The sequence below is a fragment of the Arctopsyche grandis genome, chromosome 1 (genome assembly GCF_051622035.1).
Source record: "Arctopsyche grandis isolate Sample6627 chromosome 1, ASM5162203v2, whole genome shotgun sequence".
NCBI lineage: Eukaryota > Metazoa > Arthropoda > Insecta > Trichoptera > Hydropsychidae > Arctopsyche > Arctopsyche grandis.
Window position 1 is genome coordinate 20,743,105 of NC_135355.1, and position 60,948 is coordinate 20,804,052.

General features: G+C 31.5%; 3 protein-coding genes across 8 annotated transcripts in view; 1 reads left to right on the forward strand and 2 right to left on the reverse strand.

Annotated features, from left to right (window-relative positions):
- The window catches only part of Dronc (Death regulator Nedd2-like caspase), a 5,374-nt gene extending 320 nt beyond the window's left edge, over positions 1 to 5,054 (reverse strand). The window contains exons 1-6 of one of the 2 annotated variants that reach the window (XM_077431715.1): positions 4,805 to 5,054; positions 1,869 to 2,067; positions 1,148 to 1,443; positions 847 to 1,073; positions 393 to 556; positions 99 to 317 (exon numbers count right to left, since the gene is read on the reverse strand). In XM_077431715.1, coding sequence (XP_077287841.1) covers positions 99 to 317; positions 393 to 556; positions 847 to 1,073; positions 1,148 to 1,443; positions 1,869 to 2,067; positions 4,805 to 4,936 — 1,237 coding nt within the window. In that variant the 5' untranslated portion in view covers positions 4,937 to 5,054. Of the gene's footprint in view, positions 318 to 392; positions 557 to 846; positions 1,074 to 1,147; positions 1,444 to 1,868; positions 2,068 to 4,804 lie in introns of both variants that reach the window. The other variant, XM_077431706.1, reaches the window with a different exon arrangement.
- A 1,965-nt stretch (positions 5,055 to 7,019) lies between these two features.
- Positions 7,020 to 14,880, reverse strand: LOC143912448 (uncharacterized). Of its 4 annotated transcripts, none has more exons than XR_013260639.1 (7): positions 14,805 to 14,874; positions 12,973 to 13,119; positions 12,643 to 12,882; positions 12,436 to 12,549; positions 10,897 to 11,215; positions 10,073 to 10,820; positions 7,020 to 9,025 (listed from the first exon to the last, which is right to left on the reverse strand). XR_013260639.1 is itself a non-coding variant. In XM_077431760.1 (7 exons), the coding sequence occupies exons 3-7, from the start codon at positions 13,102 to 13,104 to the stop codon at positions 10,537 to 10,539; spliced, it is 1,089 nt and encodes a 362-aa protein (XP_077287886.1). In that variant the 5' UTR covers positions 13,105 to 13,119; positions 14,341 to 14,455; positions 14,620 to 14,880; the 3' UTR covers positions 9,465 to 10,536. The 4 variants fall into 4 exon arrangements, 3 of the variants coding, with proteins under 3 accessions (XP_077287866.1, XP_077287886.1, XP_077287877.1); XM_077431760.1 differs by lacking the exon at positions 7,020 to 9,025 and adding an exon at positions 14,341 to 14,455 and having other exon boundaries at positions 9,465 to 10,820; positions 14,620 to 14,880; XM_077431751.1 differs by lacking the exon at positions 7,020 to 9,025 and adding an exon at positions 14,341 to 14,455 and having other exon boundaries at positions 9,553 to 10,820.
- Positions 14,881 to 29,419: 14,539 nt separating this feature from the next.
- ine (solute carrier family 6 member inebriated) lies at positions 29,420 to 60,534 on the forward strand. Of its 2 annotated transcripts, none has more exons than XM_077430058.1 (11): positions 29,420 to 30,140; positions 52,748 to 52,938; positions 57,509 to 57,643; positions 57,727 to 57,949; positions 58,032 to 58,299; positions 58,372 to 58,600; positions 58,677 to 58,789; positions 58,868 to 59,008; positions 59,089 to 59,289; positions 59,367 to 59,543; positions 59,884 to 60,534. In XM_077430058.1, the coding sequence occupies exons 1-11, from the start codon at positions 29,566 to 29,568 to the stop codon at positions 60,070 to 60,072; spliced, it is 2,442 nt and encodes an 813-aa protein (XP_077286184.1). In that variant the 5' UTR covers positions 29,420 to 29,565; the 3' UTR covers positions 60,073 to 60,534. The 2 variants fall into 2 exon arrangements, with proteins under 2 accessions (XP_077286184.1, XP_077286192.1); XM_077430066.1 differs by lacking the exon at positions 29,420 to 30,140 and adding an exon at positions 44,503 to 44,688.
- The last annotated feature ends 414 nt before the right edge of the window (positions 60,535 to 60,948 follow it).

The window sequence follows — 60,948 nt, forward strand, 5'->3', positions numbered from 1 at the left end:
AATAGCCAAATGAATTTTCTAGTGATATTAAATTTATTATGATGCTTTTTACTTAATAAATTATAAAATAGAACATTAAGAGGAATCTGTAAACAAACCAGGATTGAGAAAGCAAATTTTGTTAAAACTCCATCTTTCAATCGATGCATTTTGGACGGAATCGAAGTTGGAAACTATTTGTGGAATGTTCTTCAAATATTCATCAGTCATTCCAAAAAGTTCCTCTACGTTAGTGTTATAAGCATGTTCCATGAATACTTTACACATTGATATTATGAACCAGGAGCCTAATATTTTGTCACGATGCGATGAAAAACCTAAATACATATTTAGATGAGAACTAAAAAATCAGTGTTGATATATAGTAAAATTCAAGTAGATTAATATTTTACCAGGCAATGTTGAATGTACTATTAGTATGTCAGAATATGAACATAATTTTGTTTTTTGATCTTTTCCATCAAGTTGAGTCCTTTCATTTAGTTTTGTTTGAAGTGTCATTTTTTTGAATTGATTTACATCAACATTCTCACATCCACGATCTTCATTTTTACCTCTGCAATGAAATAATATTAAAAAAAACGTAAAAAAGCATCTACATATGTACATATGAGCCGTTATATTTGAAAGTGGCGGAAGTCCAATTTTCAGTTCCAAAAACACTATTTCTGTTTAACTTAATTCACAAATTGTTATCATTTCTTTTAATTCACTAAAACACTATATTTAATGTTTTGCAAAATATTTCTCGAAATGAAGAAAAGTGAATTTATACCACTTTCAAATATACGTCTCATATAATTCAAAAATTTAATAAATAAAAATAAGTATCATATTGATACTGACCGGCATAGTTGAAAGATTATAATTTTTGGCTTATTACGAAGTGCTGGACAATTTATGTTACTGAAGTATTCAAGGATTTTAGAAACCGACATTTGACTTCCATCAGAACATTTTACGTGATTGTTACAATTATCACTAGTTCCATGGCTAGCAATTATCACAAAGACGCAATCGGTTTCTTTCAATTTTGGAGATTTGGTGAAATCTTTTAATGCATTCTCCATTCCCTGGAAATTTAAGACTATAAAAATGTGCACACATTTACTTTAAATCGAAACGGAGAATGTAAAAGAAAAATTACAGATGCTGTCGAATTATTGTGAGAAATAAATTCAGAAAAACCAATTTGATGAAAAAGTGCTTTCAAATTCTGCTCGTCAACATCTGCACCAGTCCTTTTTTCAGTACCATCTTCGAAGTCAATATTATTTATAAGCAAAGTCATTCCTCTGTTTCTCGATTTTGTAAAATAGCAACCAATTAGACTGTTGTGACTTTCATTGAATGTGGTAGACTTTTTTACTTTAATTTCAATTGGTTTATCATCACTAGGTAGGTTGTTCACATTTGATGTGGGTAATACTGGCTGAGGTTTATCTAAAATAAAAAAAATAAATATTCAAAATATTGACACAATCAGAAGTGTGGATGTGGAATCATTAAAATCAAGCGATACTGATTCCTATCTCGTATTAATTTATTTTTAATTAATAATGCACGTGAATATTGAATACTACCTCGTTACATATTTGTAACGACTCGTTACTAACGAGGGTGACTCGCCGATACACAGTGTATGCAGATCTGAGACGCAATGTTTCTATTTTTACAAGCTTTATATTACTCTCATGCTAAAGTCAAATTGAGGAAAGGTTTAAATAAAAGTTAAGGACAAAAATTTAAAAAAAATTGACATAAATTAGAGTTCAGATTGTGGGAACATGTTGGAATCGCGTTTTAGCTACTCCATAGCCCTGCTATCAAATAATCCAAATAAAAAACGAAAATAAAATATCCATTACCATTTACTCTTGATTCAGACAAACTAACAAATTCTTGGGGTTTTACATTCAAATAGTGTTTGTCATCTAATAAAGTAACGAGTGACCAATTTCCTGCCTCATTCAAAGCTTCCACAAGTTTATCAAATGCATCTGGACCCCGACGTGGCAGATCCAAAAAAAGTTCACGTTTGTTTTCACGTTCAGTTTTTGTTGCATTCTAAAATCAAAAAATTCAAAATTAGTTTATAAATACGTATTACATATACTAAGTGCACCAGTAATCAGTGGAGTACTAGGACTTTTGGACCCGCAGTAAAAAATCATCAACGATGCTCTTATTATTTTAATGCCTGGTGATTTCTTTTGCGTATAAAATTTTTTCAATGCACTTTTGAAGAATTTTTGTGTGGACGTGAAGAAGGGTTTCTAGATTGGAGTGAAATTAGCAATTAGTAGTAGTGGTAAAAGTACTTTATTGTTCACACCTTGGATAGCCAACTTCGAATGAACCAATGGAGCAATCCGCCGATCTTTTATATTAAACGTACATATATTCAATGCAGTGAGATCTATCAGTCAATTAGTCGTGAGATTGGATGATGAGTGCTGATCACCCACTGCCAGTGGTGTCACCCCAATTTTGGAACAACGGTTTTCCAATTTATATATATATATATATATATATATATATATATATATATATATATATATATATATATATATATATATATATATATGTATGTATGTATGTATGTATATATATATATATATATATATATATATATATATATATATATATATATATATATATATATATATATATATATATATATATATATATATATATATATGTATGTATGTATGTATGTATATATATATATATATATATATATATATATATATATATATATATATATATATGTATATATATATATATATATATATATATATATATATATATATATATATATATATATATATATATATTTATATGTTACAGTTGAAGTGTATCTTCCAGTTATAATATATTTTGTCTAGTTGAAATATATTTCATCTAACATGGTACCAACTACCGTTATAGTTGAAGTGTATTTTCAGTTGTAATATATTTTTACTAGTTGGAATACATTCCGTCTAACCCACGTAAGTTGATTAACATGGCGAATTACATTCCAACTGGTCAAAATATATTACAACTGAAAATACACTTCAATTATAAGTTTGTACCAGGTTAGATGGAGAGGTTAGGTTTTCGTGAAAACGTCACTCGACTAATAAATTGAGTTGGAAAGTCAAATTTTTGTTTTGAACACATTCTTAGAGTTATCGCAATACGGTATTCATTTCCTTTATTCGTAACAACTTATAATAATAATAACACTGAGCAACAAAAAATCACGTTTTTGAGTTACCAGAGCGGAGACTAACCAATCTTTACTAACTTTGACCCAATGAATTCGAATATGATAATTATTTTTGTTGGTTGATGATCGTTTACGAGATATGAGCGTTTAAAAAAATGCGCGATTTTTACAGCTTTTTGGCTTTTGCGGTCTTTAACTCAAAATCTAGTATTGGAATCAATAGTCAGATGTTTTTCCTATTGATAGTGATACTTCATTGCTTTAAAATACTTATTTTTCGTCCAAGGCATTCAATCGTGAAAATTAAATTTAAATTAAAATAAATTTCAATTTTTAATTTTCCTTCCCAATCGACATTACACTAACACAATAAAGATAAAAATATTTTGTCCTCTTTTAATCTAAATCTAAAAATATTATTATGTAAATGAAAATAAAGTCTAACAATTCAATTGAGTAAAACCAAAATAAAAATAAGTCCGTTTCGAATTGAAGAATGTGCCAAACTGAAAGAAGAAGAATTTTGCATGTGTTTGAAAAAAAATTGGAGTCTTCAGCTTTATTTGGATAATGACGCAATAAATTTTATGACTTTTATTGGGAAGCATGATACCGAGTGTCCAAAAAAAGGTATTTTCTCTTTCCTGCTATGTAATCGACTGCGAACTTTTCGAAGTTGTAACCGTCGAAAACAATTTTCAAGATTTGTATAATTTTTGACAAAAATTATATGAATTTTTAGATTTCTAACAGTGGGTTTCCAGAAACTCGGAGAAACTATTAGAACGAAATCACATAGGAAGGAACGCGGCACATGGTTTTTTTTAGATACTTTTAAACATGCGAAAAAAATGTGGCATGCCCAGCACTTATTCAAGGCACGCCCATAGGCAGTGGTCGATAACGGTGTATCTCATATTTGAAGAAATGTAGCAAAATCGTAGGTTTCCTGTGATTTTGCCTTTAGGGTGACACCACTGCCCACTGGTCGACGAGGTCTGATCGTCCAATCTCCACGTTACAGTACTTAAACCATTCATCATCCACTGCAGAATGAAGGCCTCCTCAACTCGCTTTCATTCGTTTATGTTCAGAGGAATATTCATCTACAGCATTTAAGTCTCTCTTCCACCTTTTGTTCATTCATCTAGCCAGATGACCTGCTCATTGTCATTGTAATTTCTTCAAATACTTAATACTTACTTACTTCAAATACTAAGCATTAAGTCGTCATACATACACACATACATATATTGAATTAATGTATGCCTGATTATTAAATTGAAGCACAGATTATCATTGACAAAATATTTGTAATATAAATATCTTGCCACTTTTGAAGGAACAGTCTTACTAGCGAGGACAAGAATCGGGTCAAGATAACCGCCATTAGTTGAAAGAACGAGAAAGAAATTTTACTCGAATAAAATTAAGTTAGCTTTAAATTTGTATAGATTTAAAGCACATTTGAGCAGGGATTTTTAAATCCTCTTACATGTATGTAGTTTTATTTTATTTGCCAATTGCTTCTTTCGTATCTTGCATAAATAGAGCGAATCAAAGAAAAATAAAATTGAGTTGAAAGAATACCCGGTACTTTTCAGCCATGGCCTCAGTGAATACATCTTTCTCAATAAGAGCTGGAAGCAGGTCTTTGAGCGAAGTTTGCTCCACCAGTGACGACAAATTGTATTTCAGGCGATTTCTGTGGTCCTCTTGCATGGTCTCTTCGATGAATGCTGGTTGCTGATTGATGACTGATGACACCAGCTGACAGCAACAAACCGTCAAATGCCAGCTGCTACTGATACGATTCGACAAGTTTAGACATGAATCACGAACGATTATTTGGTCCAAAAACGTCACATTACACGCTTGTGCAAATATAATATAATATTGTGTATTAAAAATATTGCATCATTATTTTGACAAACTATGAAATAGAAATAAGAATGTGCTTTTAATTAAAAAAAACGAATAAAAATACTTTCAAAAGTTTATTTGGACATTATTAGAATATAACGACATACAAATACAACACATCGACTACAATACTTGCTGCAGTCGTTGGTTATTTTGATTGGGTGATGGATTTAAATCCTTGGTTAGTCACTACTTTTTAATAGTGAACAGAAGCATCATCGCGGATGCAAAAGGTAAGAGATATACGATAGACGATAGTTGCTGCCAACAGTAAACGGACTATTCCGCACATTTTGATTGCGCGCATAGCAATCGTTGCTACGAAAATTGCGAATATCGAATATCTGGAACTCGAGATCTCGTTAGTATGATAGTTCGTGTGGCTAACTCTCGATGGATGGGTGCCAATTCTCAATGGGTCTCGAAATTTTCGGGTGCCAGATGTTCTGTGATCGAGATTTTAGTGACGTTTGCGAGATCGCTTTTTGCGGAATACTCACCGAACCGTTGCCAACAACTACGGTAAACGGATTATCTGGCACTTGAGGCCTCACTAGCACAATATTTCGCGCGATTGATGGAATTCTGGGTGCCAGATGTTCTGTGATCGAGATTTTAGTGACGTTTGCGAGATCGCTTTTTGCGGAATACTCACCGAATCGTTGCCAACAACTACGGTAAACGGATTATCTGGCACTTGAGGCCTCGCTAGTACAATATTTCGCGCGATTGATGGAATTTCTGGGTGCCAGATGTTCCGTGATCGAGATCGCTTTTTGCGGAATAATCACCAAACCAACAACTACATATGTGGTTCGGTGATTACTAGGCAAATGTGAACCGGTCGCTCTAGATCGGTCACGCGTGAACACCCGTCACACTAAAACTGGTCACACCCTAAAACTGGTCACGAGAAAACTGGTCACACCCTAAAATCGGTCACGAGAAAACTGGTTGAGCGATATATTAAGTGATAATAAAATAATGAAAGTTAAAACAGAACATGCCCAATTTAAATAAATTTTTGAGATTGACCTAAAATTAGATCATCAAAAATCACATACAGGTAATCCTCGACTTTTGTTTGTTGAAGATGTTTTGACTTACGAAGATACGCACTAAGATCGAAAAAAAATCAAAGAATTATTATTTTTACTTCCCCGTAATGCGCAGTTACTGAGAATATCTCATGTATTAGTATGGGTGACCGAGCAATCGTCGCAATCCGGTGCGTTGTCGGTATATCAATCGAAATTTTTTTAGTCTTTAATTGTTTCTCTCGTCGAAATAAATCAATTAATTAAATCATTTCAGAGGTAAAATTTATCGGATAATGTCTTCAATTGTTTCTCTCGTCGAAATAAATCAAATAATTAAATCCATCTCAGAGGTAAAATTTATCGGATAATGTGATTATTAATTTTATTTCGACGAAAGAAAAAAAAACCCTTTGACAAATCACCGACAGTTTTTTTGTTTAATGTTTCATCGACGGTGGAAACATAGTAGTATATCGTGACGACTTTGAATAAGAAATAACAAGGTTTTTTTCGTTCGTAATCAGAGAAATTATAATATTTCTCTGGTTGTAATGCGTATCGTCGTAATTCAAAACATCAACGATGATCTAATTTTAGCTCAACCTCGCTCTTTAGCTTAAATTTTTTAATTTAATTTTTATTTCGATATTTTGTACGCTACTGGTTTTAAAAGTTGGCCCAAAATCGTCGTTGGTTTGGTGCGTACCGATCATAAGAGGCACCTTAAATGGTAGGAATTTATCTAGCGCTTTTATAAATTATTTTAGAATCTGAAATATTACTTACACAAAACAAAAATATAAATTTAAAAATGATTTAAATTAAAAGATAAAATCAAACTTCATTGAAATTAAATGAAAATTTTATTCAGCATTTAGCAACATATGAAAATATAATAAATTATTGTATAGCATTTGGCAATATATATGTAAATATATTTTAATAAATTCGGTAAATACATATTTTAAATGAAAAAAATCATCACTGGTTTGAATGAAATCAGTCAAAAAAATTACCAAATTCCACGAGATCTAGGTATGTATGTGTTTTAAAGAAATAATTATGCGACAGATGAATGTTACTTATTATAAATTTCACTGTTTATGTTTTTAAATCTATCATAAATATTAGATCATCATTTGCATGTCTTTCCTTTTCCTAACTGAGTAATAGTAATTACAATATGTAATTGCAAATAAAGTACAATATGTAATTGCAAATTAGAAGTTTGAAGGGAAGTATGCATGTATAAAAAAAAGAACCTCAATTCTCAATTTATTTCCTACAATTGACAACGCACTGATATATGTATGTATTTTACATAAGTTTCAGAAAATTTAAATTCGTTTAAGGGAATATTTTACGTAACAATACCATACAGTCATTATTAAAAACTAATTAATACACAGCCACACATAAAATGAAAATACATACAACTGATTATTAAAATCCAAAATCAACACGTATCTTGTAATCATAAATAAATTAGACAAAAATATGAAATATTGTTTAATTCAACTTGCAATCTGGAGATTTGACACAAAACAACTTGAAAAGTTAATCGCTATATTTTAAAATTCATTAATTAATTAAGACGATAAAAAAATATACATACATACGATATATGCACATCAAACGACAGCAAAAAAATATTTTGGTAAAAATGTCATTGCAATTTTTGCACTGATAAAAAAATGACATGTCTAGTAGAAATTTTTATGCCTTTATTTATTCCTAAAAATTTAAGACAATTGTGTTTTTACGAATAGCATAATTTAACATACAGTTAAATTTTCAGATAAAATACACCTAATATTCATTGATATACAGTTTCGTTTCAATAATGAAATTCTACAAATGAGAAAGCATTATCTATTCAAATAAAATCATTCGAATGAATTTTGGTAATTGATAAAAAATGGATACTCTTTATATACACACATTATAAAATGAGATTTCAACACGGAAATTGATTATAAAAAAATATTGCATATTTTGAGCATAAATTACGACGAGACAACGCTCAATACAATATGTATATGTAGATTTTATTTTTAAAATCTTTAAAAAATTCACTATCATCTGTTTATGTACGCAATTGATTAAGATTTCATTAAAATACAAAGATTGAAAGCTTTATGAAAAATTTGTATACTTTATGGCATTTTAAAATATCTTTCCCAAGGAGAGTATATTTTTTTCAAACGCACTAAACCTTACACATCCAAACATTCAACAGCTGCACAAATTATTTTAATACGCCTAGAGACCCTTAATAGCGATACATTTACAATTAGAGATGTAACCCCCACAACTCGAGTGTTATCGTAACCCTTTGTAAGTTATGGATATTTTATTACAGCACTGCACTTTTACGAATGTGCATGTGTCAGTTATAACGAAAGTGTTAAAAGTTTCTAAGTACCTAAAATTTTTAATTTCAAACTAATTTTTCAAGTAGGTACACAATATTACGTATCTATTACAATATGCATATTAATTCTGAAGAAATAACACTTTCCTTTCTAATTTTATTCGCCTTTACAATGATATCTTGACATATGTATGCATGTACATATGTACCAGATTTTATGAATATTCTTTTGCATTTAAAAATTTAAAAAAACTATATAACATATTGAACCTGTTAAAGAAAACTAAATTAAATATACAAGTAAATTCAATAAGTATCGCGTAAGGTTTAAACAAATATACAAATTCAAACATCAAATACGACTGCTTATTCACTGACCCAAGGTTTATCGACATTGGATTCATCAGAAAATTTTCAATGTTGACACATTGTGAAAAATTTTTGAGTTAAAATTTGTTAACACTATGTCGGCCGCTGACTCATATTTGTATCATGTTGGGTGCGCAACGCTTAGTGTCGGCTAATGCATATATGATTCACGACTGCGCGAACTTTTTCAGTCCACTGATATATGTTTGTATCACGTTTTCGTCATAAACGAAAACGTGATGACGTTTATGACGAAAACGTGATACAAAATTGTATCATCGTTCACAAAATATTGACGAAAACGACATACAAAAATATATCAGTGAACTGAAACAGTTCGCGCAGTCGTGAATCATATATGTGTCAGCGGCCAGTAAGCGTTGTGCACCCAACATGATACAAATATGAGTCAGCGGCCGTCATAGTGTTAATAAGTCGAAAGTCGATATCCCAGATTTTGAAAAATCAATGTAAACTCATTTGAAATCTTAACACGTTAATTTTAATAAGATAATGCAAAAAATCAAATATAAATCTTATTTTTCATCACAGTTTGTATACAATTAAGCTTCCACCCATTGAAAAAAAAAAATGAAGAGATAATACTGAGAACATAAATAAGACGATGTATGTAATTAAATATGTAAAGGTATACAGGTTTTTATTAAGCTTAATATAGAACAATTTTGTTATATAAAAACCGCTTTTGTAGAAAATTGTGCCCTAAATGAAGTCCTGTACAAGTGATAAAAAAAATTACAATGTAAAAACTTTATCAAAGGCAGTATGCTAATGTATAAATCTTAAATTTAGATTCATGCACTAAAAATCATTAGAATAGCATTAATTTTAAATCACAGGAAACTGTTTCAACCCTTTATGATACATCAGATTTTAAAATAAATCAAATTTGATATCTTCAAAAGTTTCAAGCAGCTTCTCAATTCTCATTGTATGTATATTAATTTACACATATTCAATAAAAAGCATTAACTATATAAATAGCATTTAAAAAAATAAACGATGCACAATTTTCACAATGGAAGTTAATTTTCAGGAAGAATAAAGTGCAACAATCAAATCGAAAAAAACGTAGCTACATATTGAAAAAATAATCTTAATAATATCACAAAAGTTATATATTATATATACGCTGTAGTATTTTTAAGAATCAAAATTTATTGAATACTTAACCCTGAATTGCTCAATGAAATATTAAAACAGAAACATTGCCGCATCTTTGGATGTAGTAAAATAAACGACGTGTGCAATCTGCAATAATGGTCCCATGTAATTCAAACTTAGTATACTGCAAAATTTCACCGCTCCAAAACAGTTTTGGTAATTTAAGACTAGAATAAATTAGTAACAAGCGAGTAATATGTGTATAATGTATAAAGACTAACAACTTACGGAATACTTTTTAAACATACTTAAAAAACCCTCATTATTAATTTGAGTATATTTACACAATTTTTAACGCTAACGCTCAATAAATGTCATCAATTTATATTCAATAAAAATGAATAATTATGAAAAAAATTACGATTTTAACAAATCATAATATTCGGATGCCTTTTAAAATTAAATTTTTGCCACCATTGGCTGTGAGCAGTCTATTGTGAAACATCGGTTTGTTCGCCTTTATTGCTACTGTTTTCATCCGTGACGTCCGACATCACATAAGTGGAATTTTTTTCGAGTTGAGAGTATTCGTCGTATGCTCTATCGTTTGCAGTTTTCTTGAAAAAGACATTTGCTCCTCTATATGTGTATTGACTTTCGTCAAGGTTGTATCTAAGTCCGAGAACAATATTTAAAGCTGACGAGTCATAGCTGTGACAACCAGAATATCTATATTGAGGCTTTTTATCAAATCTACAGCCTTCAGATTGTGCACCTGAAACAATACGATAGAACACAATAAAATATAATCTAAAAGGTCAACGAAACATATTGATCAGTGTGGAGATTACCAATTGGAAATATGCAATCTTGGGTCAACGCGCATTGAACCCAGGGTAGCATAATATATTTTGTTATCACATTGGATCGCACAATCACCAGCTGTATCACTTTTACCATGGGTAAAAATAAGAAATTATCTGCATCGGTGTGAAAATATTCAAACATCTTCGGATGTGTAAGAGAAGAGACAGCAGGTCGAGTGGCCCATGCGATGATGCCAATGCCATCTGCTGCAGCTCTGTGCAATTCATTAATTTTAGCAGGTTCGCCAATGAATCGTTGATCGCATTCTAAGAATACGATGGCTCCAACTTTACTTAAAGCATCCTGTAAAAAAAATATTTGTGATTTTTAATCAATGATAAATATTATCAATCAATCAAGTGTTGCAAATTGAACGTTGAATTTAAATTTATTGTCTTCTCGCGCGATTCCGACTACGACTAGAGATCAGTTGAAGGAATTCTAGTACCGGTACTGTTTTTGGGAGTGAAAAATCGACTTTAGGTACTAGTGATAGTACCAAAATATTTATGCTGTCTTTGGTATATTTTTATTTTCGTCTTTATGTCAAGTTTCATTATTTATTATTCGTATTTTATGTTAGAACGTCAATAAATTATTTTATGGTACAAACTTTTGAAGAAACTATTGTATTATTGTACATTTTGCGAACAATTAAAAAAATATTAGCTAATTATATAAAAATAGGATTATTTATAGTTTACTAGTGTCTTCCCCCCCCCCCCCCCCCGGCTTTACTCGGTATTTGCAATATAAACCGCTTAAACATGGCCAATCTAATAGTAAACATTTTATTAAATTTATTTGAATAGTTTTATTTTATTTCAATTTATTTGTGTACTCATTTGTTTTTTATTAAATTGAACTTCACGGATTCTACAACACTAACAAACAAACATACATACAAAGTCTCTGTCGACATTATATATTAGATTTGCAATAACAATACAATTTAATCGACGAATGAAAATTACCATCTAGTTGATGTATGACCCTAAATAAAATAAAAATTATGGCATCATATTCATACTATAAAAAAGATTTCATTTAAAACTTAGATAAAGTAAAAATACATGATTGCAAAAAATTATATTTGTATTTGATAAATATTAATTTGTTTAATTAATTTTTGGAACAAATATTTTAAGATGCTAAATTTTATCCCAGTAAAAAAGATACCGCAGATTTTATTAAATTGGGGTACTTTGAAAAAATAAACTGCCCCTTCTGGTCGGCAGATCTTTATCAAATTTATTGTATTACCCAATCTTCAGCTGAAACTTATAGAAATGAAATTTCAGTTCGATATGTTGAATGGTTTCCGAGAAAAACAAAAAACACGAAACCCAAGAGTAAAAGTACTACTTCCAATTTATTGATATCAAAATCAGTCAAAATCTCAAGGTCGAATTTTCTAATGATCATAAAACTTCATCTATTGATACGTATATTTATAGATAAAGTAAAAAAGCATTCATGCATATGTATGTAGTATGTGGCTATATTTTTCAATCATTTTATACCTGAATTATTAAAGGTCGATATGCGTGAAGTCTCTCTTCTGACACATGTGATGGAAAAACGGACAAATCGAAATTTATTATCATACATTTTGAACTATTACAGTATGTCTGCACCTAAAAATGTACATACAAATTTTAGTTTTAAAAAAATTAATCATTTTTTAAAAGAAAAACATTTATAATGACATTGACTTTATCAATATTTACTTTGTTTAGTGAATATTTGGAAAGTCCCAGATCGTATAAGATAAGCGTGTGATTTGGCAGTTTTGATCCGATATTTCGCACCAGTCCGATGGCTTGCACATATTGACCATCGAAAACGTAGCTTACTATTGCCGGCACGGAAGTATTGTGCCATTCTTCAGTCTTTCCTACGAGACCTAACAGGTTGAGATATTTTTCATCTGCTTGTAAATGTTTTTCTTCGGCTTCCTTTAAGTTTTCCTAAAATGAAGCGAGTATTGGATCAAAATAAATTTTATACACACATTTGTATACATATGTACAGCGAAATCAATGAACGTTTGGACTAACTTGAAAATATCTGATCTGTTGATGAGTCTGTGTCACAATATGCTGGAGCGAATCGGGTCGTTGGGAATTTATTATGATGAGCAACAAGCCGGTCACTAAAACGGACAGTATAAGGAAGGTCTTGGTTCTCATGGCTAGAACACATACCTGAAATTGAAATATAAAAATATAAATAAAGGTATTCAAATAGCATTGAGAGCTTGAATATTAATATTAACAATGGCTAAAATTATAGAATTGGTCGATATCCAACATACATACATAATGAATAAATCTAAATAGAATGAATTGAAAGAAAAAATGGTACTTTCCCATTATCCAGAGGCATTTCTTTTAAACATAATGTTATTTTTTTATTAAAAATAAAACCTAACCTCTTATTTCAATAATTGAATAAACTTATGTAATAATTTTAAATTAAATATTATATAATAATTCAGATTCCAAAGGGCAAAATTTTTTGTTTGCGTCCAAAAGTGACTCGAATATATTGTCGTTTCTGACCAGCTCTCCCCAAATGAATTCGACTTCAAATGATGATCGATAGTTTTTCAGTGTGGTTAATTAGGCCACCGTATTTATGTATACTTGACCCTCTGAGTATGGACACCAGGTTAGGGATCAACCAAAATGTAGCTCTTATTGACTTTATAATGTTCAAATCCAGTTTTTTTCCAATCATTGAACTGCGGTCAGCCACTTTGACCCTCAAATTGGTTAATCTTCTGACACAGTTTTCCAAAAATCCACTGTTGAGGAAGTTCTCTATCGACAATATTCTTTCTCTTTGTAAAGAAGCTTTCGACAATTGATCTTTTGTCTTCTATATTTTATTTGGGCCGTTTGTTAAAATTCCCAGTGCATTTTTCTTACAATTTAATCTCTCAATTTTCTAGACCAACAATATAATAATCGAATGGCCATCACAAATATCCAAAACTACTTTTGCCCAACCAATATCCATATGGGATTTTGACATTCTTTCGACATGACAATTAGAGATTCATTTAATGTTTTCTTGCACATAACATCATTGTTGCCAAGATTCCTCGTTTTTGTAAGAATGGCATGCCATCTCCTTTGTTAATTGAGTGAATAAGTTATTTTTTAAATACAAAAAATATATATATATATATATATATATATATATATATATATATATATATATATATATATATATATATATATTTTGTTTAAGAAGTGTCTATACAATGGGAAAGTAACGAAAAGTGAAAGCATACAATTAAAAAATATATATAACCTTGGAATAATATTAATTTTATTGTGATTGCAGACTAAGAGTGGTTAAAATTAAATGTTTTTTTAACTACATACATACATATATAAATGAATGTTTTTATATCTTACATTTTTTAGACTTGCTCATGGAACAACACTAAAATTTACACAAATTGTACATCTATTTGATTGACTTGTACGCCTGCAACGAGTCTACCATTTTCAATCAACCATTTAGTTAGAACTAAAAATAAAAACGTACAATAGATAAGGGAAGGAAAAATGCGTAAAAAAATCCACATATATTCCATAGCAGTGCTGTGACAGCACTTGCACAATCGAATGGATCAATTGTGCAATTTGAATCATCGAAAGATGAATAATGAAATAAGATGATTAAATATGTACATTTGAATAATTTGATTAGAAATAAAAAGTAGTCATTTGGAAAGTAATCCGTAATCCAATTCGTACAGTAGAGTATGCGAAGTGACGAGTGACGAGTGACAGGAGAGTGAGCGTTGGCGGGGGCGGGGGCGCGGGGCGCGGGGCGAAGACGGGAGCGGGAGGGGAGGGGAGGGGGGAGAAGATACCTGGTGGGAGTATCCTTGGGGGCGCCGACGCCGGCCGCAGCCGCACTCCAACACCAGATCAATAACACTCGCCAATAACACTGCCAAATACGGCCATTATCGTTATCATTGGCTCGACTCTTTTGGCTTTTGCCCATTCTCTTTTCTCTTTATGACCTCATCTTCATCCAATTATTGCACACACTCGAAACAGAAAATGCATCGGACCAGAACGTTGCAAACTAAAAAGTCTTTAATTTTTTTGTCGTTGCAGTTACTCGGTTCACGACGCGTTCTCACTGCTTTGTAACTGCACGAACTGTTACTACAACTTGGTGAGTACGGGGCCTTATATTGTCAGCCTTTATTTAGTATGAGGCTTACGCAAAATGTACATAAATATATGTCAGTGGCGTGCGCTGAAATTCTCTCTATTTTTGTCGTACAGCCTTACTTAATGTGCACGAACGGGATACAAGAGGAGCAGTCTGTTCCTCTTGTATCCTGCTCGTGCACATTAAGTAAGACTGTACGACAAAAAGAGAGAATTTCAGCGCACGACACTGATATATGTATCGCAGGAATCCCCAACCCCGTGCCCGTGGGCACCATGGCGCTCGCTGACTGATTTGTGTGTGCTCGCCACTATTCGATAGTTACTGAACTTTTTTATTCTAATTTTATTTTTATGAGTCTCTAAATTACTTATTTAATAATTATGTAATTCGAACTCATTTGTCGGCATAATTCGACATGTTTATGTTGTCAACACTGCACTGGCTACTTAGTGTAGTTGAAATTATAAGTTCTGTTAACTTATTTCTGTCTCGTGCATTTCCCAAATATGAAGGAAATGGCAGATGACAGTGAATCCAACGTATCATTATTGGTTGAACAACTTCGAATGTTTCAAGATTAGTTTGAAAAGAGATTTCAGCAGTTAACTATAATCGGATCAATGGTCTCATATCAGATGAGGACTTCTGAAATACAGTAGATCAGCGGTTTCCAAACTGGGAGGCGCGCCTCCCAGGGGAGGCGCGGACTATTGCCAGGGAAGGCACCAAAACTTTTTAATAAAAAAATAATTTTCATACCATAATATCTACAAATAAATAAAACTTCATATCGTAGCTTAACAGTGAAAATTCAATGCATGAATGTTAATTTTTATTTATCTTTCATTTTTATAGATACATTTAATTCCTATAAAAAATTATCCGGAGAAGAAGATTTTAAAAATTGCGCCCTTGCAAACGCTCTGTTTTAGCTAAAGATGCCCATTTAATTGCATATGTTCGATATGTCGCGGATAATAATATATTAGAAGATATATTATTTTGCAAACACATTCTTGGGAAGACCACATCCATTGAAATTTTTAATATAATAGACAGTTTTGTTGAAGAAAACGACATAAAGTGAAATAATTGCGTTGTGAACGACATAAAATAATAATTGGACTGTGTACCGACGAAGCTCACTCAATGTCCGGACACAAAGCAGGTCTTAAAGCATTGATCAAAAAGAAAGCACCACATGCTATCTGGACACAGTGTATGATTCTCAGAGCAGCTCTATTGTCAAAAAATATGAGCGAAGAACTGAACATCATTTTTACAAAAGTTATAAAAATTATAAACTACATTAAGAATAGTCCTTTGAGAGCAAAGCTGTTTGCAAAGCTGTGTGCTGATATGGAAGCCAATTATACCTCACTTTTGTATTATTGTGAAGTTCGCTGGCTATCTCGTGCAAAAATGATTCTAAAGGGTGTTTGAACTCAAAGAAGAAATAGCAACCTTTCTCGAAGAAAACCATCAAGAAGAGGCACATTTGTGGACGAACGATAATTTTATTGTTAAACTTGCCTATTTGGAAAATTGAGCGGTTTAAATAATTCAATGCAGGGATCACAAATACACCTACTTGTTCAAAAAGACAAAGAAAAGATTTCATTAAAAAATTAAAGTTATGGAAATCAAATTTACAAAAGAATGGGTTGGATAGGTTTTCACTTTCCAAAGATTTCTGGGCCACAGCCAATATTGAAGCAAGTAAAAATATTTTTACCGACCACTTGGATGTTTTAGTGCTGCATTTTTCCAATTATTTCAAAGACCTTGATTTCTCAAAGTTTTTGTGGATACAGAATCCATTTAACTACAATGAAGAAGACGAATTCGAGCTGACAACCATCGAAAAATAAAAATTGATAGAATTATCATGCGATAGCTCACTAAAACAAAAGTTTCAAAATGAAACCATAATTAAATTTTGGATGAATCTTAGTGGAGAGTATAAATCTTTGTATTGCAAAGAAATGCAAGTGCTGCTACCGTTCGTAACGTCTTATTTATGCGAAACGGGCTTTTCGGCACTAGCTGCAATGAAAATCAAATATTGAGCCAGGTTAATAGTCGAAAAGGAGTTACGAGTGGCACTCTCCATATTGCCCCCAATTTTCTTCTTTTCTTCTAATCTATATTTTGGAAAGAGACTTTGTATGTATCCTTGGTCGTCGTCGTCGTCGTCGTCCGTAGATCGGTGACGTCATCGAACACGTGATTCGATTTTTTTTTTTTTTCGATCCATGGGCGCCGATTTGTTTTTTTCGATTCAATGGATTCACTCCCGCGGGGGCGCAAGGCGAGTAGTTTCATGGGGCGCAGCCCCGTGGGGCCCCGAAGGGGGCCCGGGGGGCCCAGCCTCATGGGGCGCAGCCCCATGGGGCTCAAAAGGGGGCGCAGTTTAATGGGGCACAGCCTTATCGGCCGCAGCCTTATGGGGCGCAACCTTATGGGGCGCTGTCTTATGGGGCGCAGCCTTAGGGGCGCAGTCCTATGGGGCGCCGCCTTATGGAGCCCCGAAGGGGGCGCAGCCTCATGGGGCGCAGCCCCATGGGGCCCCAAAGGGGGCGCAGCCTCATGGGGCGCAGCCTTATGGGGCGCTGCCTTATGGGGCGCCGCCTTATGGGGCGCCGCCTTATGGGGCGCCGCCTTATGGGGCGCCGCCTTATGGGGCGCCGCCTTATGGGGCGCCGCCTTATGGAGCTTAGCCGCATGGGGCCCCGAAGGGGCGCAAGGGGGCGAAGCCTCCTGGGGCGCAGCCCCATGGGGCCCCGAAGGGGGCGCAGGGGGGCGCAGCCTCATGGGGCGAAGCCCCATGGGGCGCAGTCTTATGAGGCGAAGCCCTAAACGGCAACTGATCATGGGGGCGAAGCCCTTGACGGCATTTAATCATGGGGGCGCGGAGGGGCGAAGCCCTAATAGGCATCAACTAAGGGGGGCGAAGCCCTAAAAGGCATTAGCTAAGGGGGGCGAAGCCCTAAACGGCATTTAATAATGGGGGCGAAGCCTTAGACGGCATTTAATCATGGGGGCGCGGAGGGGCGAAGCCCTAAAAGGCATTAACTAAGGGGGGCGAAGCCCTAAACGGCAATTAATCTTGGGGGCGCGGGGGCGAAGCCCTAAAAGGCATTAATTAAGGGGGGCGAAGCCCTAGACGGCATTTAATCATGGGGGTGCGGAGGGGCGAAGCCCTAAAAGGCAACTGATCATGGGGGCGAAGCCTTAGACGGCATTTAATCATGGGGGCGCGGAGGGGCGAAGCCCTAAAAGGCATTAGCTAAGGGGGGCGAAGCCCTAACCGGCATTTAATAATGGGGGCGCGGAGGGGCGAAGCCCTAAAAGGCATTAACTAAGGGGGGCGAAGCCCTAGACGGCTTTTAATCATGAGGGCGCGGAGGGGCGAAGCCCTAAAAGGCAACTGATCATGGGGGCGAAGCCCTAAACGGCAATTGCTCATGGGGGCGTGGAGGGGCGAAGCCCTAGAAGGCAAAGGCTCAGGGGGGCGCCGAGGGCGAAGCCCTAGAAGGCAGAAATTTTTTTTTTTTTTTTTTTGTTTTTTTTAAAAAAAAATTTTTATTTTTTTTTTTGATTTTTTTTTTTAAATTTTAAAATTTTTTTTTAATTTTTTTTTTTTTTAATTAAATGTTTACTATTAGCTTAGTCATGTTTAAGCGGTTTATATTATAAACATTGAGCGAAGCCGGGTAATACAGCTAGTATTTGATAAACTTTGTGCCAAAAAACAACAGCATCCTTCGCATTCAATTTTGATGTGTTATATGTAGTTTAATTAGTAATTTAATATAAAAATAAATATATGTACGTGTTCGTATAAATTTATGTTATAGCAAAACCTTTTTATTATTCTGTCTATTGTAGAGTTCAGTATTTTATTTTTAAATAAAGGTTTATTATTTAAAACCTGTCTATATCATTATATCTATTAAAAAATAATAGGCAGGGAGGCGCGGAAAAAAAATTTTTTTTTAGGGAGGCGTAGTAGCATAAAGTTTGGAAACCGCTGCAGTAGATAGAAAAAAGTTTCCATTCTTAAAAAAATAGCTTACAAGATAAAATTATTCTTCGGTTCCACATTCCTTTGCGAATCATTATCTTCAATACAGTTCATCTGTCATTTTAATATACATTTCATCCGCTTTTTAAGTAGCAAATAATATACATTTCATCCGCTTTTTAAATAGCAATGTTTCTAATGCAATCTGTATCCGTCATTTAGAAATGCACAAATTTTTACTTTATTTTTGTAATGTATGTACAGATACTTTTTTTAATGTACAATTTTTTTTTAAATGCACATTTATTTTATAAAATGGACATTTAAATTGATAGTTGATATTGTTGCGTGTTCGTGAAGAGGGGTTTCCAGGATCGGAGAGAAAGACGCAGCTAGTGTTTTAGAACTTGTTTATTGGTCTACACTCATCGGCTCTCTAGATCCGAATGCTCTACAGTTAGAAAGCGCCAAATATTTGGTTCGGTGATTACTAGTCAAATGTGAACCGGTCATAGGACAACCGGTCGCTCTAGATCGGTCATACGTGATAACCCGTCACACTAAAACTGGTCACGAGAAAACTGGTCACACCCGAAAATTGGTCACGAAAAAACTGGTCACACCCAAAAATTAAAAATTGGTCGAATTTTTGGGTGTGACCAGTTTTTTCGTGACCAATTTTCGGGTGTGACCAGTTTTCTCGTGACCAGTTTTAGTGTGACGGGTGATCACGTGTGACCGATCTAGAGCGACCGGTTGTCCTGTGACTGGTTCACATATGACTAGTAGTCCGTTTACCCAATATTTATACTCATCGGGTGCTCTTCATACACATATATTCGCGAGATCTTATTGGTTGATGAGTCCCACGATCCTATTAGCCGGTATACACGACTTCTCTATACGACGAGGCCATTTTGCCATGAACGTGAGATCAGGTGATCAGCGCTAGTAAGTTATCGGTCCTCGAGCGCCACTCATCTAATCTTTACGTCACAATATTATTAATTTATTTATGGAACACGTATACATATATTTTATATTTATGGAAATTTATATTTTTTTGTTCTTCTCACCTGAGGCACGTACCAATTTAATGCTTTCGTTCCCTGTCGCCAGGGGCATCAAGCTCCTCAACCGGATTTCTATTAGATTGGATTTGTTTAATCTAAAATATACTGATCTGGTTGAGGTATTGTTTAGTTTGGGATCGTAGCACCTTATAACATGTTATATTTCATATTTTTATATTTTTTATATTTTTATATTTCATATTTTTATATTTATTTATTTCATATACTTGGGGGAGGCGGCAAAGCCGATAGAGCCAAGGGGTTTGATCAAACATATTTTAACAAATTACACATACATATATGCAATTAAAATGAGAAAAATTAAAATACATTAAAAAAAACTATATCAAAATAAAAGATTATTTACGTTGAATGTAATAAGATTAGACATATGGCAATTATAGTGATTATTAAGTATTTTATAGACTTCGATTAAGTCACCTCTAGTTCTTTTCGTCTCCAATGTAGTGAGATTCAATCTTTTCAATCTTTCGTTATAAGAAAGTGATTTGAGTTCAGAAGGAATCCTCGTAATTCTCTTTTAAACCCTTTCAATACATGTAATATCCTTTTAAAAAGGAGTATTCCATATGTTAAAAGCGTATTCTAGTCTAGGTCTGATAAAGGTTTTATATATTTTTGATAAAATAGTTAAATTTAGAAAATTGAATACACGCTTTATAACATACAAAAATGAGTAACTTTTGTTGACAATATGATTAATATGAGAGGACCATTTTAGGTCGCAAGTGGTAACGATACCTAGGTCTAATTGGTGTTGGAGGCAATTGACGAAAAGGTTGTTTATTTTGTAGGAAAGATGTGGGTTATTTTTTCCTAGGTGGAGTACAGAGCATTTCTTAACATTTAAAGTTAGAAGTCAAGTTTTTGACCACGTAACACGTGACAACGTCAAATTGGATTTGAAGAGAATTGTTGCCTTCTGTGTTGCCAGGACAATAAAGTTTAATGTCGTTGGCGAAAATAAAATATTTACAAGTGAGGTCATTGGCTATATCATAAATATAAATTAAAAAAAAGAATTGGGCCTAAAACAGAGCCTTGAGGAACACCACTCAGGACGGGATTAGATTCTGAAGAGCAGGAACCAATCCTCACAGAGAAGTATCTAGACTTTAAAAACACTCTGATCCAGTCAAGTAGCCGTCCTCTCACACCTATATGTTCGGGGGACGCAACAATTGGTGCAAGTCCAAAAGGTTCAACGACAAAATGTACCCGAAAATTAGTGCACTGACAAAATGTACCCGCGACAAAATGTTCACGCGACAAAATGTACCCGCGACAAAATGTTCACGCGACAAAATGTCCACAGAAATAATGTTCAAGCGACAAAATGTTCAAAAATCCTAAATTTTCCTATTTTAATGGAAAAAGTAACTTTTTATTGTATTATATTTATCGATGTATATGGTACTTTTTTATAGTATAGATCGCGGATGTTATTAAATTAGTAATAAATTACAGGTGTTCTCAACCGCACCAACATATTCTTATTTAAATTGAACAATTACATTTTAAGCGAATGTCATTGTGTCTCATTGAATATCATTTTAAGATGTCATTGAATTAGTTTAAATGTTAGGGGTTCTCAGCCGTATCCAATATTTACTTATTTAAATTGAAAAATAATATTAATTTATGATTAACTTAAAAAATTTAGGATTTTTGAACATTTTGTCGCTTGAACATTATTTCCGTGGACATTTTTTCGCGTGAACATTTTGTCGCGGGTACATTTTGTCAGTGCACTAATTTTCGGGTACATTTTGTCGTTGAACCTTTTGAACTTGCACCAATTGTCGTGTAACCTATGTTCAAGTTTTAGTAAAAGCTGATCGATAGGAACTCTATCAAAGGCTTTTTCGAAGTCAAGATAGACGACATCTACGGGCATGTTATTGTTAAGAAGGAGAGACCAATCATTGTGCACGGTTAAAAGATTACTCAGTACTGATCGGCCTTTTATAAAACCATGTTGCCATATAGATAATAGGTTACAAGATTCTAGAAATATAGTCAGTTGAGGGGCGATGATTTTTTCTAAACATTTTAGCAAAATGGGTGAAAGACTGATAGGACGATGTTTCCCTTTTTGTATTTAGGAATAATGTTAGAAGTTTTCCATTCGTCGGGTATAAAGGAAGATATAAAAGACTCATTGAATATATTTTTATATTTGTTTTATATTTTATATTTGTTTTATCCATATTTGTTTTTAATTAATATATTTGCATTTTATTGTATAGTTTTCTTTTTATGTAGCCATAGTGATTTGGAGCTAATCTGTAAAGTCACTATGGCAAATTTGTAAATAAATAAATAAATACTTGTGCACAGTTCACTCCATTTGATCGGCCAACATAAATGAAAGAGTAAATTAAAAATAGGATTTTTTTTTAAATTGTTAATTATATTTTTAATATTATTATTATATGTCACGTCTCTTTACACGATATACGATTCCAAGGGGAGAAAGAGGGACAGAACATGGTGTTAACAGTGAGTACGTACACACGCATTCACGCACGCATTAGACAATTATTTTATACGATTTTACAGAACCCCACATTTGTTCTTTCTGTTGGTTTTTTAGAGATTCGTGAATGCCATTATTATTAAATAAGTAAGCATCAAACGTACGAACTTATTGAGACGTACATATGTCTAAACTTCAGGAACGCGTGCGAATATTTGATTTTAGCACTTGAAATATTTGTTGATATACATACATATGTATGTATGTATAGTCGATACGTGATATTGTAATAATTGGTTTTTGGGCGTGAAGCGCAAGTCTCCCCACTAAACAAGTACTTTATTTTCATTCATAGTCTAATATATAATTTCGAAAGAGACTTTGTATGTAAGGTTTGGGTGGGAGAATCCGTGACGTTAAATCTAATAAAAAAATTAAGAATATTCAAATAAATTTAAATACAATAAAACTATTCAAATAAATTAAATTAAATGTTTACTATTAGATTAGCCATGTTTAAGTGGCTTATATTACAAATACCGAGACAAGCCGGGTAAAACCACTAGTATATCGTTTTATCATTTTGAAGAAAAACACCGAAATAATTATTTTCATAGATAAAATGAAATAAATCAAGTAACCCTTGGTAATACGTGAAATTCCCCTAATTTTGTTTTTAGCATTGGATCTGTTTTCACAATATTTTATTCAATTCCTGAACAGTCAACCTTTTTTTTTGCTCTCTAGAGAGCAAAAAGAAAAGGTTAACAATAGAAATTGACAAAAGGAACCCATTTATTTCGGCACTGGCGCATCACAGCGCCTATGTCTACTCATGTCTAGTGTTGTAAAATTCTCGGTAATAATCTTTTGGAGAAGATTCTCGAGAATATTCTCCAAACCGAGAATTTTCGAAAATATTTTTTTTTAGAGCATCTGGAGGGCTTTTATACTATTCTGTTGCAATTTCAAAAAATAGCAGTTATATTAATAAGCATTGCATTCCTGTGAGAATTACGCGGAAAACGTTCATGGTGGTAGTGCGGGTATGTTAAAATGACGAAATAACCCATTCAGTGTCGTCAGAATGAAAAAAAATGTCATTCAAAATGCTCTCAGACATTCTAGAAACTCCTATTACTCTTATTAGGTCCTAGAATCATTTAAAACGCTAATTAACTATCTAGATGTTTTATAACCAAGAAAAAAGAAAATTCTCGGCGAATAATCTTCTGGAGAATATTCTCGTTCTCCGAGAATATTCTTGACTTACAACACTACTCATGTCCAAGGACGGCCGTTCATGCAGCATTTGGCTCTTTTACAAGCTTTTTATTATTTAAAATATAAATTTAAGATTTTTGGGCACATAAACTGATTATTTTTTCGCCAGCGTTCTTAATCAATTGGTGTTATTCAATTTACCTAGGATAGTTTTCACAAAATCACTAATTGGCTGCGCTTCCTCCGCCTACATACATACATACAAACATATAAATGTATGTAAATTGTACATACATACATACAATGCATACGATCAGAGTTAGAAGTTAAGTAAGGAATAATATCGTTTTAATTATTTAAATATGTAGTTTTAAAATAGTATGGAAAATCGATAAGGTATATTATACATTATCGATTTTCCGTACTTTATTTATATTATACATATTTACATGGCTTAATTAAAGTTTTTGAACTATTTCTAGATCACGTGCTCTCTAATATGTAAATCAGTGACTCAAAATTCAGTAGTTGTTTTTCTTTTTTTTTATAACTTTTACGATAGGCGCAAATTTTTTACAACACTTGTTAATTGAAATTCCGCGTTTCAAAATTTTGAAATATAAAACGAAAAAAAAATCTATAGCGCCTAAAAGTATAGTCGTAGTATGTATGTATTATACATACATACTACGTAATGTATTATATGTATATATGTATATGTGTAATTACATTCATATTTCATATTTAATATTTTAAGAAGAAAAATAAAAACGAGTTCGAATTTTCGCATGATCACAAAACTTCATCTATTGTTACTACGAACATAGATAAAGTAAAAATATGGATATACATGTATGTAGTGAAAATATAAACAGATGCTATATAAAGTCCAATGCATCCAAAGAAGTATGGAAAGACAGGAATCGGAACACGTGGGTGAGAAGTATGACAAGGGTAGTGAATATAGTGGATAGATTAAAGAGATTGAAATGGCAATGGGCGGGCCACGTGGCTAGAAGAATTGACGAAAGGTGGACAAAAGAAGTGCTGGAATGGTATCTGAGAGAATGAAAAGGATAAAAGGAAGACCGCAGTGTAGATGGGAAGACGAAATTAGGAAAATGTGTGGGGTGAGATGGATGAGAATTGTGCAAAACAGAGACGAGTGGATGCGTGTTAGAGAGGCCTTCATCCAGCAGTGGATGGTGAACGGCTGTAGATGGTGACGATCAGTGGCGGACTGGCCATACAAGCGAACATGCCCAATGGCATGTGGGCCCCACTATCTGTTAGAAAATATGGTCCCTCAGTAAAATTAAATAACTTTTCAACTATTTAACGTGTGTAAAAATGTATAGGATATTGCACTTTGGGACCTAAAGTTTAGATATTTCAACATAACAAATTTCTTACGATATACGCAAACAACTAATACATGCTTTAACAGCCCAAGGATCGGTTAACTTTTTTTATTAGGCTCGAAATGTAAGTTTCAACATTTGCGTGGGCCCTTTTGCCGGGCCCATTTCCAACCTCAAGATTATATATTAACCAATACCTATGTAACAACTACCTACTGAAATAAAAATGGGAATAAACAAATTTCCGTGAATAATATAAACTGAATTGCTTAAAACAATTTTGATAGGACGATTCATCATCAACCAGCGATTAGAAATTTAATTCATACTTTCAAAATAACATTTGAGTATACTTCGACAATATAGTAAGATTTAAATACACAATTTTATACAAGTTTCCGAATATAAAATCTATTCCTAATCTAGACACATCCATGTATATAGAAATATAGGATAGGGGCCCCCTCCCCAAAATCCCGATTTTCGATTAACATTAATTGAAAATATTATGCATTGTTTTCAGGGACGTAATTTGGGGGGGGGGGCATAGGGGGGTACTTGCCCCCCTAAATTAAGGAATAGTGTAAATTTAGAAAATATTATAAAATTAATGATTAATGAGATACTACGGATCTATGAATGCTACGTTTATTTCTTATGTATGTTACTTTTGGGCTATGTGCTTTGAAAAAAAAAGATTTTATTATTTCGAAGCAAGTATATTTTGGTTTTTAAGTGGTATGCCTTGGGTAAAATTCTTAGAAATTGTTCATCCTATGGAGCGAATCGTTAGAAAGGTCTTCTTTACTTTATTTTGTCTCAAAAACACATGTGTAACGTTAATTTTTCCAAAAGTTAGTATATTATTTGTTATCAAGAAAGGTTTTAAATTAATATTTTACTGAATCGGTTCAATCACAAATGATTTTATTTTTCGTATTTTTATTTTATTTGCAGACGTCCATTCTTTCACAAAACAATGAATGAGATGGATTTAAACTTCATGTGTAACGAATTCGGTCCAAAAAACGTTTTAGTTATTCAATAAAATTGCTTTCTGACCAAAACCTTATCAAATTTAGTACATAAAGAATACAAATATAAATATTCAGCTTGATACGTTCAGGGGTGTGGTAGAAAACATATTTTAAGAGGAAAAAATCCCAATTTTGGTTAATTAAATTTAATGATTTTTTTTATTATCTTTTCATCACATTGATATAAGGAATTATACATGAAATCAAGAAGAGCACACATCAAGAAGAGCACACATCAAGAAGAGCACACATCAAGAAGAGCACACATCAAGAAGAGCACACATTTTCTTCCACTATTTTAAAGGCTCGATTAAAATAGTGGAAGAAAACTGCCAACAGGAGTAAACTGTCACTTTCGGTTAACGGGTGTTCACGAAATTTTATATATAATTTGGCATTAGATTTATAATTCTATATATGTAATGTCAGTTCAATACGCCGAAAAGTTTCCGAGAAAAACATAAAAATATCTCGATCTTATAGGGTAAAAGGACTACTTCTGATTGAGATAAAAATAATTTTATATATACTTATACATATATAAAATAATAAAAAGACACACAGAGCCACACACATTTTTCTATATTATGTAAACGTAATCAGTAATCGATTCTGAGTTCGAATTAACCCATGATCACAAAACTTTATTTATTGTTATTACGTACATATGTATGTACATAAGTAGATAAAGTGAAAAGACAGTCGGTAGAAATTAAGTTAATTGATAATTAGTGAGAGTTTGATGGTCGATTTTTGTTGACCATGTGAAGATTTTTGGAAAAAAAATTTTTTATAATTATTTTTGAAAAAATAAGCTTATTTTTTCCATATTTTATAACTCATTAAGGTGTATGCTTTCCATTTTTATTCCGATATAAAAAAGGATTTTTTGAAAAAAATTCAATTTGACCAATTTTTGCCTGCCCCCCCTAAGAAAAAGCTGAAATGACTGATTGTTTTCTACCGAAAGTAAAAGCCGCTTTTATGCCACATTCTTTTATGATGCATTCTATTTACCTAGGACAAGGGTTATAACGAAATATACAATGTAATTTATGGATCTATTTTGCTTTTGCTATTTTTCTTGTACCTAAATTTATTTATTCCCATTTTTGAAAAAAAAAAATTTTCCCTTGATTTTTAGCGTGATGGAAAGAAGAAAATTTTGTTATATGGGGGGGACAAATTTTTTAACCCTGGGTGGGCCCCCTTTGACTCCTGGCATGCACTAATTTCAGTCCCAGTCTGCCACTGGTGACGATGATGACTAGACACCGGATAGTTACAGTGCTAATCATTGTTCCATTGTTGTAAATCCTTTGTAAAAAAGGTTCGGCAAACCTTTAACAATGCATTTACAACCTTTGAACAATACGCGGCACCTTCTGGGTCCGGTGTCTAATGATGACATATATAAATTATTGTCTTAATTATACATTATTGTCTTAATTATAAATTATTTCAGAAGCAACAAATTTCAAAAGTTCTATCAGAATTCTACGAAAGTAAAATTCAAATTTTTACTTAGTTTTGACGGCGGATTAACTATCGCGAGCTGTTATCAAAAGTGGGCGTAACTTTATAGGTGTCAGGTCGTGTCAATCGTTTTTAATAATACGATTTTAAATTACCTTTACACATTTCTTTTAAATTTAAAGATCACATTTAAAAAGCTATGTATTGTTTTTACATTTACGTTTAATATTTATTTTCAAGAAACTCGTACAATTTTTCGAATGAATTACCTACATAGATATGTAAATCTTGGATATACATATATATTATACATACATACATATGTACATTTTATCCTAAAATGTCATTTTTATTGTGAAATTTATTTCATTTTTATTCTATTTCCATAAACATAGACAAATTCTCAAAGAGGCTATTTTATATTTAAAATAACTTGAAAAATATTATGTCAATTAAAATTAAAATAATTAATAGGAATCTCAAAATTAGACTGACAAAAAATGCCTTTTTCTAATTTTTGGTAGAAAACTATAAGCGGCTATAGAAATTTTATCTGCGGTGCTGATTTTCCATGTTATTAAAATATAAACGCTTTATTTTTGGTGTGAAAACTTTTATTTTTTGTTTTCATCTACGGGTGCATGTTTATCTTTTATAACTGTCCAAAAATTTCAAAATTTCGATAAAGTATTATCGTTGAAGACGAAAATTATGATGATGAAATGAGGTTTATATTATGTAGTAATAATTATGAAATAATGTGTGGTATAATTTAATTTTTACATACATACAAGAAAAACATAAGGGTCCCAAAATTGAAAGCTTGCACAGCCCCCAATAAAAGTTAGTTAACTAACCTCCTCAGTCCTGGGTTTATTTTTTGAAGAATTCTTTTTGTAAAAATTATTTTATTTAGTACATTAAAACAGAGCCACGAAACCCTCACACGCGATCTCGCTCGCACGCGTTAGATCTGTATGTTGCTATACGCTTCTACGTGTTCCGCGGCACACACATTGCGATGCATTGAAAGCAATTGACATGAAAAGCAATTTTTTGTATTTTTTAAAATTTATTTGTGGAAAAAACAGCATGTTACGTGATTGATTTTTTCATACAAATCAACGAAAATAATCATGGCATACCTGGAACGACATGTACGAATTGCCATATAACATAACACTGACAAAACTGATATATAAAAGATCCCGGTAAAAATACATCGAAAATAGTTTTCATATCAAACGGTTAAGTTAACGTATACATAAATTATTGTTTGTATGTATGTAAAAGGATATAAAAAGTGAACATTGTATGTATGAATATACATTCGTTGAATGTTGTACGTGGGATCAATGACGTCACGCATCGCTTGGACACAGTAGTTGTAAAGAAAATTTTTGTACTGGTACTTGCGTATTTTTTTTCTAATTTAAATATGTTGTAGGAACATATTGTATATTGTAAACACTATTTTAGTATCACAAATGAAATTGAAAAGTATTTTGAAATAAAAGTCTCGAGCATGGGGTTGTCGCGGGCCGCGCCTTCAGCACCTGGGTCGCTCGTCAAATGTGTTGTTGAATGATGTTGGAGTCTCGTCAGTGTGTCAGAAGGCGCGTTCGTGGTTCGACCGCTCAACAAAACACGCGATCCGTTATCAGTTCAACATGCGACCCTAAAACGATCCAAGTGACAATGAAGTCGACACCGGTGTACACGTAACATTCCCTAAAAAGAATAACCATGAGCTACCCGACAGCTCAATTGAGTCCACCAGCCAATGAGGACCGGAGACAGGCCAACTCTGTATACATGAGCGCTCTGAATAATCGCACTAAGCACCTTGAACCTCTGAAGATACCAGTCGACAATCCAGAGAATGGAACGAGACGACCCAAGCGACACAGGATAGCACCTGCATATCCCAACGGAAGCGCTTCTTTAGGTAGTTTGAAGAAGAACGACGGCGGACGCAGCGATAGTGAAAGATCCAAAAAGTCTGGAGACGACGATAGTATAACTTTAGTCTTCAACGGCAGGAGCAAGGCGGGCTCTGATCTGAACTCGTCTGCCAAGCAGTACTTGAGCATGAGGTCGCTGAAGCCCGATGATGGTTCGGCTATCTCTACTGGATCTATGGTTCGCACTGGTTCTATCGTTTTTTCCGATTGCAGCCAGCTATCGCAGAAGTTCAACGATGCCATGTCGATGAGGTCCATAGCCTCGATTGGCATGGGATCTACCGATGGAAGGAGGATGGTCATCAGGAGGGTGCCCACCTCGCCCAACGAATTGCTCAACCTCGTCAATCCACCTACGTAAGTGTAATTTTCTCATTTAAAATTTTCATAATTGAACAAATAAACTATATCTAGAAGGTTCGAATAATTGGACAACGTAGCCAAATTTTTTTTTAAAATTTAAAGTACTATGATGCAATATATATTTTATCGAACTTTATGAAGTTTTAATTGAAACAATGAATTAAATAAATATTTTCAAAAAAAATTATAGGAAAATTCAAAAATATGTAATCTACTTAAATTGTACAACATATATATGTCTATATATACATACATATGTATGTCTGTATTTAATGTTTTCATAAATATACCCAAATTAAAATAAATACACTATACGGTACATAAAAAATTATAATTCTAGAATTACATGTGCTAGGACTGTAATAAGTACATACATACTTTTAAAACTATACAGTTTATATGCAATATGTGAAGACCACTAATGTTAGGTTCTATATTATAAGTAATAGCAGAATACAAATTTTATATCTATATATGTATATATATATATATATATATATATATATATATATATATATATATATATATATATACGATATATATATATATATATATATATATATATATATATATATATATATATATATATATATATATATATATATATATATATATATATATACGATATATATATATATATATATATATATATATATATATATATATATATATATATATATATACGATATATATATATATATATATATATATATATATATATATATATATATATATATATATATATATATATATATATATATATATATATATATATATATATATATATATAATCTATATACATATATACGATATACTTGTACATAGATTTTGGATTATAAGATTCCTCAACACCAGTATTTAACCTTCATTTTAGAGTAGTTAACTTGTCACGATTTTCCTAGTTGGATTCACTCGATAAAAACAATTTTTTTATCGTTTTTTGCATCTCGTTTATCTGTGCTAAAACACATACTAAATAAAAAGACACAAAATATGAAAAAAATATCTATGATTATTCACACCAAATAAATCGAAAAGCGTGAAGTTCGGAAACGCGCTCTGAACAAAAAGAGCGGAAGTGCGAAAACAAAAGAAGCAGAAATATGCTAAATAATATAAAACGTTTAATTGAACGCTGAATGTATAATTAATGTTTTTTTTTTATTTTGCGTACCTACATACATTTTATAAGAATGCGACACAGATGCACTTGTATAAATAAAAGCATAAAATTAAATAAAACATTTAAAAATAATTCTTTATAGCGAGGCTAACACTATTTAGCCTCAATTTTTAAATTGTAGAGCAATTTTACAAGAATAATTTTAATCTACACAATATTGAACGATATTCGACGGCCAACTTTTCATGCTGGATATGAAAATTCCATGTTAAAATAGAGAAATATGAAAAAGCAATTTCTAAATTTGAATTATTTCTCTCGGAAACTAACATACTTGCATGCATAAAACATATTTTTGTACCTAATAAATAAATTAAATTAAAACTAGATTTATTATCGACTAGGTATTTGTAATAATACATATGTATGTATGTATGTATGTATGTAGAAATATGGAATATGCTGAGTGATTAATTTAATTAATTAATTTATACATTAATTCAGTGCGTTTATTTATTGTTAATTGCATATAAAACGTGATTAGATTAATAGTAGATTTATTACGAAGTGGGTTGTTGTGTCTCGTGTATTTGTTATTATGCATTCAATGTGCGCGGGTGGTGAACGTATTGATGCAAATTTTTCCCAAGAAAAAATCGCATCTTCAAGGCGTTAAAAGTGAATTCACAATTAATAATGGAGTATATTGCTACTCTTTTTGATTTGTTTTTTATTGAATGATTTCTCTACGTTGTCGTACTATTATTGAAGCCATTTTAAAATTTTATTCCAAGATCGCTTTTGGAACAAACTTTGTTTGCATGTTACGGTATACTAATGGGGAAATACGTTGAGTAAATCAGTCGCACTCCATAACATCACCCCAACCCCTTGGATTTCTGCAATAGTTTCGTGTGTGTCATGTTTCTTTCAAATCGATCATTTTGATGTTTATTTTTAGGTAAATCTGTTATTTTCATATTTTCTATACACAAAATATAATCATATTATATGTATACATAGTAGAATTATTTTCATCGTTTTTTTGGTGGTACTAAAAGGGTTATTGCTATTATGTATGCTTATTAGGGATTGCAATACCGGTTTACTGGTAAATCGTCAAAATTTCGCCATCTGTAAATCTTAAAATTGACTGGTAATGACCGGAATCTATTTGATTGCGAATTAAAACGTATACAGGCATATCATTTCGTAATATTACATTAAAAATCAATGCAAATGCATATTGTGGATTATATGCCTAGAATTTGTTTATTTCCAGTAAATTCACCGGCAACACAAACAAACTAAATCGCAATAAATGTGATCAGACGGTTGTTTCAATTATGTATAAAATTTTAAATGGTCCAAACTTTAAATAAATAAATATGATTAGTTAAAAACAAAAAAATATTTACATATTATTGCGAATTTACTTAAATGCATTTATATGACATTATTCACCTGAGATTTATTTTTTATTATTATGATCAATTTAGGTAAACGATAAAAAACTTTTAATTTACCGGTAAATACATACATACCTCAAAATCGATCATTAATCACGTTTTTAATCGTGATTTGTTTCAATTTAGATGCTTCTTTTGTCAATAAAATTGATTGTAATCCTAATAATTATTTTATTTCAAGTTTACATTGCTATGATTTATTATAAGGATTCAAAATGATTGAAATCTGAAAATAAGATTCTCGCATTTAAATTAATGTTAAATTATTGATATTTTAATTTAAACTAAAATATCTTGAATTTTCACAATTTTCTTTGAGTTCCTTAACAAATGTGCTAAATTCAATATGTATGGTTTGATATAATTAAATGACGAATTAACAAAAATAGCTGGTTAGAACGATAAATATCAAGTAGGACAAGTTTATTATAATAAGTTAAGTGAAAGATTAGATTAATTTATTAATCCCAACACTAGGCAAGCGTTGTGCTTGAATAAGAGAGTGCTAAAACAATTATCGAAGTATTAACCGAGTGCTAATTTTGATAATATTAATTGACGAGCCAGAAACGGTGATAGCGCAACAGATAACAATACCAATACGGATAAAATTACGTTATTATTTAAGAGGCAAAAGGGAGATGGGTAATAATTTACGATGTGAAATATATAATGACGACATTATTATTATTATTAAATCACGTGACATATTTTAGAGGTCGCATCGGAGCGTTGCTTCGAGCGGATTAAGCCGATCGCAATTGCTACAATTTAAATGTATAATGGTTTCCTCTCATCATCAATGTACACGGCCGCCGCCACGTATTGAGAACAACTGATATTTTTTTGATATGATTGGCAGTCTTTTTGAACGATGGATGTTCGTTTTTTAACGAAATCACCTCGACAATGTTGCATTGTCGTCGACGCATAAATATTTTAAAATGGTGCACCAAGCGGTAAATGTCAAATGTATAATATATACATACATATATTGTACGTTGACGTTTGTGGCCATAACATTCATACAAATGACCTACCATTGCACTACTTTAAAGAAATCTGACAAAATGAGTAGGCGGCGGAAAGTCAAACAGGTAAGGCTACTGGCCACTGGCATAGCTGAGCTGTCATCGACTCCAAAATTTTTGGATTCTTTAACGTGTTTATTACGATTATTTTTCACCATTGAACTATCGAAAGTGATTTAATATTCTATCGGTGACCAAACTGCACAAAATGGCAAAGTTTCAAACATATATTGACTGACCAATAAGCGAAGTAAAACATAGAATGGCTTTGTAATAATCAGTAAGTTTATTCTTTAAAAAAATTTAAAACAAACAAAGATCTGAACAGTGTTTTAATTAAATGTGTTTTAATTTTTAATTTGTATTTACTGTGATTTCTGAAGAATTTTCAAAGCATGTACATATGTATATGTATATAATAAAGAGAGATTTACATAGAGGAAGAAATTAAAGTCGTTGGCTTGGATTTTATATTTAAAATATAAAAACTATATGAAATTACTGAGAATCTATTGTGCCCTCGATGGTGCTTCTTTTCACTACTAACTGATAGCAATACGTTAATTTACCGTTAATTGGCGTTGATGCGGTATTTTGTGCCAAGTAGCCAACAACTATCATATTGCCAGTGAATAGTGTATTTAAATCTAGTGTATCTGACAAAGTACAGTATGTTTTTCCTGTATACATATATAGTATCAATTGTTTTCTAATATATTTTTCTCTTTCACAAGTTAAAAACTATTAATTTTATTACGTGAAAAATAAAACATGTGTACATATATAGTATGTATATGTTACAATTCAAATTTACATCTCGTTCGTTCATAAACATACTAGTTTGTTCATACACGAACCAATCTGCTAGGTTTTACTGTAGAAATGAACAAATTGATAAACGAACTAGTTTGTTCATGCATAAACAATTAGGCAAAAGTTAGTATTCTCAATCGTTTGCTCCATTTTCTATTCTGTATTTTATGTACATATGTATGCGTACCCTGGGTTGAAGTGTTTTAAAAATGAGTGGAAATATAAATTATAATAAAGTTGTAACGTGGTTTCCACAGTTGATGTTATGACTAGAGTACGGATAGCCAAGGTGCCGCTCATTGTTCAATTGTTGTAAATGCTTTGTAAAAAAGTTCGGCAAACCTTTAACAATGCATTTACAACATTTGAACAATAAACGGCACCTTGGTTATCCGGGCTTTAGTTATGACACCTTGAAATTTTTGACATTTGAAATTTTTCATGCGAAACCCGGTGGGAATCTATTTGAAGATAGCTTTTGACTTATAGCACTGAATTAAAACCTATAGTTCGTGTATGAAAAACCTAGCATGTTCATGAACGAACCGGAGTGAACACGTGGACTGTAATATATAAATTATATAAGCTTATCGGAAATTTAAATAATTTTACTTGAGGTTTTCCGTAAACATTTGCATGTAAATATACATATATTTATTGCGGATTTTCTTCCTGTTACGATATACATATATATATATATACATACATGTTAATAATAATTGTGATTGTGATTGTACGATTAAATTTATTTATTGTTATTTCATGGTTAGGAATTAGGATGCCTAGTAGCTGAAAATTGCTAGCATTATACATTTTAAGTTCTGGAAGTTTAAATCATCTTCAATCGACAACATCCGATATTTACATACACCTTTATTATATGTACGTACATATTTACACCTTGAGGAAAGCCCATGTTTATTATGGTCACCTCGTGCTCCTCAACTGTTTAATCACTTCCGCCAGCGATAATTTCAAAAGGGCGATGTCAGTCAATTCCCGCATTTGTAGGTTATTATACTTTTAATGCCGAATTTTAGTTTTGAATAAGCTTTTAAGTGATAACTCAATGGTTAAATCTATTAATCTACAAATTTTGTGGATATGATACATATGTAAATACATAGGTATGTACATATGCATACATAAGTAGATTTGATCAATGAATACATTAATCATATTTTACTGCTTTGGATTTTATTCCTATTATGAAGATGCAAATAGGTATAGTGACACTGTTATTAAAATATAAATGTGTAAACAAATGATTGTAGTGCTCTTGTCAGTTTTGTAAACATTGTCGCATTGTCGGCTTGTTGATTCTTGCGACACTCCAGGTGTCTTCACGAACGTCACTGTCCCGTCAGATAAAATTAATTTATCGCTATGGGATTGTGCGATCGTAGCTCGAACTAGGTCTTAAATTTCGTCTAGATTTACTTAACAGTATACAGGTAGATTCGAAGGGGAAAATTACAAGCGATATGTAATAGATGATGTTTAGGCCGTGACCATCGGTGTTCATGTCACCTCTGGCTTTTGTTATCTTTATGCAAATCTTGTATAATTACGCGAGTCGCATTTACATTATGAATATTTTACTGAAAAACATACATACATACATATATGTACATATCAGTGGCGTGCCGTGGACATCTCCCTGTTTTTTTTTATCGCACAGCCTTACTTACGTGTGTGAGAGCAGGATACAAGGGGACTATGTGACATCCTACCGAGTCTATTTGTATCCTGCTCGCGCACACGTTAATAAGGCTGTGCGATAAAAACCGAAAGTTTCCACGTCACGCCACTGGTACATATTTATGTACATACATTATTTTTGTTTGAAAGTATTAAAAAAGTACATATCTAATCATCTATATACATATATAAAATTGAAGGGTCTACCTCACGGGACCGAAAGTGAAAAGCCCGTAAAAGCAAATATCGGAAGGCAAAGATCGAAAATCGGAAGATCTTAAGTCGAAAGATTATAAAAAGGGTGCATGGTAAACGGTACTATGTATATATAATATATATGACTGGCATGCGGTGAAATTATCTCTCTTTTTGTCATACAGCCTTGTTTAATGTGCGCGCGCAGGATTTGAGAGGAAAAGCCTGTTCCTCTTGTATCCTGCTCGCGCAAATTAAGTGAGGATGTACGACGGGGGGAGAGAGAGTTTTACCGCACGCCTCTGATATATATACATACTAACCGAACATTTCCGACTTTTTAACATTCGGTTCGGTGACGGTCACCCAAAATTGATTGTTTGTCTGTCTGTCTTGAATAGGCTCCTAAACCACTGAACCAATTACGATGGAACTTTCAGGATTTGTTGTATGCATGTCCGGGAAGATTTCTGTGAAATAAAAACGGGAAAAAACCTCTTAATAATAATATTCGTAATTACGATTCGTAATTCGTATTATCGAAGCGAAAGTATTAAGCGCCATTGTGTAGTCAAGGAAATTTGTTTGTTGGCAACCACGATAACCAGTTGGTTTTTGACGACACGTCCGCCAACTCCAACCATTACTTGAAACGCGACGCCAACCAAAGAAATCAAATTCGTATTAAGTCGCGGGCAAAGCAACGGAAAGCTAGGAACATTAACAAATACAAAAACAAAGGAACATTTACATTACCAGTGTTTTTATTGATAGGTAAAGTATGAAACTATCATTTCATACATTTGAATAAAAAAGGCACCTAAAACATTCAACAGATAATGTTGGAATTTTCAGGATTTCTTGTATGCATGTCCGGGAAGCTGTAGCAGAACAAACTAAAACTAAATTAACAAGACGCTTTGTAAAACTACACACCACAAAGGAGATTCTGAAGGTTCATTTATGACACTATTGGCGAAAGACATCAAGTGACTAGGCAATACGAACATTTTGTCATTAGATCACAGTGCGTCGACAAGAGAAAATTATTTTATCGTTACCGCAAATTCTGCATATGCTGGTGAAGCTATGGGAAGAGTATTGGCAGACATATATTTCCATGAGTACAAATATTAAAGGTTACATTGTATTTACCTATTTACTTTAATTTGACATGTAACGAAAATTTAAGGCGGTGCTAGACATTTCCACTTGATTGGTAAAATAAAATTGTTAGGATTGTAAGGTAAAATAAACAAACAATTGAATTATTTCAAATGTGTTCGCTGCCTGCGTTTTTCCGACAAATAGGAACGGGAACGGGAATTACAGGTGTTATTGTGGCATTGTAACGCGTGCCGGGTTCAGCTAGTATATACTAAAATCAATTAAAAATAAAACCAATTAAAAAGATTTTAATTGATCACAAAGTATTTGGAAGATACGACCATATTTATTAAATATAATGTATAAAAAAAATAACGATATTATGTATGTATTTACGATAAAAAAAGTCGGATGAGAAATTGAACGATTATGTTGTTATGCATGTCTATGTAAGTTTTGTCTTCGAAGTATTCTCAAAAAAATAAATAATGATTTATAATGAGAGGAATGAGAGCTAATCGATTTTTATTGTACATACATACATATATGTAAACTACTTCATTATTCACCATTCTAAAAAAATATTGAGTACAAACACTCTTTGCAATTCAATACATATACAACTTCCCAGTTGAAAATATTCAACTTCCTAGTTCGATAATTTCAACTGTTCGTATTAGGATAAAATTCCTTAGTAAAAATATTTTATATTCCAGGAATTAAAACGAGAATTAAATCAAGCATGAAATACAATATAATACAGCGTACATCTAGTCAGATCAAATTCAGAAATCACACGATAGTCGTATTTCCCTTTTATATTATTACTATTCATGTATGCATGTATGAAAGTATGATTACTATTTATGTATGCATGTAATGCATATATGATATGTATGTACATACTTATCATACATGCATTGAGACACTTAAGTGTTGTGAATTTGGACAAAATTGATTATAGATTTCGGTCGTGAAAAATTTCCGTCTTTCCCCTCATTGATATAATTATTCAAATTTAAGTATTATAAAATGAAGAATAGACAGCCGAATATAATCAACGATTTTCGTAATTATCTCTGAAAACAACGAGAGTAAAAAGTCTCCAGTCTCGATGTGTTCTTATATACATACATATGTACATATGGATGTATTATATGTATGTACATATTGTTTAATAACACTGAGCAATAAAAAAAATCATATTTTTTTTTACCGGAGCGGAAACTAATCAATCTTTACTAAGTTTGACCCACTAAATTCGAATATGACAATGATTTTGTTGGCTTCTTTTCTTTTCTGAGAAATAGGCGTTTAAAAAAAAGTGCAATTTTTACAATTTTTTTATTTTCTAGTCTTAAGAGGGCTGGACAGCAGCGCCTTGTCCATACAAACGTACTATACTTCTCCCTTCCTCAATTATGGCACTAGAGAAATCATTTTTTAATATGCTATGGATATCTACCATTGGGGTGCATCTATCGTTTTATTTTTTTGATTAATTATTTTTTATATGAACTAGGAGCCGCCAAACATCTATAAAATCGCCTCTTTTTTACACCCACGAAACGAGTCCAGCGTGCTTATTTAACGGTCGATTTTAAAAAAAATACGCCGATAGATGCACAGAAAGTATCTTTCTCATACCGATGATGAAATTTTTTTAAAAATTGGTCTAGTTTTGGAGGAGAAAATAGTAGAATACGAAACCTCGATTTTGTCAATTTAAAATACGTTTTATCTGGTCGAAGCGCAACTGTCGCATTCACTCAATATATATATTGATATATATTGTCGCATTCACTCAATATATACATACACTCAATATATATATCGAAGAAAGGAACGGTAACAAAATTAAGGTTTCAGGTGTACAGCCCTCTTAAGCTTAACATCCAGTATTGCTGTGATATTTGAGCGAGTATTGGAATCAATAGTAAAATGTTTTGTTATAATTATTGTGTTTTTATATTGCTTTAAAATATCTAGTTAATTAATTAATCTAGCTAATTTTAAAAGTCAAAAATATATATTTTTTATACATACTTAAAAATTAAAATGTAAAAATTGTGCATTTTTTTTAAACGCTTTTATCTCATAAATGAGAAGAAGCCAACAAAAATCAATGTCATATTCGAATTTAGTGGATCAAATTTAGTATGTATGTATACATTATACTGAAGTCTATTTTCATATTATACTTTACCCAGTTTCACTCATTTTTCATATCTTGTTTAAATCACGACTGTTCTGATATGATCATTCATTCAAATTGATATTTCTCTTTCTTCAACCCCTCGAGTGACAAAGATATATTAGACATGTGCATTATGCATATTCATATATAATAATTTTATAAATTATAATTTGAGTGCAAACGAACTATTTATGCGTAAGTATGCAAGGTGAGCATTGCATCGAGTATGGTCCATTTCATATGTATACAATTATTATTATTAAAATACTGCGGATAACCTATTGCGGTCGCGTACCGCCACTGAAAACCAAGGACGTATCCTCGCCGAGTAAAACCGCATTACACATATTATACATACATATAGTATACCAAGTATGTATATATTTTGCGATTGAAAGTTGTATTTGTGCATTTGAACTTGAATTACCGAAATTTGATATGTAACAAAAATAAAATAAATTACATATCAGCCGGGATGTGGTATAAATAGAAGTAATACCTGACGTATATTGAGAAAAAAATAAAGTACAATTGAGTATTGCAATTAGTGTTTGTAAGTTCGCCCACGTCATAACTCAATTGAACCCCGATCGGTTAACTGGTCACGATTAGTCACAAAAATACCTAATTTATGGATGAAAATTGTGTAGTTACTGCTATTAGGAAAACATTTTTTAGTGAAGAACAGATAAACAGATCCAATGTGGATGAAATTTTACTTACATTTTGGTAATATTGAAGATTCTGATATTGCATATACCTATGTGCATATATGTATGTACTCACCGAGTGAAGCTTTGAAATTTTCATCTACATTAGTTGGTTATATGTTTTTCTTTGTGACATAGACTTCCTACAGTGACAAGGTTCTCTAAATAAGATTTGAGCTTCGATATACAATGTAATACATACATGTCAATTAATAAGAGTATACTAGAAGAATGTTAAATAATGTATGTACATACATATTATATATGTATGTATAATTAAATGGATCAAATGAGGAAGATAATGATGTTTGTAGCATGGCATTAAATCAGTTATCACGCCGATCGCGTGTTGAGCAATCAATACATATGTACATACATAGATTAACATGCTTAAAATTTCCTCGAATCTTTTTAAGCCATAATTATTGTAATATGATATCTACTGAGCTAAAATGATGTCACGACAGAACGCTCACGGACATAAAACTCAAAGACACAGCAACCCACAACGCTCACGCGACAAAACACTCACGGAGCTTGAGCGTTTTGTCCCGTGAGCGTTTTATTTGTGAATAGTCTGTGAGTATTTTGTCGTGCGAACGTTATGTCGTCCGCATTTTGTCATTGAGCATTAGGTCCGTGAGCGTTTTGTCGTAGAACCAAATTCTGTCAAGTGTGCTCTGCAAGCAGAGATGGCTCTACTTAGTACATAATAAACAAGTTGGATAATTTGAAACTAATTCCATTGATTGTCTTCACATTCGATAGGTAATTTATGCCATTAAAATTACATAATCCCGACGCATTGGATTCATTTGGAATCGGTTTCAAATGATCCCAATCGTTAGGTATGTGCTAAGCAGAGTCATTCCTAGTTGCAGAGCACACTTGATAGAATTGACCCAAACGTTACAATCAGTCAGGAATCGAAGGATCTATGTAGGTTGAACTTTTCAAGAAGCATGTGATTATTTGTAACGGTGATAATAAAACGAGAGGTTAAGAGTAGAGGAAAAAAATGGTAAAATTAGAACAATTCGTTGACGGCGTAACGAGCGCTAGGTCTTCCGGTTAAGGAATTGCCATCGCCAGCTCGGTTAAATGAAGACGTCCGCAATTTTCTTGAGACGACTAAGGAAGTGGAAGTCGCGCCAGGAGTCAGGAAGGTCTCCGGGTCGGGTTTCTCGCGATTTTCCCGCGGAAAATTACACCAGTTCCATATCGCATGGTGCATGTTTGATTTGCACGTGCGGTGTCAATTACCTTGAACGAGCACAATTGTCCCCAAAGGAGATGTACACTAACTTAATGCCACTATAAATGTCAATTTTGTTAATCGCATTGCACACTTTGTGTTGTGTTTAGCCGGAAGTTGATTTATTATTTTAAATGTTGCTACGGAGATCAGCATCAGTACCTCTCTATTCGAGTATCTGGACGTGTTCGGAACACATCCGTTTTTCAGCGTGTTCAATCCTATATACAAAGTATTTTTTAAACAGTTTTTGGTTATTTATCATTTGAGAATATGTTTAATGGATATAATTAAACTATCTGCTATTTTTATTTAGTATTGACGAAGATCTACCCGAGCTATCAATATAGATATGTGCGTAATTTCGGATAATAGTCAGGATTATTAAAAAATGTATAATTTGCTGTGCAATGTGTAATTAGCTGTAAAGCTAATTATAAAGAAAGTTTATATAATATTCCAGTATGACTGGGCTCGATAAAATTGATTTTAGATACATTTCAGATTTTAGATACAAGTATAAGTATAACGCTTTTACATACCTAGCAATGGGTTTATAATTTGAAAAGTATTATACATATGTATGTATGTATACAAAAAACATAATTTGCTAATAACTTTTGCATTTGACAGGTCATCGTTACTTTTTTAGTATTAAAAATATGGTTAATTTAGTGCTCTACATATTTACATATTAAAAAATCTTGTTAAAATATGATAAAACGGAATAAAAACATAAAGATTTAAGAAGGATTAAGCACTATTTAAATAATTCCTTATCTACATACATAATACCCGTATACATATGTACATATTTATCAAAGAAAATACAAAGAAAGTACAAGCATTGATATTCCATAAAACATTTCATTAGATATAAAATAATTCTAATATTTCAGGAATACATTCATTGCGTCAATAAAAAATACTAAATAATATTATAGTTGACACAAAATTTTCAAAATATTATACATATATTAAATTTGAAAACATTAAAATTATATTACGACTGCAAAAAATTAAGCACACCTCAGAGTAAATTAGTACAAAAACTTATGTAAGTCTGCAAGTCTAATGCAAGTCTGTACGATGGTTGCAATTTACCCTGCATTTGATGAATAAATTCAATAAAATTTTTGAGAATTAAGTATTAATTGTGTTGTTTACAGCCGTAACAATCGATAATACACCCATGAATCTAACTAATAGAACAATGATCACTTTATGTATGGCGAGTCAGAGAGGTGATAAGTGATCGTTCGTGTAAACATGTTTAACGACACAGACGATTACGTGTGTTTACAATAAAAATCAAAATTTATATTTTATATTATACGCGTGATGTTTTATAAACATTTAAAAATAAGCTATGGTTTTTTTTCGTAGATGTACATACATGTGTACATATTTTCGGTAGCAATTGTCAACTGGATGCTAAATTAGTTAAATGATTTCATTTAATTCAATTTTTTTTTTTTGAAAAAGTTTAACGGAAAGTTATTTTTAAGTTATTAGTACACAGTTATCATTAATTACTTCTGTTCGATCTGTAAAATTAGCAGATACTGTATAGTTCTCTAATTTTAGTACTATGTACACGTTTATGTAGGTGATAGAAAATACGTATTTGTATTTGAAAAGCAAGCGATAATTTCGTATATTTTTATCAATGTCGATATAAATATGTATGTATAATTGAAGCATTGAAATTTTAGTTCATGATTTTAGCCAATTTCACCATATTATATTTAATATGACATTTTTACACAATACTTTTAGGTTTACATATTAAATACAATACCCATGTATGTACATATTTTTCCTATATACATATACCTATGTATGTACAAAAACATTAAATATGTATAAGAAAAAAGCCTTTTAAAAATGACATTTATTATGTATAAGTACGATTAAGACATTTTATGTAAAAAAGTGTACAATTTTTTTTATATTGAATTAAAAAGATTCAATGTACATATACATATATAACACATTATAATTTATCGTTTAGTTATTATAGCTGAACACATTGTTACTATTATATAAATAATTGAACATTTATTATAACCTAGCTTAGGTAATCGTGTGGAAAACTCAAAGTTTTCCACTGAATTTTCATTTATTTCTTAGTTTAACGAGAGTCAAATGAATATTTATTTAACTAAAATCAACATTTATTTTTAAATAAGTATTTTTAGATATACATATTATATCGAACATTGAATTTATCAGAAAAAAACCGACAGAAATTAATTTTATTCTCTGAAACAGTGAAAATTTAATAGCATTGCCGAAATTTCTTTAAAATTTATTTCACATGTAAGTTAGAAATCTATTAACTTTTATACTTAGTGGCATTAAAATATGATAGCCAAGTGAAGCTATCTTCATGTTGTTGTGATTGCAAGTTCAGCTTAAACTTTTATCATGTTTTTAAATTACCTTTGTCTCGTTGATGTATCTGTACACAAGTTTCACATCAGTCACAACTGTCAAACCACTGTAAGACCATTCAATCTGTCCAGTGTATATATAATATACATATGTACATATAATAAATGTATCGAAGACCGTCCGGTGCATAACAGTGTTGACACTTTCGATGTCAAAACATTTAGCGCACATACAAGCTAAGACCGATTGGACCAAAGATTTTGACGTCACACCCGTTTCCATAATTCGTGTAGATTTTTTGTATAAACAAGTCAATTTGAGAGCAATGTTATAAAGTGTGCGGTTCGTATTCGGCTCTATTCAGTCTCGACTGAACGGTATCGAAATTAGCATTCAGTTACTGGGCTCTTTTTCGAATATAACGAACGAGGAGGAAGATGACGGTCATGAACAACATGGCGGAGGGAAGCATACCAAGGAGAAGATCGCTCAACAAAAACAAACTGTATTTACAAATCACCCAGCCGAAGATCATATCAAAGAGGTATAATTCACAGAAAGCCAATATGATATAAGAGAGTGAGTCGCACTAATTATAAGTTATATTTGGTTAGTTGTACTGATTTTTAAATTGATTTTTAGAAAAGTCTATGTAAAACATAGTATTTATTTCCGAGACAAAAAACAAGAATGAGCAACTTCTTTCGAGACTGTTTATATATGTACATATTTAATTTGTATTTAAACGTTCATAGATTGTATGTATGTACATATGTACATACATGTATATGAGCCGTTTTATTTGAAAGTAGCAGAAGTCCAATTTTCAGTTAAAAAAATACCATTTCTGTTTGACTTAATTTATAGATTCTTATCACTTATTTGAATTCGATATATCCAGAATCTTGGAAAAGTAGGGCCACCAGTATTATTAAATATTGTTAAACAAGATATTTCTCGAAATGAAGAAAAGTGTACTTTCAAATATAACGGCTTATATACTGAATTTTCAGAGGCGGAATAAGTCATTGGGAATTTTCATGTAATAAATAATTTATTTAATAATAACTAACTAAATTAAACTAACTAGTGAAGCTCATATTTCCAAAAAATATAACAGCACATATAATTTACAGATCATCATGTGTCAAATAAAAAGCTCTTAAAAATACCGTTAATAAAATTTCGTTTCACCTAAATGCACTACAGATATTCACGGCATCGATTTACATATAATCTACAATTCTCAAGAATCAACGTTTTCAATTTAACAAATTCACATGACATATACGTAAGAAAAAAAGGGAATAGAATTTCGGATTTTGTTTGCTTGAGAATTTATTTTATTACACATATATTTTAAGTAAATTTCGTGTCAGATGTGGTGGCGTTCGACAAATCGATAGTGTGCGATATCGACATACGTCTTTCAGGAGCGTCAGATTTTTAGCTTTTATTATTATTGGCAAGCTTTTCTCGACAAATTTATTTTACTATGCTGTTTTATTTTTTTTTTGCTGATATTTAATAGCGAAACTGAGGTCGTGGTGACGCGCTACTTTACACGTCTTGGTGATTCTCATCGACGTGATGTTATTTTTATATGCGAAGTTTTTTGTGTTTTCACTTTAGCTGAAAAGCTACTCTATTTTCGATGAACGTCACATTTAAAGCTATTTGGGAATTCGACATTTTTGTGGCGTTTCGTCGCAACTTGTTTTGTCTTTTGAAAATTTAGTTACAAATCACAAGGAATTCATATTATGTATATTTTATTCAGAAATTAAATACACATATAATATCTTTTAATTTATCAATCATCATAAATCGTAGTCTCACAAGCCGATACGATACTGTGCTGCTTGTCTTCAGTTTGCGACCCTACATATGTACATATGTACATATGTATATTGTTCTAAATTCTTCTTCCAGACACTCTTATTATCTTTTTGATTGATTCGCTTGCTTACGTTCGTAAGTGAAAGGTTGGGTCTGTCATAAATTCATGTATGTGTTATTGTATATTTAATTTATTTCTTGAAACAATTGAATACCAAGTTTTGTTTGTTAAATATTATATAATATATGTATGTATTCATTTGTTTTTTCTCTTAAACAAGGAAAATAAAGTAGATTTTAAATAAGCCGGTGTTATTAAGTACTAGCTTTATTACCCGGCTTCGCTCGGTATTTGTAATATAAACTGCTTACACATGACTAATCTAATAAACATTTTATTAAATTTATTTGAATACTCAAACAAACATATATAGTAAGTCTCTTATAAAAAATTATATGTATACGAAATTATATGTACATCAGAATCTGGTGCCTGCGCCCCCCGCGGCCACGCCCCCTAGGGCTTTGTCCCCAGAGGCTTCGCCACCGGTGTCTGCGCCCCCGACGCGAAGGCGGCTTCGCCCTCGGTGCCTTTGCCCCCGGGGACTTCAAATCCTTTGAATCGAAAAAAATCGAATTATTTATTCGATGACGTCACAGATTTACGGCCCAACGAACGAAGGTTACATACATACATACAAAGTCTCTTTCAAAATTATATATTAGATGTACATACATTAAAAATAATTAAAAATAAAATAGGGAAATATATTAAAAACAATTCAAAAAAATTACAAATAATTAAATTCTGGTGAATGAGTTCTCAAATTACGATCCTGACTCTATCCCCCATAGTAGTTAATTATTATGAAGTTTGATTAAGGAAATTTTGGAAAGTCAAAAAAGTCAATGGAACTATGGAGTTATTATGGAATGGCAATATCTCTTCATGTATGTACTTACATATATTGACCGAGTTCTATCCATATTCTAGCCATGTTCTTATCCGTGCTTTGGTCATGATTTTGTCTTAAAGTATGTGCTACGATGTGATATTGTTTCGGTTACTTTTCTTATCACTAATTTGGCCTATTCCAATCTTGATTTTGTATACAGTTTACAGGTAAAAAGGTAATGCTCCGTTTTACGTGGGTAGTGTACTCAACCCTTCTGTTCTATATAAATGAATTATGGTCACGTATGAAATGGTTCACAAAACGATAGTCGCATAAAAAATGGCACAAAGCCTAAACAATATATATTTTCATGCTTAGAAAAACAAGAACTTAGCAAATAGTAATTCATAAAAATTGTCAGCCGTCGCCAACAGCTTGAGCAAAGAAACAACATGATTTGAAACAATTAACACGCCATTCGGCGCACCGTCGAAATTAAATTATGTTAATTCAACACAACTCAAAACGTAAACTCATAACGACCATTTTCGCACGGCCATTTTGGGCGTTAATTGGTCGCGTAAGGTCTGACCGGTAGTGTGTTTGAACAAACCAGTCAAATATGGCGCCAAAATCTTTTTTAATGGCGCCAATATTTATTCAAAACATCACTGCACGTTAAGTATCTTTCGAAAAATATAATCACGTGAGATTTCGTATCTTGTATATTATACTTGCGATAAATAATTTACATATTACTTATCTCGGTATCGTTTATGGTAATTTATAATAAATATTCTACGTATTAATTATCTTCGTATCGTATATGGAATTTTTTAAAAGGTTTTTTCACATTCACGTCGTTTATTGAAATTTATTCACACGTGATCTGATGCTTCGAATCCGCCGTTTTTGTAAATTATATTTATAATTTGACATCGACAGTAGGTACTTGCATAAGTTTTACACATCGATCCGACAAATTTTTTTTTTATTATCGATTGCGTTTTACTTGTCTCGATCTTGGTTAGTTGCTACGCAGATATAACATAATAGACGAATGGAAAAGTCACCGAGTTTCCTATAATACAACAATTTGAGAGTAGGACAATAGCCGGGCTGAAACAATGGTTCTCAAAATACCGTTTGGCCGAAGTTCAAAGACGAGGATTTGATTTTTCCTGTGTCGTTGGTAAACTAAAAATCGGACGTTAATCCTCAAATGTATAAATAAAGCGAGGTCCACCATTTATTTGAAAAAAAAGTAAGATATTTAATTAAATTTGAATGAAATAAAGTTTTATCTTTTTTATACAACAAATGAATAATATATATATATATATATATATATATATATATATATATATATATATATATATATATATATATATATATATATATATATATATATATATAAATGTAGTGTATATTTTCAATTACATATAATTTTATAAATATTATATTCATAAATTCAAGTTTATACATTTATTTTTTATTTGTAACGCTAGTTTCAACAGATTAAATTGAAAATGTTTCATAAATCGAAACAAAGTAAAAATTGATAACGTTATATTCTCGTTCTTTTCGTCAGTAATAATCATAAAATTAACAACTAAAATACACATGTTATGCATATAGGACTGCTATTGTTTGATTGCGGTTATAATTTTGTTATCAATTTAAAATGATAAGTATAGAATAAGTTCTAAGGTTTTTTTTTATAATAAATACTAAATAAATAGAATGACCCTCGTTTTATTTATACTCAATTACATACAATAAATGCGATACAATCAATGTTTTATTTTGCGTTTCATTTTGTTTGACCTGAAAATCTCTGATTTATCGCAAATTTAGCATATTAAATACTAACAAGCACTAGCATAATATACGATAACTTTCAATAAAATCTTGCAGCTTCATTAACGATTATTTCATTTAATCGAATATTTCAGAAATTCAGAGTGCTGAATTTAATAACGAGACTGCGTTGAACTCAAATGGTGTATAAAAAATAATGTGAATATAAATTCGTTATCACGCCCAGGTACTTCGGTCGTAAATTCATTTAAATTTACGTCTCAGTCAATATGATAAAAGTGACAAAATTCGAGAGATAAAATAACCAACTGGCTTATAAAATGAGATACACGGTCTTTTGACGGAATATTGATAAAATTCACCCACTTTCGGTGTAATGCGACTGCTTCCATTGCATTCTTCTGCGAATATTAAAAGCACAGAGAAGTTAAGTAGATACTTAACTTATTTGTAGTTGGAGAACGAACGCGTCGACCCACGCTCACGTCTTCAATTATTCAGCTACAATTTTCTACTTACATAGTCGTCATCAGATACGACCGCGATTATATGCGTATTCATTCAAAGTGGAAAATTACATTAAACCATGCCATGCCATATTGAAATGTTTATCATATTTACCGTCGTAATAATATTTCATACTATCGAGATGCTCACGCAAATCCGTGAAAGACTGTCGACAAATTTCTATGAGAACTGTGCCCATGTATAGGTATATATGTAAACCATGCAGGTGTGCTTATTGGCACATACTATGTAAGCATTCATATATATATTTCTTTACCTGATAAGCATCCATACTATGTACATACATATGTATATTTCAAATCGAAAGATTTTCGATGTCCTTAAAATATTTACATTCATTCTCGTTTCTTAAGCCAGAACTTAATTTAAAATTTTCTGAAGATATGCACGCATGTGTCATATACCTGTTTAAAGCATTTTTTTTCACAATTTCCAGGCCCATGAGGGTCTTTACACACATACATATGTATAAAGAACTATCTAAAGAAATATGTGTAGGTAGAAGTATCATAATCGTCGTTTTCAGCCATCCACTATGCACTACCCAATGGTGGATGAAGGTCTATCCAACACCATTCCATTGTTTTGCGTAGCTCTCATCCATCTCACATTTTATTTTTTATTTTAATTTTGACCAACTATCTTACGTTTGGCCTTCCTTTAACCCTTTTACATTTATGTACTTGGGTACCATTCGAGCACTTCTAGACATTTCAGTGACTCGCCCATTGCCATTTCAATCTCTTCACTACATATTTATGTATATATCTTGTCATACTTTTCACCCACAAATTGTGTCCTATCTCTTCTCATTATGCGGAGCATACAGCATTCCATACGTCTTTAAGTGCATTGGACTTTGTTTAGCATATTGGTGTTCAATATCTAAGTTTTACATCCATATGTCATCACTGGTACTCGTAAAACACATAGATCGAAGATATTTTTTTCAAACAAAGTGGCAGTTTTGATTTAAAAAAACAGCGTTCATTTTCCCAAATGCATTCCATTTCTAATGTCACACGTCCCTTTATTTATTTTTACTACCGGACATGTCTATTATTTGCCCTAAATAATAAATACGAATAACTTATATTCTTTTATCGTCTAATGAAATGCCATCAGGCCTGCAATAACTATTGAACAATAGTACAAGTTCAAACGTGTCTATTGCATATACAAATTAAGAGGGCTGGATACCCGAAACGTTAATTTTGTTGCCGTTCCTTTCTTCGATATATATATTGAGTGAATGCGATAATATATATCAATATATATGAGTGAATGCGACAGTTGCGCATCGACCAGATAATAGCTATTTTAAATCGACAAAATCGAGCTTTCGTATTCTCCAGTTTTCTCCTCCGAAACTGGACCAATTAAAAAAAAAAATTTCATCATCGGTATGAAAAAGATATTTTCTATGTTTGTGTGGTCGTATTTTTTTAAAAATCAACTGTTAAATAAGCACACTGGACTCTTTTCGTGGGTGTAAAATAGAGGCGATTTTATAGATGTTTGGCGGCTCCTAACTCCTATAAAAAATAACTAATCAAAAAAATAAAATCACAGAAACATGCCAATATTGGATGTTTCTCTAGTGCCATTATTGAGGAAGAGAGAAGTGTAATACGTTTGTATGGACAAGTCGCTGGTGAGCCCTCTTAATGTTTGGTTGGATGTTGTATTTTTGTGTTTGTTTGTTTGTACGGAAAATTCATTGTTTTTTTTTTTTTTTTTCAACTTAGTGCCACCAAATTTTGTATACTATCGCATTATACTAAGTTCATTATGAAAAAGTTCAATTTTTTTTTATTTTTCATAGCTTTCACCCATCAAAGGAACGCTAGAAAATTAATCTAGTGTAGTATAAATTAGGTAGTCTAATTGTCATGTTAATTATATGTAATTCTTGAAGATCGAAACTGCCTACTTTTTATTATGTTCCTATTGTCATTATCTCGTATATAAATATTTAAATCAAATATATTGGATTCTACGTGAAAAGTACTGGTCATAACATAAACATGTTTTTCAAAATATAATATATCTCCAACGATTAGTGCATATGGATTTTGATATTTATTTATTGTAGCTTCTTCGTTTCGTCATATATTTCAGTGACAATTGATCAATTAGATCAAATGTTGTTATATTAAAAATGGACGTTAAATATCTTCAAACGATGGTTGGCCCGACCTTGGACAAGGTCTGAGTTGCCACCTCCTCTCCGGAAGTGGTCCTCGGTCGTTCATGAAAATAAGTGGACCCATCATGAGGATGAGGACGGATGGGATGAAGCCGCCCTCGGTGGATAGCCAAAGGAAACATCAATAAATGCATTGCTAATGGTCGATGTGGCCAATTGCTAGCTCAACTGTTTAGGCATTGAGGAACCGAAACAATTACCTAGAGATGCTATTAAGCGACGTAAATACATACTCCCTGTTGCAAAAAGCAATTATTAGACCATGGGAACTTTATTTGGGTCACAGAAAGTGTAATGAACGTTTGTGATTTTTATTTTTGGTGTGTTGAAATTTCGTGTCAATTGAAATCGTTGACACTATTTTACGTAGTTTAAAGTAATTCACATAACAACAAAGGTTGGACTTGTCTAGTCAAATGTAAACTTGTCATAATTCATAATAAAAGCATCAGTAGAGCACTAGTATAATTTGTATAAATACGGTACCTACATACATATATATGTACTTATCTTCAAGCACCTATAAAAATTAATCTTGAAACAAATTTACACCATCTCAGTATCGCCAAGATCGTAATGTAGCATTTTTTTTTGTTTGATTTTGATTATTTTTAATTATGTTTTTCGAGAATTTTCGCACTTGATGTACCTACTGTGTTTTTAAATATCTTTTTAATGACTTGCGTCAATTCGTCAAATTTTGCTTAACCCCAGAATAAATGAAGCATTTCTGAGAAAATCCCTAAGCAAATCAGCGTATGTACATATATTGAAGTCATTTATTTCATGTATAACCAAAAACATTCTACTTTTTTTAAATTATACTACATATCTTCAATTCGGTGGCAATAATAATTTCAGGAAGTGTATTCAAGACATGATATTATTTAATATCTATGTACATATGTACTTTAAGATTTTATTTTAATACAAAAATAGATTGTCCTTGATTTTTTATAATTTGGCAATGGCCTCGATTTATTATATAGCATGTCAATTATTAGACAATTTATAATACAATCAAAACGATGTAACATAAGCACCGTTTACTTCCGGTGGTTTTCACTATCATTGTTTTCGTTTTCATTCACACAATAAAACTTTATCAGAATCATGGAACAAACTTCTATCTCACACAATAGATAACAAGTCTATAGATAACAAGTTTGTATTTTTGAATATTTTTATTCCAAAAATGGTTTTGAAGCATTTTGTTATATTATATACATATGTATATATACATATGTATTGCATATTCGCACTTGCAATTCCTTCTCACCTGTTCTAAATTTTTTAATATTATATTTCAGACCTCCTGAAGACCGTAGCTTGGATGGCGATAGTTACGATGACAGCTCTGACGATGGAGATAATCTGAACTTGAAACCTAGACGACAGCACTGGGAAAACAAGATGCAGTTCGTACTCGCGTGTGTGGGATACTCTGTAGGATTAGGAAATGTCTGGAGATTCCCCTATCTTTGTTATAAAAGTGGAGGAGGTAATATCATTTTTCAATTAACAGTATAAATATTAACAGTTGTATTAAAAAAATCGTATCAATATAAATTATATTGGAAACTTACATGTACATGTTAGCTATTTATAAATCTAAGAGAGCCCTTGTCACATGACCGACCTTCCATTCAAGGAAATTTATATCGTAAAGCACTCTTACACGCGGTCTCTTTTTGTTTGAATCTACATACATATGTGTCTACATACGTATTTACACTACATATGTATGTAAGAATCATATCAGAAATGAGACTGATCAACACGCTTCGATAAAAGTTGTTGTTTGAGCAAAATAGCTTGTTTATTTTTTGAATTAATCATGGAAGTACCGCATTTGGACATTGTCAGACAAAAGTATCGAAATTGACTTCGTGTGGATTTTAAACACTATAAATACGTCGCACAAGGCCGAATACTGTTGAGCAATATTTCTATTTCAAAGTTTTCAGATCGTGTATTCACGAGAAAACGCTTTTAGAACTGAAATATTACTACAGAGTCAGTTTGCTTTGTTATTAGAAAAAAATAGAAATGTAAATATGTACATACATACATATGTGTATTTATTTTTGCGACTTCTTGAAGGAAAAATTTGTCATGTCTACTTCATTGAATAACAATTATATTATTATTTATTATATTATTTTATTTAGAATTTTTAATCGCCTTCAATAATAGGAAGACACCCTAATAAGTGTGTTAACCGATTTTTAAAAATATTCATTTTATACTAATGTACAAAAGGTACATTGCACACTCGATGCAGATTACAAGTGAGCCACAATAGATTAATTATTTATTACTATTGTTTAATTTTTCAATGGAAAAATTTAGTTAAACTACATATTTATGTATTTACATACATAATAAAATTTAAAAGTTCAGTTTTTACATATATTACAATTTCTTGCAAATTATTGTTTATATAAAAATACAATGAAAAAATATTCTCTACCATATAAATGATAACAAGAAAATAAATATGTATATGAAGTTGTCCTCTACAAAATGATAACAAGAAAATAAATAAAGTTATCCAAAAATTTCAAGGGTGTCTATCAGACATAAAATACGATTCATCATTTTTATCTTCAAAATCAAACAAAACTTAGAACATAATATTTTAAAAATAGCAAATGTTTAACTTTTAGTCAATCTTACAAGATACGAATTTTATATACAAGATTTTATTTAGATCATGTATTGACAACATTCATAGTTATTGGAATGCTATAAAACACTTATAAGGCTATTCTATGTATGTATGTACATACATACATTTGTATAAATTTGTTATATTTAATTAATTTCTTTGTAGTATAATTTTGATAATAAGTGTATTTTACTTGTAAATCTTTGCGGTGATAAATATTTATGTACCCATATTGAATTCGACATCAATTTTAACTCTTAAACAACGAAACTCCTTCACGTTTACGACGCTTACAAATCCATTTATAATGTGCTTAATTTTATAGCGTCGTAAAATTTTCAGTTTCGTTTTAAATTCGATTCGATATATTATGTAGGTGAATAAAAAATGTCACCGAACTAATGAGGCACCCCTCTCAGTGGATCGAATCGATCACCGCCAATCACTCGTCATATAGTTTTTCTCGTATTTTGACTTTTCGGTTGAAAAATAAAGATAAATTTAAATTAAAGCCAGGTGACGGACCGTTTTGCAACGGCCGCGGTTTAAAATAGGCGCTCTCGCCGAAACAAAACTTGTAATGTTGCCAGAATAAAAAAAATATATGTACAATAATATGTGCGAAATTATCTCTGACCATCGTGACGCGCATTATATATTTACGCAAAGTGCCAGAACATTGTGATTAACGATGGACACATTGTTTTTTTTATGAGTTTAACATGCAAGCTTAAGAACAGGGGATCTAAACTTATATTATTATATTATTTTTTATTATATTACTAGCGTTTTTACCCGACTTCACTCGGTATTTTTAATATAAACAGCCAAACATAGCAAAACAATGTAATAGTAAATATTCATTTGTTTTGTTATTAAATTTATTTGAATCGAAAAAATAATCTTTGACGATATCGATTGTTTTCGATGCTACCAACAAACCTTTAAACCTTACATACAAAGTCTCTTTCGAAATTATATATTTTTATATATACTATTTTTGTAGAAGGTTCTTTGTAAATATCATTATAATTTAGTTGTTTCTGTCATTCTGGGTGTAAACTTAATTAATCATGGTACTCGAATATACTTTTCAGCTAATTTTATAATGCCTCCTCTTAACTAGACATAACTAGAAAAATTGGAGCCGCATGCAAATGTTAGCAAAAGGCCCCCCTTTAGTTTTTTTTTAATTTTAAATTAAATTGATAATTAACTCATATAATTTAAATGTTCTTTTTGCTCGCCTTCAAAGTCACAAATTCTGCAATTATGAGCATCTTACAAAGACATTTTTGAAGCTTCTTCATGTTCAATCTACATATGTATGTATAATATAGCTAATTCATTGAGCCTGAGTTGACTCATCGAATTTATTTTATAGTCTTTTATTAATTTGAAAAAAAAAACTATAGAAAATCACGATATCATATATTTCATTTAAAATAAAATAACTATCCGAAAATTTCGGACGATATCAAATACTAGAACGTGAACACAAATGAAACCAAAATATTTTAACCATCATTTATTTTAATTAAACATCGGGCTTATAGATCAATTGCAGACAATTATTATTACTGTACCATAACGGAAAACTATTAAATTTCGTGAGAAGGAGTACAAAATCGTGAAAATCCGACAAGGAATTTGGAGTATAAACTTTTAACTAGTGCTTCCATTAGTCTTATGAATAATTTTAAGAAAACTTTTCCAATTTTTATTTGAAAAATGTGTAACATTTTAATTTAAAATCCTTTTGAACCCCTAAATCTAAAAGGCCCGCATGCACCGCATACCCGTGCGGCATAGTAGTTACGCTCCTGCTCCTCTTCCTCCTAAAAATGTAAAACTACTATCTTAAATATTATATTTAACGGAGTAAACTCATAATTAAATTTTAAGTGTATGTGTGTGAGCTAAATGAATATTGAAAATTCGATCAAATTCATCAAGCGATAATTTAAAAATATATAAAGAATAAATCCAACTGTTTTCTCATTCCATAGCTCTTGAATTACATACTTTGATATGTTTTGTTTTGAAATAAGGTGAGGGAGGAGCAGAAGCTCCCCCAGGGTGTCCTGATTTGGGAAAATTTGCAGCTTATGAGCATGGACTTTTTTTTAACCGTTTGCCCGCGGTCGTCTTCTATGGAAGCTTTGGGCGACAAGTCTGTAGCGCGGCTGTCTTCCATAGAATTTCTGAACTTTGCACAAGATTTTGAGGCTTATATGCGCCTATTTCAACTGTTTCAAGGTTCAAAATTGGTTGAATATATTACTGAGAGTTGAATGCCATCTATTCAATTTGCTTAAAATTCATATATACCAGTCAAAATCAGTTTTTTATGGAATCATACTGAAACCTCGTTTATGTGACGTCACGTCTGTTGAACAATGGCGACGATACGTCTCAATTGTGTGAAGAATGATTATTTGACAATTAAGCCAAAACTACGAGATATATTATATATTTTATTGTTTAAAATAATACTTTATGTGTTAATTAACATATCTGGTTACTTGAGTAAATATTAAAATCTGTATTTAAGGTCGAAAACTCGATTGCCAAATGCGCGAAAAAGGCTTGTTCGCTATATTTTTTGCCGCAGGCATAGGGTTAAATAAGCTGTGTGCGCTAATCAGAAAAAATAATTTTAAACTATATTGTAGTGTTAGTAGCGTTAGTAATATTGTAGTAGCTATTGACTTATACATATACATACATATGTACATATATGGTGTAGTTATTCGTTATCGAGTTCATTGCCAAAGATTTTTTACCATGTGATTTTTTAGCATTTCAATTCTTTAAACAATACCATGTTTGTTTTTCACTTCGATAGTAATTTTATCTGTTAATCTGTACAAGTGACATCCTACTTGTTGAAAATGTTATCATTGTCCACCGTCTCATAACTTTTGGTGTAAAAATGACAAAGCATAAAATTGTCTCTTTTTTTTTTACATAATATACGCTAATGAAACAATCGAGGATAATTTTTATTGCCACATTCACAGAATGGAATGTAGCAAACGTTATTTTTAAATTTTCTTCAATACGCAATTGTACTATCGTATGGCCTTTAAGTTATTGAAAATTACAAAAATATTGATCATTTGGATTTTAATGTTATACATACATGTATATATATCCAGATAGAGAGCTCTCTATATATGTACAATGTACATATGAGCGATTGTATGGAAAATGCTTCAACCAAATTAATTTAACACTTGAAACCTATGTATGTATACATAGCTCGGTATTGATATTGCGGTGTTCATATTAAGCGAATTCTACGGTTTTTTTTAATCTATACAGGTTTATCGTTTCTTCCTTTTATCTCAATGAAATGGTAATCATTTAAATGTAACTTTCAATTTATTATTTCCAGGGGTCTTCTTAATTCCATACTTCATAATATTAATTGTATGCGGAATTCCAATGCTTTTCATGGAATTAGCTATTGGACAATATACGGGGCGTGGACCTATAGGAGCTTTAGGACAAATTTGCCCTTTATTCAAGGGTATGAATAATGAAAAAAATATATATTTGCATATTTTTATATTCAACAAATATTAATACTAGATTTTTTTTTAATAATTTTAGGAGCTGGTCTAGCTAGTGTAGTGATATCGTTCTTGATGTCGACCTATTATTCAGTAATCATAGCATATTCGATATATTACTTTTTCGCTTCATTTAAAGCCGAAATGCCATGGTCGGACTGTTCCAATAGATGGAACTCTCCTGACTGTTGGATGCCTTCAAATTTAGATCAAAATATAACCCGACCAGAATTTTCAAGAACGCCCTCGGAAGAATTTTTTGAGTAAGTTTTTAACTAATATATGCGTAGTATTTTAGCAATTGATGAAAACAAATAAATAATATTTAATAAAATTATGTTACAGGAGAAAAGTATTAAATATTAGCGCTGGTATTCAGTATCCTGGAGGTCTTCGATGGGAATTAGTTGCTTGTTTGATATGTGCTTGGATGTTAGTATATTTTGCAATATGGAAAAGCATAAAATCATCAGCAAAAGTTAGGTATTTTACGGCAACATTTCCTTTCTTGCTCATCATCATATTCTTAGGAAGATCGTTAACTTTGGATGGTGCCGATAAAGGGCTAAGATTTTTTTTCAAGCCCAATTGGATTTTGTTGGCTGATGCCAAGGTAAAATGGTTCTATTTGGAATTTTGTTGAGTAACGAATAGTTGGTTTGATAATACCATATATGTTTTACAGGTGTGGATAAATGCTGTAGCCCAAAACTTCAATTCCATAGGAATTGCCTTTGGCTCTATGATTTCGTTTGCCAGTTACAATCGTTTTCACAACAACTTTTTACATGACACTCTAGCTGTGTCGTTCGTGAATGCGATTACTAGTCTATTAGTTGGAATATTTACTTTTGCTACCATCGGAAACATAGCCAATGAACAGAACACAGACGTTGAGTCAGTTATTAGCGATAGTAATTCATTTACAATACGTTAAAAATATTATTGCTTTAAATGTAAACAGATGGTGATCGATTAAAATTGTTTTAGGTCCTGGATTAATATTTGTAGTTTATCCCCAAGCTATAGCAAAAATGCCAGCTTCTCAACTTTGGGCTGTGCTATTCTTCTTTATGCTTTTATGCCTTGGTCTCAATAGTCAAGTAAGTATAAAAATCTATAACACGTATTTAACATTTATTAATGCAAACTTTTTTATAGTTATTGTTTGTTAATTACAGTTTGCAATCGTTGAAGTTGTCGTTACCAGTATTCAAGATGGTTTTCCAAAGTGGATTAAAAAGAGGCTTGTTTATCACGAGCTACTAGTTCTAATAATATGCATAGTATCATTTTTATTTGGTCTTCCTAATATATTACAGGTACAACATAACGTCTTTGCATATTTGTGTGTGTACACATTATGTATCATATGCACAAAATAATATGTACTATTTTTCAGAGTGGAATTTATTATTTTCAACTCATTGATCATTATGCTGCTTCATTATCTATTACATATTTAGCATTCTTTGAAATTATTGCCATAACTTGGTTCTACGGCGTTAAAAGGTTGTCTCGTAACGTGAAACAAATGACTGGGAAAACACCATCATTATATTTCAGGACATGTTGGTTAATTGCTGCACCACTTTTATTATTTGTTAGTACATTTATTATTTTATACAGTATATTTCAGCTTGTAATCGGTGAATTCAGCATGATTTTGTGTATTTTTAGTCTGTCTGGATATTTAGCCTTATCGATTATGAACCACCAACATATCACAATGGGCACTACCATTATCCTGAATGGGCTGAAGCTTTGGGTTGGATATTCGCATCGGTTTCATTGATTTGTATCCCTGGATATGCAATATTAGCGTTGACCAGAGCTGAAGGATCGAGTTTTACGGAGGTAATAATTTAATTGTAAATGTATTTCAAGATCATTGGATTTTAGAAACTGGATCTAAACTAGAGCATTGGATTGAAAACTGATGTTTTTATAATGTTAAGAAAGAATGAGCTATATTTTGTGTCATGTCACCATGCATTTATCAAGCTATTGAGTATTAATAGATTATATATACATATATATATATATATATATATATATATATATATATATATATATATATATATATATATATATATATATATATATATATACATATACATATATATATATATATATATATATATATATATATATGTATACATATGTATGTAGGTACAATTTGAAATTATTCTTTCAGAAATTCAAAAATTCCATAAAACCTATACTCTTCGAGTGCAAAATATGTGGCGAGCATAATTGTGAGCATTACGATGACAGTATATCTACCTCTGGTGAAATTGCGAGGGAGCTTTCTCCGATGCTCACCAGTCTCGGTTCTCCATTGAGCTTATCACCAGTGACCCCAACGGCAACAAACCCCACATAATAAAAATATATATTTTAGCGCGTTTATATGACGTTTTATTATATTTTTACCAAAAAATAACATATCGTGTTAATTGTGATATTTCACGTAGCAATAAATATAATTAATAATTGTTATTATACTCAAATCGTTTAATATATGAGAATTGTGTCATGTAAGAATCCCATTTGTTTAACTTTATTATAACATACATGTAATATGTTCATGCTATGAAATAGCTTAGTTTGATATAAATTTTTTTGAAATTATGAAATAAAATAAGTTAAAATTTATGTGCGAATATGATTACATTAAATTTTGAATGTCAGTATTATGATATAGTAAAAAGATAATGTATGGTAATAATAAAGATAAATATTAGGTAATAATGCACTGTGCTATAATTTTTTCATAACTTACTTTATGTACGTATGTACATATATGTATACATACATTTGAACATGGTATACTTGAGTTGATAGTAAAAAAAAAAAAAAAAATAAATATATATATATATATATATATATATATATATATATATATATATATATATATATATATATATATATATATATATATATATATATATATATATATATATATATATATACATATTTATATATACATATATATACATATATATGTACGTATAATATATGTATACTATAAATCACATTCTTGACCAGTACAAATTACAACAATTGTTCTTTTATTTGTAATTTTTATTTTAGAAATAAAAAAAATACCACGTGATTATTTAAATTAACAGATTAAAATAAATTTTGCAAACACTATTATAATTTGTGATTTGTTATTGTCATATAAATGACTCAAAATCTTTCTACTTTAAATATAAATTTTACAAAAAATTAAAAAAAAAGTGTTTGTAAATTTTAC

Coding starts and splice junctions, on each gene's coding strand:
- ine (XM_077430058.1), top strand. CDS start 29,566: ATGAGCTACCCGACAGCTCAATTGAGTCCACCAGCCAATGAGGACCGG. Junction 30,141..52,747: donor AACCTCGTCAATCCACCTAC/GTAAGTGTAATT, acceptor ATTATATTTCAG/ACCTCCTGAAGACCGTAGCT. Junction 59,009..59,088: donor GTCTTCCTAATATATTACAG/GTACAACATAAC, acceptor ACTATTTTTCAG/AGTGGAATTTATTATTTTCA.
- LOC143912448 (XM_077431740.1), bottom strand. CDS start 13,104: ATGAGAACCAAGACCTTCCTTATACTGTCCGTTTTAGTGACCGGCTTG. Junction 12,550..12,642: donor CCAAATATTCACTAAACAAA/GTAAATATTGAT, acceptor GTACATTTTTAG/GTGCAGACATACTGTAATAG. Junction 11,216..12,435: donor ATCGACCTTTAATAATTCAG/GTATAAAATGAT, acceptor TTTTTTTTACAG/GATGCTTTAAGTAAAGTTGG.